Source organism: Fusarium pseudograminearum, chromosome 1 (genome assembly GCF_000303195.2).
Source record: "Fusarium pseudograminearum CS3096 chromosome 1, whole genome shotgun sequence".
In the NCBI taxonomy this organism is placed as follows: domain Eukaryota; kingdom Fungi; phylum Ascomycota; class Sordariomycetes; order Hypocreales; family Nectriaceae; genus Fusarium; species Fusarium pseudograminearum.
Genome location: NC_031951.1, coordinates 6,542,338 through 6,611,210, shown reverse-complemented (window position 1 = coordinate 6,611,210; position 68,873 = coordinate 6,542,338). Strand labels below are relative to the sequence as shown.

At 47.9% G+C, this 68,873-nt stretch overlaps 17 protein-coding genes across 17 annotated transcripts in view, besides 6 other annotated features; 12 read left to right on the top strand and 5 right to left on the bottom strand.

Annotated features, from left to right (window-relative positions):
• FPSE_09794 (uncharacterized protein) overlaps nt 1–1,119 on the top strand; it is a gene marked incomplete at both ends in the record, with an annotated part of 1,257 nt that extends 138 nt beyond the window's left edge. The window contains one exon of the mRNA XM_009262911.1: nt 1–1,119. This exon is cut by the window's left edge and continues 138 nt beyond it. Within this exon, the coding sequence (XP_009261186.1) occupies nt 1–1,119 (1,119 nt within the window).
• Nucleotides 1,120–1,992: 873 nt separating this feature from the next.
• Nucleotides 1,993–2,028: a repeat region.
• Nucleotides 2,029–2,139: 111 nt separating this feature from the next.
• Nucleotides 2,140–2,160: a microsatellite.
• A 660-nt stretch (nt 2,161–2,820) lies between these two features.
• On the bottom strand, nt 2,821–4,676 carry FPSE_09793 (uncharacterized protein; the record flags this gene model as incomplete). Its single annotated transcript, XM_009262910.1, has 2 exons — nt 2,821–4,154; nt 4,277–4,676. 2 exons carry the CDS (start codon nt 4,674–4,676, stop codon nt 2,821–2,823), a joined length of 1,734 nt encoding a protein of 577 aa, XP_009261185.1.
• Nucleotides 4,677–5,526: 850 nt separating this feature from the next.
• Nucleotides 5,527–5,562: a microsatellite.
• Nucleotides 5,563–8,209: 2,647 nt separating this feature from the next.
• Nucleotides 8,210–8,233: a repeat region.
• Nucleotides 8,234–14,696: 6,463 nt separating this feature from the next.
• On the top strand, nt 14,697–16,781 carry FPSE_09792 (uncharacterized protein; the record flags this gene model as incomplete). Its single annotated transcript, XM_009262909.1, has 3 exons — nt 14,697–15,443; nt 15,514–16,141; nt 16,192–16,781. 3 exons carry the CDS (start codon nt 14,697–14,699, stop codon nt 16,779–16,781), a joined length of 1,965 nt encoding a protein of 654 aa, XP_009261184.1.
• A 350-nt stretch (nt 16,782–17,131) lies between these two features.
• FPSE_09791 (uncharacterized protein) lies at nt 17,132–18,061 on the top strand (the record flags this gene model as incomplete). The annotated part of the gene is made up of 1 exon (XM_009262908.1): nt 17,132–18,061. One exon carries the CDS (start codon nt 17,132–17,134, stop codon nt 18,059–18,061), a length of 930 nt encoding a protein of 309 aa, XP_009261183.1.
• A 156-nt stretch (nt 18,062–18,217) lies between these two features.
• On the bottom strand, nt 18,218–18,682 carry FPSE_09790 (uncharacterized protein; the record flags this gene model as incomplete). The annotated part of the gene is made up of 2 exons (XM_009262907.1): nt 18,218–18,354; nt 18,409–18,682. The coding sequence occupies 2 exons, from the start codon at nt 18,680–18,682 to the stop codon at nt 18,218–18,220; spliced, it is 411 nt and encodes a 136-aa protein (XP_009261182.1).
• A 2,240-nt stretch (nt 18,683–20,922) lies between these two features.
• FPSE_09789 (uncharacterized protein) lies at nt 20,923–21,834 on the top strand (the record flags this gene model as incomplete). The annotated part of the gene is made up of 2 exons (XM_009262906.1): nt 20,923–21,010; nt 21,065–21,834. 2 exons carry the CDS (start codon nt 20,923–20,925, stop codon nt 21,832–21,834), a joined length of 858 nt encoding a protein of 285 aa, XP_009261181.1.
• A 766-nt stretch (nt 21,835–22,600) lies between these two features.
• On the top strand, nt 22,601–24,039 carry FPSE_09788 (uncharacterized protein; the record flags this gene model as incomplete). The annotated part of the gene is made up of 4 exons (XM_009262905.1): nt 22,601–22,667; nt 22,716–22,815; nt 22,862–23,025; nt 23,075–24,039. 4 exons carry the CDS (start codon nt 22,601–22,603, stop codon nt 24,037–24,039), a joined length of 1,296 nt encoding a protein of 431 aa, XP_009261180.1.
• Nucleotides 24,040–24,298: 259 nt separating this feature from the next.
• On the bottom strand, nt 24,299–27,223 carry FPSE_09787 (uncharacterized protein; the record flags this gene model as incomplete). The annotated part of the gene is made up of 2 exons (XM_009262904.1): nt 24,299–26,130; nt 26,176–27,223. 2 exons carry the CDS (start codon nt 27,221–27,223, stop codon nt 24,299–24,301), a joined length of 2,880 nt encoding a protein of 959 aa, XP_009261179.1.
• Nucleotides 25,356–25,389: a microsatellite.
• Nucleotides 27,224–29,587: 2,364 nt separating the features above from the next.
• On the top strand, nt 29,588–34,394 carry FPSE_09786 (uncharacterized protein; the record flags this gene model as incomplete). The annotated part of the gene is made up of 4 exons (XM_009262903.1): nt 29,588–29,985; nt 30,304–31,936; nt 32,093–32,263; nt 32,322–34,394. The coding sequence occupies 4 exons, from the start codon at nt 29,588–29,590 to the stop codon at nt 34,392–34,394; spliced, it is 4,275 nt and encodes a 1,424-aa protein (XP_009261178.1).
• Nucleotides 34,395–35,269: 875 nt separating this feature from the next.
• Nucleotides 35,270–36,204, top strand: FPSE_09785 (uncharacterized protein; the record flags this gene model as incomplete). Its single annotated transcript, XM_009262902.1, has 3 exons — nt 35,270–35,342; nt 35,378–35,487; nt 35,611–36,204. 3 exons carry the CDS (start codon nt 35,270–35,272, stop codon nt 36,202–36,204), a joined length of 777 nt encoding a protein of 258 aa, XP_009261177.1.
• Nucleotides 36,205–36,716: 512 nt separating this feature from the next.
• Nucleotides 36,717–37,284, bottom strand: FPSE_09784 (uncharacterized protein; the record flags this gene model as incomplete). The annotated part of the gene is made up of 3 exons (XM_009262901.1): nt 36,717–36,747; nt 36,800–36,846; nt 37,006–37,284. The coding sequence occupies 3 exons, from the start codon at nt 37,282–37,284 to the stop codon at nt 36,717–36,719; spliced, it is 357 nt and encodes a 118-aa protein (XP_009261176.1).
• Nucleotides 37,285–39,180: 1,896 nt separating this feature from the next.
• Nucleotides 39,181–39,432, bottom strand: FPSE_09783 (uncharacterized protein; the record flags this gene model as incomplete). Its single annotated transcript, XM_009262900.1, has 1 exon — nt 39,181–39,432. One exon carries the CDS (start codon nt 39,430–39,432, stop codon nt 39,181–39,183), a length of 252 nt encoding a protein of 83 aa, XP_009261175.1.
• A 1,904-nt stretch (nt 39,433–41,336) lies between these two features.
• FPSE_09782 (uncharacterized protein) lies at nt 41,337–41,572 on the top strand (the record flags this gene model as incomplete). The annotated part of the gene is made up of 2 exons (XM_009262899.1): nt 41,337–41,448; nt 41,526–41,572. 2 exons carry the CDS (start codon nt 41,337–41,339, stop codon nt 41,570–41,572), a joined length of 159 nt encoding a protein of 52 aa, XP_009261174.1.
• Nucleotides 41,573–46,994: 5,422 nt separating this feature from the next.
• Nucleotides 46,995–47,036: a microsatellite.
• A 640-nt stretch (nt 47,037–47,676) lies between these two features.
• Nucleotides 47,677–50,449, top strand: FPSE_09781 (uncharacterized protein; the record flags this gene model as incomplete). The annotated part of the gene is made up of 11 exons (XM_009262898.1): nt 47,677–47,718; nt 47,763–47,845; nt 47,902–48,047; nt 48,128–48,176; nt 48,224–48,437; nt 48,603–48,615; nt 48,671–48,766; nt 48,818–49,153; nt 49,434–49,577; nt 49,666–50,000; nt 50,267–50,449. The coding sequence occupies 11 exons, from the start codon at nt 47,677–47,679 to the stop codon at nt 50,447–50,449; spliced, it is 1,641 nt and encodes a 546-aa protein (XP_009261173.1).
• Nucleotides 50,450–58,429: 7,980 nt separating this feature from the next.
• Nucleotides 58,430–58,786, top strand: FPSE_09780 (uncharacterized protein; the record flags this gene model as incomplete). The annotated part of the gene is made up of 1 exon (XM_009262897.1): nt 58,430–58,786. One exon carries the CDS (start codon nt 58,430–58,432, stop codon nt 58,784–58,786), a length of 357 nt encoding a protein of 118 aa, XP_009261172.1.
• A 3,154-nt stretch (nt 58,787–61,940) lies between these two features.
• On the top strand, nt 61,941–66,361 carry FPSE_09779 (uncharacterized protein; the record flags this gene model as incomplete). The annotated part of the gene is made up of 4 exons (XM_009262896.1): nt 61,941–62,169; nt 62,675–62,967; nt 63,840–64,030; nt 66,067–66,361. 4 exons carry the CDS (start codon nt 61,941–61,943, stop codon nt 66,359–66,361), a joined length of 1,008 nt encoding a protein of 335 aa, XP_009261171.1.
• Nucleotides 66,362–66,441: 80 nt separating this feature from the next.
• On the top strand, nt 66,442–68,807 carry FPSE_09778 (uncharacterized protein; the record flags this gene model as incomplete). Its single annotated transcript, XM_009262895.1, has 6 exons — nt 66,442–66,607; nt 66,848–67,023; nt 67,072–67,233; nt 67,781–67,866; nt 68,253–68,443; nt 68,485–68,807. The coding sequence occupies 6 exons, from the start codon at nt 66,442–66,444 to the stop codon at nt 68,805–68,807; spliced, it is 1,104 nt and encodes a 367-aa protein (XP_009261170.1).
• Between the last annotated feature and the right edge of the window lie 66 nt (nt 68,808–68,873).

The window sequence follows — 68,873 nt, the reverse complement described above, 5'->3', positions numbered from 1 at the left end:
CTGCGACCACGTCTCTACGAAGCTAATGCTTCAACCATGAAGCAGCCCCTCGAACCACTTTTCAAGGCTGCTGGCATCACCTTCCTCCAAGGCAGTGCCGAAACTATCGACACCGACTCGCAGACAGTTCACGTTCAATCTTCTTCAAGCGATAACTCCGATGTTCATTTCGATCGACTTATTCTAGCAGCTGGAAGCGCAGTTGTACGACCCAAGAGCGTCGCTGGTCTTGATCAATACGCATTTGACGTTGACTCTCTCGCCGGTGCTACCAAACTCGAAGCTCATCTCAAGAATCTGGACTCCGTTCCCGCCAGCAAAAGCCGCGACACTGTGGTTGTTTGCGGCGGTGGCTTCACCGGTATCGAAATGGCAGCAGAGCTCCCCAATCTCCTCAAACACATCCCGAACCCCAATGTCATCCTCGTTGAAAGCGCTTCAGATATTGGCCCTGAGCTCGGAGCAGGTCCACGTCCCACCATCATGAAAGCCTTGGGGGCTCTCGGAGTCGAACTCAAGCTTGGGGTTGCAGTTACTGCTGTTGATGCCAATGGAGTACAGCTCAGTTCCGGCGAGCGCATCGATACAAAGACCGTCATCTGGACAGCCGGCATGCGCGCAACACACTTAACCCAACAAATCCCCGGAGCAAAAGACACACTCTCTCGTCTCTACGTAGACCCGGATCTCCGCGTCACAGACTGCAAAAACGTCCTTGCCACAGGCGACGCCGCCCATGCCGCTGCTGATACAAACGGCCACATCGCCCTAATGTCCTGCCAACACGCCACCATCCTCGGCCGTTTCTCCGGCCACAACGCAGCAGCAGATTTACTCGACGAGTCAACCATCCCGTACTCTCAGCCAGGATACACTACATGTCTTGACTTGGGGCCATGGGGCGCACTGCTAGCTCACGGATGGGAGAGAGATGTCAAAATTACAGGAATATTAGCAAAGCAGGCGAAACGGTATATTAACCAGAAATTGATCGTGCTGCCGCTGGATGCTACTGAGGCGATGAGTGCTGCGGATCCAGCTGCGTATAGTATGGAGAGTCTCTACAAGAGTATTTTCAGTGCACTGGGATGGATATGGTGTAATTGGGAGGTGAAGTAGATGTCCTTTACGGTGTATTTCTTTCTTGGCTACTTTCATAGCGTCGCTGTATTAATATTTACTTCATTCTTCTCTAGTGTTGGATCGAAACAAAACACAGTCCAGGATGTCAGATGCAAAGCTGCACTCACAAGGATGTCCATGTCCCACCCCCACACGTCAGTCCTGTACTGTCACGTCAACTTACATACATGTCTCTTTACCACGTACCTGTTACTACATCTTGCCTCTCACTGCATCTCACTAGTACCTCTCACTACCTACCTACCTCTTACCATGCACTACTTCTCTCTCACCACTACATCCACTATCTAAATAAAGCTACTCTCTGTCTCTCTGTTCCCCGATCAATGCATCTACCCGCCCATCTACCACAAAGTAAACGAAACAATCCATCAATCACAACTCTTCATCCCCTCAGAGAGAGAAATAAAACCCTCATTTCAACGGCAGCTTGCATCTTTCGTACAACACCAGATCTGCTGTCAAAACCACGGCTCATCCTTCCCCTCCTCTGAAACGAAACATTACACAAACACAAGACACTCACATACATAGTAGATTAATCATCAATAAGCCATTGCATGAAAAAACGCGTATCTTGTCGTCATCATATGAACCCAATAATAAACCTGTTATCTTCGTGTCCGTCTTCGTGTCGTGCTGCCCAGTTAACAAATACAGATAAAGAGGGGGAGAGAAAAAGTACATCATGGAGGGTCGCGTCGTGCCGCACTCAAAGGTAACACAACATGTATCAAATCAACCCATCCTGTGCCTCGCTTGGATGAACCATCTTTGGGAATACAAGTTCAAGGGGAAAACCCTTTCACAACATCTGTCAGTAACATTCACAAAGTGAGGGGTAAACAGTAAAAGTATTTTAGATTTTTTTTTATTAAATTTTTTGGGTATCTTTCTCTTCTTCGCCTTGACTTGATTGATCGCTGTCCAAGTTCAACTCGACAGGCCATTACTATCGTCCCCTTGATTTCCACCTCCAGCCAAACATGGTTTGTGCACACACACACACACACACACTCATGTTTCCGTTGTGACAGGTTTCCCTTTGCCCCAATGTCCGGGGACTAATAAGTTGTTTGTCTATGCTTGCACAAGCACAAACAAAATGTCGTGCACATATCCATCCAGACCGAAAAAAAACAATGAAACTGTGTAAAACCAAATCAAACTCCAGCGAGTCAAAGAGCTTGTGTCCTTTTGCTCTTTGCGCGCATTGTTTCTCCTGGTTTCCCCCCATCTAAAACTTTTTGCGCTTGTTCGTTATTCCCAGGTTGGTTTGTCCCCTTTCTGTTCAACGCCTGTGTTTTTCGTACTTTGCCCAATTATGTACAAAACTTTCTAAAACAATAAACAATATGTGCAGGTCTCTTCCATGACCAAAGGGGGTATGTTGTTGTGTGTGTGCCGTCGAGGCTATATCGGGTTCCATGACCCAAGAAACAATAAATGAAAAGGAATGACATGAGTCGGGGTATCTCTGCAAAAAATAGCAAGAAAAAAAAACATGAAAAGAAGATAAAACGCCAAGCAACCCCATGAGAGCTGGCTATATCATCCAACGACTTCTAGTTTTTGTCTAGTAGTCATTGCGGTCGTGGGTCATTAAAGTCGATCGTTGAGATCGAGAGGAAGAAGTAACTTTCGCAGGCCATTAAGGTCATTGACATCGAAAGCAAATTACTTTCGCAGGCCAACTTTGCCCGCGAGGTTCTTCCAGAATCGTGCTCCCTTGCGCTCCTCGCTGTGCGTCCGTAGCATCACCTCGTCCCGTTGCATGGGTCCTACAATGTCCTCGTCGCCTCGGGCGGGGAACTTGCCATCCGCGTCCACCAGCCGGGGAATTGCGCTGGGCAGTCCATCCTCGAGGCGCTTCCATTGCATACCAGCAAAAACATCGTCCAGAGGCGGGGGTCGACCGAGGTTGGAACCGCCGCTGTTGGCTCGTGCTCGTCCGCGGCCACGGCTTCGGCTTCGTGAACCGCTTGTTGAACTGGGGGCAGAGCTGGTGGCTTCCACGATCTGGGCCATGAGTCCGTCGTGGGTTGCCCTCCATCGCTTCTCGATTTCGGTCCATTTGGCCTCGGTAAGACCGTAGATCTTGCTCGTCTCGCCGTAGTTCTCTCCCGTGCGCACAAGGTGCTTGGTGTAGTTGCATCGCGCCGTGTCCCAATCCTTGCGCAACTGCTGGAGGGTCTCCATGTTCACAGTCTCGGGTTGATAAGGCTGCGGAGTAATGGTAAAGTTGGCGTGACCAAGACTATCAGACCACTCGTCGTACTCCAGGAGGATCGATGGAAGAGGGGTGGGAAGCTCGGGGCTGTTGGAGCCAAAGCGGAAGGATGATACTGAAGGCCTAGTGCTCAGAGATGGTCGGGGAAATTGTGTTGTAGCAGAGGGGACTGGCGAAGGGACCTCGGTGGTGGTAGAGGGTGGTGCGATGGTTGGTGATTGGAGAGGAGACTCTGGTGGGGGTCCACAGAGAGGGCTGGTCATTAATGGCGGTAATAGAGGTGTTGTGGCCATGCCTCGCTCTCGCTCAAGGTCGGATTGCTCGACAAGAGCTTGCGCCTTTTCAATGTCGATGGGCGCGGGTAGGTTGATACTCTCGGTGCTTCCGTAGTAAGATACTGCAGGAGTAGGGAGTCCAGTGTTTTCCAGCATGCGATCGTGGCCGGGTCGGCTGGGGGCTGACATGGATGACGATCGGCTTGAGGGACCTCCAGACAGGACAACACTCTCGAGGCTAAGTTCGGTGCTGGGCGACATCATGGGGTTGCCTCGGCGGCCGTTTGGTTTCCAGAGCGACATGTTGGGGAAGCGGGCACCAATGCGTGAGGTGAGGCCGGCAAAGGGTGATTCGCTACCTGATCTCTTCTTGCGGGAGCGCTCGTCGATGGGTGTGTCACCATCACTCAGAAAACCCATGTCGTAGTCGATATCGTAGTCGCCAACAATGTTGCCGTCAAACATGACATCCTCGGTACTATTTCGGGGCGCATATGGTTCATCGCCTACACGGGAAGAGGCTGGGTTAGTAACTCGAAACGATTACGAAAGTGGCAGCAAGCCAAACACGATTCCTTGCGAAAAAGATATGACGGCTTGACCAGACGACAAGACAAAAAAGACATACACAAACAGTCGTAGAGACTAAACTGATCTGAAGGTGCAAAACTATGACGGTCGGTGTTGTCCTCGTCGTGCGTGTTGAGGTGTTCAGGTTCTAGAGGCTCTTCTTGGACATCGGGGAGTGATCGCATGGGTGGTTTTATGTGGACGGATTGCGTAGGTGAGATGGGGCTTTCGTTCAATTGCGGTGGCAGATCGAGAGAAGAAGTCGAGCTTGACATGCGAAAGTGGCCCTTTGCAGGGGAGAAAGTCGGAGTAAGTGGTGAAGCAACATCGGATGAGGACGAGTTTGTTGTGTAGTAGACGTAAGAGAGGTCTGTCTCGGGGCTAACTTGTTGTACCTCCCACTTGCGTCGATCCTCCACCATCTGCGGAAGCAGCAAAGGCTTGAGCCTGGGCGACATGCCTACGGTCTCGGCCGTTGGGACGGATTTGAGGAGAAGTCGAAGAAGCGAGCGGGTTCCGACTTTTTGGTATCCTCGTAGTTGTGAATGTGTGATATTTTGGTGTTGAAAGGTTTGTTATGTTGAAAAAACAAGAGAAAGAGGAAAACAAGAAAGTTGGAGGGATGCCTCGGGAGGTAGTGGATGTTGATAGTCTAAGAGGCCCGTAGTGACACCGCAGCGGGCCCCAGGAGGGTTTAGCTCGTTTGCAGGTACTTTGCGCTGTCTGTCGGGCCAGGTGGCGGCGGATCCGGGGACCGGGGGGTAACTGAGAGCAGAGGGACCAGGGTAGAGCAAGCGGGAAAGTTGTGTTGCTGGTAGTGGAGGGTGGGCTAGAAGAGAGGAGAACAGGGGGGGAAGAAGACTAGAGCCAGAGGTCAAAGGTGCGAGCGCGGGGCGGGTCCTTTCCCAAACAAGACTGGGCGCTGGGCTCTGTCCTCTGTCCTCTGCTTGCAACTTGTAACTTTTTTTCAGTCTGAGAGCGAGAGCATAAAAAAAAAGAGGTGGGGTTATTCGGTTGGGCAGGGAGTCAACTAGGAAACGGTTTCGTATAGTGGAGTTTTTGTTATTGTCTCTTTTTCTGACGAGAGCAGAGAGAGAGACAAGAGAGGGCTGTGTTTGGTAGAGTCAAAATAGGCTAGTATATCCGTAGACTGTTGTTGCTGACTCTTGTTTTTTGTTGGAGTGTTGATGAGTCGACTCAAGCAAAACAAGTGTCAATCTCTGGTTGCTTTTTTGACTTTTGTCCGGTGCTGGTTGGTTATGTCCTCGTGAGGCGAGTGTGACTCGTAACAAGCGGCAGAGGGGAATCTAATTAATTGATAGAATAATTAATTGATTGATTGATACGGATAGACGAGAGAAAAAGCGGGATCTACAAGTGCCGGGGCATGACCACTGTAAATATGTAGCATCATCAGGTGGTTGCAGCAATATGGGATGAGTAGACTCTGCATCCGGCGGCTGGGGCAATGACGGCGCGGCAGAACGAGTGAGTACATACAACAGTCATCAAGTTTGTTAACTGGAAAAACAAGAACAAGCGCTCGGCCGTCCACGTGTTATTGAACCGAGGAGGGTTGGGCGCGACTACATGAGACTGCACAGCTGACGTTTGTTGCTACTCTAGAGTTGCTGTATTGAACCGCGGCTACAGGTGTGTTTACCATTGATGGACGGATGTGTCTGGTGATGGGTGGAAGTGGTGGGATGACCGGTGAGGTTGCTTTGGTCAATATGTTTCTATTGTTTCTCTGCTACTACATAATGATATCCCCGTAGACAAGTGATGAATGAACAGATGTTCTGTACCGACGTTGCGTCCTCAACACATGCCATGCCATGCAGTGTCTGTACATACAAAAGAGGGAGTATAGAAAGGTGCGTTATACCTCGTTCGTGGTGGGCAGGGATCAAAAAGGTTGGCTGACGTTCAAGGTTCTGGCCATCAAAGGCGGGGGAGAGATACCTCAGAAACCTCAGTCTGTGCCTCTTGTCGCGGCTGAATGTTAATTTGTCTCTCTGCAACTGCAGGCGTGACGTGGGAATAAGGTGATGAGGAGAAGCAATACACAAAATTCATAGGTTGTCCTGCTGTGACACTGTACCAGCAGCTTACAGTGGACACTTACAGCACGCACAGGATCAGTTTACAGAGCCTTTCTTCAGGGCATCAGGCAAGTGGGGCCGTTGACAGTAAACCAATTGTATTGAGGGTGGTGGAGAGAGGTTGGGCCGAAATGGCCAATAGAAACAAGAAGGCGGGCAGTGAGAGAAGAGGCTGGCTGTTATTGAGGCAGACTCTATGATGTGCGCAAGGGAAAAAACAGCCCGTGCATCTCTTGTTTGTGGCTCAGATTTAGTGCTGGAACTGCCGCGATCGACAAAGACTCAATAGCTAACTTGAAACAATAGCTCACGGGAAGAGACATTCAAACCACCACAACAAAAAGTAAAAGAAAAAAGTCAAAAATCTCAAACAAATGCAACAACAAATGGGCAAGACACAGACGAACGATGACATTTTAATGAGGGAACCACTGCAACAGAACAGCCATCCATAGTCAAGGTGTAACAGGGATCTACCATGAAGCACAAGTAGATGGATTACGAATTATCAAACTTGCTAACCAAAAGTCATCGATGATGATTCCATTCTTTGTCATTGTCTGTGTAACCACGAATGTCGTCTTTTTATGCAATTTCACTAATTTTCATATTATACTTCTGTGGCTCAGACGTTGAGAAAAACCGTTGCTATCCTGTGTAACTAACAACCAAATGGGAAAAGACTCTTCAAGTTGCATTCCAGTACTCTATATCCGCAGCTTACATAGCTTCTTGCCATTGGATGCAAAGATCAGCGCTTCTCCAAGTTTTTTATTTGTTTACTTTCTGCCGTATGGCTAATATTTTTATTTTATTTCCCGGTCCCATCAAATTGACCTCATGACATGTTGCCGATCTTTCTTTTTTTATTCTTCTATTTACTGCCAACAGTTGTGACTCCTCTCGTTCGTAAAAGTCCCTTTTTTTTAATTGTTCCCACTCTCGGTCAGATCAGAAAATGTGACATTGAACAAGGCCCCCAGTTCTAGCCCTGCCCTCGTAGGCGCAGAGAAGCCGGTGACAAGGATAAGAGAGAACAACAGCTTGGGCCTTGGGCTTTCATGTGAGTGAGGAGCCAGAGTCCCCCCAGCCCAGCAGGGGGTACGTAGCCTTGCACATGACTGCTGGGCTGGGCTGGGCACCGTTTGTCTGGGTCGGCCTCGTTTTTGCAAGCCAGTGGGATTGGACACACAATCCTTGCCCCCAGATTTGATTCAAAGGCGGTATCCCTTTTTTTTGGTGGTCTTCTCGCTTCGCCTGTCACCGATGATCAAAAACTCTAGAACATTATTACTATCTCGCCTAAGCAGCTCATGTCTCTCTTCGGAACCGGAAGCTCAGGCCGAACTATTGAGCTCGCAATCCAGACTCCATATCCAGTCATGGATGGTCCTCTACTACGCTACTACCAATAAGATGGTATGTACAACTTGGATTGGGGGACAAAAGCCGCTGACGGATACAACTCTATTCTTTTTCTTGATCTGACTTGGTAAAAAGCAATCTTCAAGTGGCTTGAGAATACCCAAACTTGTTGAGCTTGATGTAATATTACGTCGTTGTTCAGAGTATACCTCTTTACTTGCTGAGGCCAGTAACTCGGGTTAGTTAATTGCTGTCGATCACTTCCTTCGCGAGATGAGAAAACGCACTGGACTTGTTTCCACGAGACAACTCCTCCTCCGCCCCCTTCGTTCCGTTTTCCCCGTCTTTGCGAGGTGAATCCACTTCCTCCAAAGCATCTTGTCCAGCCTCTCATTGTGCATCCACTGACCGTTTTTGTCCACTTTGATGGTAGTTGACCGCTTTCATCAGTCGAAACTTGAAGAGAGCGCGGTCCACTCTGTCAAAGTAAAGTAAGTTTACGACGGGTGCTTCCGCTAAGGTTTATTTTTTTTATTTTATTTTTACTGTTAGAGAGTCAGTTGCAGTTGAAAAATGTCAAAACGTTTATTACTACCCTCCAAAAGAAGGAAAGAAGAAGAAAGACTCCACCAAATGGTTTGACTTGACTCTTGTCTCCAAGACCCTTGAAAAAAATAGGAGTTGACACATCGAGTCATTCCAATCGAGATAATGGTCTCCCACGATTTCCCTCTCCCATGTCCTGTTCTCTGCAGTCTGTCATAAATCCTGTCCTTTGGATCTTGGTCTTGGTGTCTCGTGGCAGGACGGGGCACATTTACCCATCATGGCATAGCGGCCGTCTTAGTCCAAGCTTCCCAGCGGAAGGGAAGCGACCTTTACGCCGGGGGGGAACCATGGAAGAACATGGAAGGCCCGTTAGTTTTTTAGTCTGTGGCTTGCAAAAACTTTGACCAGAAGTTGTTGCTAGGGGTCACCAAAGAAAAAAACTGCGCCGCGTTCCGGGAACAAGGTGATGGGAAAAAGCTTAAAAAAATATTTGAACCGAATGGATACTCTCATTTTAATTATATCCGCCTAGTTTGGCTGCTGGCATCGGGGAAGGATCGTGATCTAAGAACATCAAGTACTCTACTATCTCATGTGTATACTGTGGCATTGTTACTCACATTGTATCCGGATCAAAAGCCGTTTTCACCATCATCCCTTTACCGACTTGCCAAATTGTCGGTGCCAGACCGACGGTTAAGCCTGGCTGCTGCATTAGCTTCCCTCGACCCAAGATGGGCCCGGAAACTGACTTTGGAGGCTGACCGTTGTGCCCGCGGAAGGCTTCCAACCGTTCCGGCCTATTCGCTTGTTGTTCTAGAGAAACATGGGTAAAAGGACATGGGTTTGTTGACACAATAGTACCAGAGTAATATGATTCTGTGTTGACGATTAACGATTCCGTTTCAGACCTGCCGGTTTGGATCACTTGCATTTGACAAGAACACGGTGTATTATCTAAAGGCCGAGTGAAAGCCGTTATAGCTTGAGGCTTTAAAATGCGCAAATTATTATTGCAGTCAAGCCCCAAGTGGCGCTGTGTTGAACTAAGTCGGTTGAATAGTTAGTTACTGCGTTATGCAAGTCTCTGTTTAAGTTTACGCTTTGCAGTTCGTTGAGAGCTGTCAGACACGCGTTGTGGCGCGGAAGAGGAGAAGAGGGTGGTTGAATTGAGCCGAGTTGACAGAGACCTACGTATCCGGTGTCGGCGTTATGCTTTATGACAGTCACTGGTTGTTCACAACTCTGATTAAGTCAATTGACAATAATGATCTACGATACACAAGAGTATTCATCGCATCAACCAATAACAAGCTAAAATCTCAATAAGAAACAACCAAGAAATATCTCTGTCAAAGTACTTACCCCAGATGCCATTCAGAACCCTTGAATGCACTCACTTTACGCCCGCACAAACTCAATTCCAGGTTTCCGACCCTCCACCACAATAGGGTATCTAGTCTGAGGCACAGTCAATTACATTCCATCACAGTCTCTTTCTATCCTTTGTCAACTGGATTCTCTTCATTGGTTCCTTGCAGAGTCTTTACCAACTTGGTAATGTAATTGATGCCTCAATCGCAAGGCATCCATAACGAAATACCTGTGATGATCATTTAACAAACAAGGAAACCAGCTTTGCTTTGAAACTAAAGTAACCCACCAAATGCCGTCATCGACATCATAACCCAACATCATCATCATCGCCAATATCATCGAGATATTACTAAAATTATGAAAAGAGAAAATTTGTACACTTTTTTTTAATGACGGTGGCTTCGGCTGCGGCTTCGGTAGAGACGCTTACAGTGTTGTAATAGTGCATTTGCTAAAACCTGCATGCTCTTTATGAACGCCAACACTCAACATTCCTCTGTAAAAGACACAGTTTTAATTGTAATTGATAACTCAAAAAAAAAACATAGATTTACTTTTATTCAACGTCTCAGATTAACGAGTGAATTGACCTTTTGCATCTCATCTTGCGGCCGTTGTGTATTTTCGTATTGTTAATTGGTTGGCAACAAAGTTCAGCCCATCGATCGCGTGGCTTTTATGCTAGAGTCAACATGAACAGTACCTACCTACACACAGACCATGAATTACCGTTGTGTTTCACGGTAATTACTTCATCAACGGTTGCGGCTTGGGCTTACATTCCTGAGCTTTGGCCTTGTTTACATTCAAGAGTTTACTTTGTTGACATAGGGTATATGATACTCAACATGATCTATAATATAACCAGAAAGAGAAACAACACAACCCGTATTCATGCAGCTCATCATTAATTAACTTTCCCGATCTGATTAACTTTTCATACTTTTGTTCCTGGTGGCAATTGGGGCCTCAATTACTCTGTGTGTGTGGTTACAGGTTACATCGACAAAACTCAACGGCAACCGATGTTACCCATCAAAAATGCACAATTTTTACACAAAAGAGTGAGCCTCATGAATTGTTGACTGTGACATGTGCTAATCCTCATGTACAAACGCCAATCACTTGCTGCATCAGATGCACGTCACATTCCCTTCACGGAATGCCAGGATGTCTGTTCCCCGAGGTACTCTGTTATAAGTTAAGCTTTTGATGCCATGTGCTTGCAGCCGGTCAGATAGGATGCATTCCTACTTTCGGTGGTAATAGATACAGCATCGCATTCAACAAAATGCAATGAGATCAAAATGACAAAATATGACAAACATTCCTCAGGAACGCTGACGACAGCAATGGGAGGAGCGCACAACCTTGGCCCATCCACATGCATCTCCACCGTGGGCTGACCCAAGCAAGCCAAGTTCAAGTCAGAATTTTCAGTTCCTTTTTGCTATTTTTCTTCAAAAAAGAGTCTTACATACAGCTTCCGGCCCCACGTCCTTGTCTTGGGTGCAGCGGCTCCGAGTGTATCCGTAGACGATGATGTGCTGCGATACATCGTGGAGTAAAGAAAGCCCGGAAGATCCCCTTCTCAACTTGTTTGCATTGCACATCAGTTGATATGCAAACAAGCAAGAAGGGATAACCTTGTCTGCCCAGACCCAAAGTGCTCTGATCTTTTCCTCTTGGTGCTACTGCTGGTGGCAATTGCTGCAAGACAGAACTGTGGCTGATCGATAATGTCTCAACATCGCAAACCTTCTTTTTTGTTCTCAACAGTGGCTGCTGTAAAAAGTCCCTTCTCCCTCTTGTGAGCCTATTGACGAGATAATGCCTCTCGAAATTGGCCCTGGCTATACCTAAACAAGAAGACCGCGGTCGGCGGAACACGGGGTCCGGAGGCTTGTTGGCTGTGGTGTGTCGCGTTCCTGACGATCGTGACAAGGGTCTTGAGAATGTGTGTGCGTCCGGCGGCGGCGTGTCTCATCGAGCTTCGGCTTCGGCTTACTCTGTAGGAGCAAGGCTAACACGCGATGTCGGGTCTGTCTAAGCGAAATTCTGCTTGTGGAATTCCCAGAACCGAATCTTTGCATCTCGGGATGCTCGGCAATCAATGTCTCAATGCATGAGGGTTATCCTATATCGGTACTGTTATTACTACTCAACAGAACATATACCGTTTGACCGGATGCAATCGAGTGATTATGCATCTCTTCCTTTCCGAATTGAGATCTTGTTGCAATCCCTCTTGCGCTGTGAGGGTAGTAATTGTACAGCAAGCGCTTGGTCTTCGCGCGCCATGCCGACTGCTACTACTCTGTATACTCGACTACTGTTGTCTGCAGCCTCAATTTCGCCCCTGGCCAAGTGGCTTTTTATCGTCTGAACTCTCACCCAGAGGTAATTTGCATGAAACAGTTCACCTCGGCCAGTGCACGTGGAAGTATTCCGCACCAGCATGGATGGCATGGCCTTGAGATCTGCAAGTCAGATTGCAAGTACAGTACTTGCAGCCGTGGCTGAGATGCTTGAATCTGTCGATACTGTACTTTGTCGACGTGCCGTTGGGCTTTGGCCAGCATGTTGCTTACAAGCGTAATTTGCAACTATACAGAGCACTTCCCCTGCACGTGCATCACACCGCTGCCGCATTCTTGCTTTTGTCTGTTGGTAATCAAATGTAAAAATCTCTTCGCGCCCGACTCTTTCCATGGTATTCGACATTCATTCATGTGAGAGGAAAGGCCCTGGCTTGATTAGTGGCCAGCGCGTTGTGGCGGACGCTTATTCGTCAGGCATAGTCCAAGGCTACCAAAAACCAGACCGATATCCAAGATTTGAGTGCGGGGGAAGCCATCAGTCGCTCTGAGGTGGCCACGATAGTATCATAAATCAGTATTCCTTGGACCAGGCTATCTCTTGGTGCCAAGTTTAATGGTATGTCATGTTCTGTCAGAATTGACAGCCCGGTCAGGCGTTGTCGACTGACCGGTCTCCGGGATATGTCTGTTCCTGCATATTCCGCTGGCCTCGCGCTGACTGTGCAGTTGATTGGTATATGTATCTGCGGAGGAGATATCACACATGGGGGTTAATCCTACGTGTTGTTGCCAGTCGCGGGATGAGGATGAGGCGATTGCGGCATCGAGTTAAGATTACCGCCGTGATAAAAACGAGGCCTTATTGCAACTTGGTCTACCAATCTAATTGAGTTTCTGGATGTGATGGATGGGCGACGTGGTTGTGTTTCTTCCATGTGTTGTGTTCGACCGAGTGCGCCATTGGTAATATGATGGGATGCTGAGGTTGATGATCTGATGTGTAAGTGAGGGGTTGCTTCGCTCAATTAAATGGCTCGCAGCTTGTCGTGGTTAATTATGTTTGATTGGACACAGCAGGTAGAGTCTTTGAGTCCTGTACGTTCAGTTGTAGATGCGCTTCGTACATGGTTGAGGCTTGATCTTGTCGTGCCTAGTATAGGGTAACCACATTCGTATTGACTGTCAACGTCTCGCGACACTGGATGTTTATGGTACTCGAAATGCTGGTTTCTTTTTATTGAAATACAATGAAAGACATGGAAATAAATGAGGTTTGACTTGGTTCATTATGGTGCAACAGTTGGGTGCAGTAAAGGAGGGTCGCTGTTGTTAATGTTATGTTCATGGTTGCTCATCTTGTCCTTGACAACAACGAAATATCGGTGATAGTACTCAATCTGATCACTGCGATGAACAAAACTGTTGAACGGCAGAGATGCATTAAATCACTTGATATAATCATCTTCTTTGAAGATTCGTATTTGAGGCGACCCACGATGGGTTCGTAGCGCACTCGATGTGTATGAACCAGTTTCAACCAGGAGCGATGTGTTGATCAGCAGTGACTCAGAATGCTGCCCTCCAAAGGCGAAAAGAACAACTGCAAGTCTAAAGCAGGGTATTGAGACATTTCGGCGATACGTGGTTGAGGCGCTTCGCTTAGTTGGCCCTCAGATCATGGTGTTTTGACAGACTTCGGCCTGAGGATGGCGAATCTGCCACCAAGCCGACTCGACTGGTCGCAAAGATGCCGAGCGTTCCAGATTTAGATTTCTGTGAAAAGGAATGAATAAATCAGCGCATTGTTCGAGCTGTTCTTCTCATCTTGTCATGTGTCGGAATGCCGGTAGGACCCACAGACACTCGCTTTTCTTTGCAGACCAGAGCGTGGAAAGTATTGAACAACAGGATAACCAAGTAGGCTCACAAGTAAAGTCTCAGGCTCTCGATTTCTGGGAAAGGTGATATGTCCCTCATATAAATGACAATCCCGTTGCCACCCCTTCTGCATCACTCATAAGCTGAGCACCAGTAGATCGCCTCTTCTGGTGATACAAATGCGACGAAAGGGCTTCATCGAGTGCCATCCACTACCAAGCTGAAACTCATCGATCTGTGTAAATGTCGAATCAAGATGATCTGTCTGACACACCCCGGATGACGCGGTCCGGATCGTGATATCGGTAATCGGCCCCACTCCGGAGGTTGCACTCGGGATCGACGTAATCCTTGGTTTGAGAGCCTCATGAACCAGGTTGATTGTGCGCAGAAAGATAGAGACAAAAACAGGGTTGTGAGGACAAATACAGTGAAGGATATTCGTTGTGTGCCAGATCTAGACCATCAGAGACCACCTCAGTGGGTGTCATCTGTCATATGTGACGTGAGGTGACTGCTCTTTTGCAGCTGAATGCCAAGGACTGACATGTGTTTGCGCGTTCTTTTCTTCCCATTTTCGGAAACATCGTATTTCTTTCAGTAGAAAAGTCGTCTTGTCTTGTTTTGTCTCAATGAGTGTGTCTCCTTGTTTGGTTGATGCTTGTGATCGTCTTTGAGCTGAGATTTCATGACGTCACGATTCACGATTAGATGTCATGATACTTCCTTCCCTGTCACATTTGACGTAGGCGGCGGGGTTATTTCCATTCCAACTCCAGGCTGTCAAACAGTAGCGCTGGACAATATGACTAGACAATCCCCATCGTGAGTCCGTTGCTCAATCTTTGACAGATCCAAAGCTTACTCTCACAAGAAAACAATCATGGCTACGGCATCCGACGACCCCAACCGTCGGTTCTCGACAGGTGTACCAAGTGAACCCGAAATCATCGAACAGCACCAAGAAGAAGCTCCCACCGTGAGCCATGCCCTCGCAGAAGAGAGCAAGAACTTTGAAGAGAAAGGCGCAGCGCAGCTCGAACACGGAGACGTCGAGGTCAAGAATCTAGGATGGAACGAGTCGCCTCGCGCCGTACCGCACCTCGTGGGAGGACTAAAGAACGACGATGTGTGGACCTTGATGCGACGATTCGATAAGCAGGTCTTTTACGTCAAGAGCATCCAGGAGCCTCCGCTGGGAATGCTGGATATGAACATTGCAGACGACGAGGAGTTTTCGCCAGAGAAGCTTAGGGCGCAGATTGAGCGGCTTTACGTGTCTGTTCTGGTGCAGCTCTTTGCTTTCTACAAGCAGATTATCCGTCTGAGATCGTGGAAGGAGACCCAGAGAACTTCTGCTTTTCTGGGAGTGTATACCCTGGCGTGGCTGCTTGACATTCTTGGCCCGACTCTTATTCTCTTCCTCATGGTTCTCATCTGGTCCCCTGATGCTCGCAACATTTGCTTCCCCGGCGCACCACCGTCGCTCATTGATCCCAAGACGGGAGGAGTCAAAACACCAGCTGCTGGTGTACTCGCCTCTGATGACTCAGTCACTGGCGCGCCCGAGAAACACAAGGGTGAAGCAGTTGAGCAAGAGGCACATAGCTTTGTGACAAGCCTTTCCACGGTATGTTCCGGTGTATGTCGTTTATTGCCTTGCTATTTTATTCTCATGGAATCAAACTGATGGGCTGTAGATTGTTGTTAGCACTGCTGCTGGAAAGCACCCGCAGACGGATCCCGACGATGATAGCGCTGCTCCAGACCCGACCAAGCTCACTGAGGAAGCCACCGAGGCTCGACAAAAGTCTGTGGGAGAGAATACCCATGCTGAGCATAACAGGGCCAAGAAGCCTGTGTCAAACGCTGTCTGGAACAAGGCTCGTCCGACAATGCATATGATGGCCGACTTTGTCGATACATGGGAGCGATTTGGAAACGCACTTAGTCCTGCTGCACCCTTTCACTGCCATCGACCCAAGCTTATTCTCATTGGCGTTCTTGTGCCAATGCTCCTCGGATCTTATTTCACGTCTCCATATATGGCCATGAAGGGCATGGGTTTTGGCGCTGGCTTTGGATTCTTTGGTGATCCAATTATCACACCTGCTTTGAACTTTATCAACAGAACATATCCTCGTTGGGAAAAGTATGTTGAACTGCGAAACACCATTCTCCGAGGCGTCCCTACCAATGCGCAGCTGGCCATCACTCTTCTTCGTATTGGGGAGAAGAACAAGGCCCCTCTGCCTCCGCCGCCCACATCAGACGTCCCTCCTCCAACTGTACCCCATGAGACAGCCGGAGAGGGTCTTGAGCATTTAGGTGTGTAATGACTAATACAATGTACAAGTGACTCATGCTAACACCACCAGAAGGAGTATCGCAGGCTGAGATTGCCGCAGCTGTTCAGCCGGACCCCAATATACTCAACGAAGACGACGAAAACGACGAAGAAAAGAGCAAGCACAAAAAATCGCATCGCATCATGAACTTTATTCGCACCACTGCCAAGGGCGGCGTCACGACAGCGTTGGCTGCAGACAAGGCCAAGGCCAAAGCAGGCGCCCCTCACGCAAAGAACCGTCTTGGCGTGGTCAAAGGCGAGCAACCCAACCCCATCACAGGACCCATCCGGTTCCCAGCGCGATACAAGGGTAAGAAGGGTCATGCGTATATTACAGCTACAGCTACAACACCGGCTGTTAGCTGGACGATTGAGCTCGAAGATCTAAAGCCCGCATGGACAGTGTCGATTGGGGAGATTGATGAGTTGAAGAAGATGGGTGGTCTTGGATGGAAGAGCAAGATCATTGTTGGATGGGCGATGGGTAGTGAGATTATGGATGGGTTGCTCATCAAGACCAAGGATGGACAGGAGCATCATCTCACGGCTGTTTCTATGAGGGACCAGTTGTTTAACAGGTTGATTTCCATGGGAAGTCAGATGTGGGAGGCGTGGTGATTACGAAATGTGCTATGGGTCATGATGTTTGGGTTAGCATTTAGGTGTTTGGAGTTTTTGTGCATGTAATAGCATAAGTGTCCGATACCGGGAATACGATATACGATTGATGTGGAATCAATTTGAACGAATATGCCACGTTGTGAGTCTGGACCTGAGCAAAAGGACCTGCTTGGTAAGCTGTGAAACTGAGGCTATCGTCAAACGCGGGGGATGACGTCAATGTGGGAGTCTCTTCGAGTAATCAACCCAACGAGAGTATCATCCAGACTCGGTCTATTCAATATAAAAGAAGCAGTTATCCAGACCAATTCATCCACGATCAACTCGCAAGCTAGTCTTCTCTCATCATGACCTTCACCCCAGAGCAATACGAACCCGTCACTGCAGACTCATGGCTCGTCTGCGACACCTGCGGCACTCAATTCCCTACCGCTGATCGCTCCGCCCTCAAAACATGTCACATCTGCGACGATCCTCGCCAATTCGTCCCGCCCTCTGGCCAATCCTTTTCTACCCTGGGCGAATTGAAGAAGCACTTCAAGAACGAATGGGTAGAGTGTCCGTCGGATCCGAACGTCACCTTTATCCACTCCACGCCCAAGCTAGCTATCGGCCAGCGCGCTATTCTTATCAAAACCCCCAAGGGGAATATTCTCTGGGATTGTATTACTTTGCTGGATGAAGAGACTGTGGGGAAGATTAAAGAGAGAGGGGGGTTGAGGGCGATTGTTATAAGTCATCCGCACTTTTATAGTGCGCATGTTCAGTGGGCGAGGGCGTTTGGTTGTCCTGTGTATATCTCATCTGAAGACAAACCCTGGACTACACTCTCGTCTTCTCACCAGGTTCTTCTCACCGAGTCTTCCACGCCAATTCTCGACACCGGCGCAACAGCTATCAAACTAGGCGGACACTTCCCAGGGTCTTTAGTTCTACACTACAACTCACGTCTCTTCATCGCCGACACGCTCATGACAACAGCGTCAGGTGTAGGAAATTGGGACATTGATGCAACAGGAGCAGAGCGTCCGTCTCGACCACCGGGTTTGAACTCGTTTTCGTTCCTCTGGAGTATTCCGAATTTTATTCCGCTTGGTGTTGATGAGATGGCGAGGATGTGGCGGGCGTTGAAGGATGTGGAATTTAATGCTACGTATGGTGGGTTTATGGGGATGGATATTGAACACAAGGATGTGAAGGAGAGGGTTTTGGAGAGTATGAAGATTCAGGCTGGGTTTATTGGGGAGAAGGATTTTGAGAGTAGAATTGGTGAGTGAGTATGGACTTTGAGAATCAGGAAGTAAGTATGTGTGTAATTATGTTTGTTATTTAATAAATCAGTGCCATTCTGATATCGTGGGTATAGATGCTAAATGCCATTTTCCAACCCGCTTTCCCAACGCCTTAAAAGAGATATTGACAAAAGAAATATGTTATTCCTTCTTCCAGAACTTCCACTTCTGCTTATTGTTTGGTGATGAAGGACATAAGTAGCGGTTAAGTAGTTCGCGGCCTTCGTCGGGAAGGTCAATAACAGACTCATTGAGAGTATCGATAATAAAGCGGTTTGCTAGACGCGATATTAATAAATGTCTTTATCAATGTAAGAGGGGAGGGAACGTACGCATCAAGTCAAGACCGTCTTCTCCAGCATCAACAGCCATGTCTATCCTGGTAGAATTATAACATCCGTAGCGAAGCTGTAGTTCGAGCATGCATCTCCACAGCTCTCTTGTTTCGTCGAGCGTCATGCCTTCGCAGCTGCGTTCGGAGCATGTGCTTGCTTGTCGGCTTCGCTGGTTTGTATCCGTGGTAGGAGATTTGTTGGGCATGTCGTTGGTGGGAGGACTCCAGGTTGTGGGTAGGGAGAGAGGACCGGGGTGGTTTTGACGATACATTGTATAAGTGATGAGTTTGAAGTGATGATGAGAATAAAGTTGAGAGAGAAATGAAGAGGTTTATATCAATTCCTCGTCTCCCTATTTTTTGTATTTTCTTTTCTTTTTTCCCAAAGCTCAGCTCAGAGTAATGGGCAGGGCGAGTTGGGTTGATGAGTTGTCTCTTGTTAGTGGGGGCCCAATAAGACAGGCAGAACCCTGCTAATAATAAGTCGATGATGATCAAAGCGTAAGTAAATAATCAGGTACAAAGAAGCAATCAAGAAAGATCCTTGTTTTTTCGGAGGGGGGAGAATGTTTATTATATACTTGTTGCCCAAACGGCGACTACCGATTGATGGGTGGGAGACTAAAGCTAGAGGTGGGAAGAGTCAGCGGAAAGACGCCTCTTTTTTTGTTTCATTCACGATTTGTGCTAGTTGATGTCTTGGAGGGTGGTATTGAACATTGAGTCACATGGGGAATAAACATACAAAGTAGGTGGTAGATCAGGAAAGGGATACGACATCGTCGACGACATCAATGATCGACTCTGCATAAAGCATCATCTCGGCAGTTGAGTACGTACCCCCAATCAGTGTACTCTCCGTAAACAGGGCATTTCATGTATCACCTTTTTTTCTTGGACAAGAGGGCGCGTGTCACTGGGCACTAGCTCATGATCTGCAGCCCAGAACTAGTAGCCCAAGCCCCAAGAAAGAGTGTGTGGGAATCCAGATCAGGCTTGCAAGCCTCAATCCGAAGCCAAGAGAAACAGAGAATTGATGGAGTGTCACAAGGTCATGACAGGGATTGTGATAAGACATGAACTTGATAAGCTCTGGAAGATACCGATGAGTAGATGACCTGATTGCGACAATGAGTGAACAATGACGAGCAATCAGTTAGTCTGTTACTGATAAGAACAGAATATACTTTTATTCGACGCGTGCATATCCGCTATAGCCGGTTGATGAATGATCAGACTCACATCCATTGAGTCACTGTCACAAGCCAAGTTTACAAGGCTGATAGAAACAAAAGAAAGGGAAAAACATGCCGCTCGCCCCGAAAGACCCTGGAGATCCACTAAGCGAAGACTCCCTTTCTAGCAGCATCTCATAACCAACCCAAACGCCATTCTGATAGATGATAGAGGTGAGTAATCAAGCGGTGTGGCTTGCATGCAAGTGAGTGATGTGATGGGAGATGCAAGGGATGGCATGTCATTGAGTTGAGTGACATTCTATGTTGCACCCAAACTAAATCGACCACTATCATGAATAACAACTCCACTTGACAGTATCAATATATCACAGCATGCCTTTCTACAGACTTCAATATACTAAAGAGTAAAGACATACCTATTGATGGCGACCCCGAAACTATAACTATCAATAGCTGTGGCGTCACCTTTTGTGGCTTTGCTCGCTGTGGCGCTGACCAGACCGTCGAGACTGTTTGCTAAAGTTAATTCATTGAAGCTATCTTTGAGCAGTTGACAGCTGGGGGAATGTTCCTGATCCCGGCAAGTTACATCTGTTTTGGTTACATCTGCTATGCGTGACAGGTCAACATCAGGGAACTCGGGTAGTACACATCGAACGATCTGATGGTCAGACATTTAATTTAATTCGTGGTTTAAATAAGCAATCGCGATGGAATGCGGCAGTGTCCGTGGCATCTAGATCTAGATCATGAGATGGTAGAGCTTGGAGATAGCCTGAGAGGTGCTCTTCATGTTGAACTGAGAGGTGCTTGAGTTGAGCTGAGAGGTGCCCCCTGTCAGCGCTAGAACGACCTGGATTGAGAGCTGTAATTAAGCTATATGATTGGTCAGATCGCAGTTTATATGGAGCACCTGTCAGGTCAACTTAGAGGACCTCTCGGGTTGTCTCAAGCACCTCTCAGTTCAACTCATGCTGTCACAAACTCACCTTTTGGATGCAGACACGACTATCACCTTACAATAAAGAAATAATTAACCATAAATACAGATATCGGCCCAAAAGTTTTTAAAGCATATCCGCCCATTTACTTACAGCTCTGCCAATAGTCCCTATCTAGTGTTCAATAGCTGACACTTCAGCCCAGCTTAAACCTCTTCTAGCTCCGAACGACAGTCAATAGTTTGGTCCCCTATTTTGCAGTCAAATAAACAAATAGATGAATACAAATAGCATTCAATTGACCACTTCTTGGACTAAACTCTTTCGTTTGTCTGTTTTGGCAGCTGTCGCTCGTTATTTGTCGTTGCTAACATGCGTTTCGCTCATTTATGTTCGATTGCCCTTGGGGCTAATACTGTTATTGCGAGTGTTTGTAGACCTCGCCAGTCGAGCCATGCCAGTAAGTAATTGACTGCTTTGTTATTGAGTGGTGATCAGTGTTGACTGGATCTAGGTGTTGTATCCGTGGAGGCTACAATCTCGACTGCTTCTGAGTCCAGTTCTCCTACAAGCACGAAGCTTGAGACAACTGGCGATACAACCTCAGCTTCAACCATCGTCACAGTCACCACTACTACCGAGTCTTTCACGAGTGTCGCAACATCAATTCTCGAGACTACGACCGCCACCGATTTAGTTACAACGGGCCTGTCATCCTCTTCTACTGAAACAACAACCCTCCCCGAAACCACCGCAACAGCCACTCCACCCCTCGAAACATTCCAAATCATCGTTCCAGAACACAGCTTCCACGATGAATACCTAATCGGCCGCAAAACCACCTCTAACGTAATGGGCTTCGATCTCGAACCTCAATCCAACATCCCAACCCTGACATTCTCCATCGAAGCAGAGACATCTTTCGTCCGCGAAGTAGACGGGATGTACCTATGTATAGAATACGCCTCGCCCTCTTCACCAGGCCAACTGCAACTCTGCAACAAGGATACTCTGGGTAATGGGCGCTGGAGCTTGCTTACCTGTGAAAAGACGGATGAGCGCGGTCTTGAGTGTTCTGTGCCGGCTGCGACGTGTGGGTTTAATATGAACACGGGACAGGTCGTTTGTAATGACTTGGAGGGTGATTTCACGCAGTTTTACTTGGTGGGGAATGGGAGTCAGAATGGGTTTACTCTTGCTTTGGGATCGAAGGAGCATCCTCCTTCTTCGGACTACTATACCGCGGTTGAGATTGAGGTTACTCCTGTTCGTGATGAGTTATAGTCAGGGTCACTGAGCCAAGTTTGAGGAATAGTGCTGGCGTTCAATTGCGTCCGTTGTACACATATTTAGATCAGTAACGATGCCGTGTGTCGTCATGATGCATGTGAATGGGTTGAACGGCAAAAATAACTAGCAACACGGCGGAATAAATTTCACTTTGATAGGTACATATATGTGCCTAATTGATGCCATTACTGTCCAGTTGGATATATCATGTTGTGATTGTCAGCAAGATGCGATACCTATTTAACACTAGAGCCTGACAAAATACAATATATCTATATCTCCATTTATTTCTACGGCAAATAATACACTCTCTTTGCCGCCAGCAAAAAGATCAGCGACACGCTGCATACAATAAACGCCCAACCCGCATGCATACCAGGTGGATTAAAAGAACAAAACGGGGCCTGGAGGCAGACCTGACGAAATAGCTACGACACTCTTTGCCTTTATACACACCAAGACTGATCTAATGTTTAAATCAGAGTCGGCTTCAATGCAACCCTGCATGGGCGGTAAGCACGGCGCATACAGACAAGACACGCAACCGCCATAAAAACGATTGGCCCAACACCCCCCAGAACGAGGCTCAGCTCTTCTGTTGGTGATGGGAAAATTGTAAATACAACATCATGTTTCGTATTTTCAACACTGCCTCAGCAAAAACATGATCTGATCCTGTTTATGTTGGCGGTTGAAAAAGGCAGCAGCCCGACGCCTAGTTAATTCTTCTTACATTTTATCTGACAAGTTTGTTCACAAAATGCCACAGCCATCAGAAAGACTACACCAAAACTGCAAGAACTTTTGTGTGTTATCATGGGATAAAGGTGTGTTTTTACTCAAATGTTGGTGTGAAGATGGACTAATGGGAATAGGGAAAAAGGAATGGCGTGGGTTGAAACAGATTCGACCTAGCGAGTTTTATAGCCATGGTTTACATCCTTCGTTGACGACTGACTCTCATGTCACGGTTATGTGAGTACTCAAATAATATGAGGTGAATGGCTGCTAATGGACATAGATTCGCAGACGCTGACAAGGTGCGCGAGTGTCCATCTTGTCGAAAATGCTTCACCGATGAGTTTCTCATGCCAGAGTTGTGGTGGTCTGGCTACAGCCGTAGATCAAATGGATACTTTGGCAGCGAGGCATTCCGCGATGATGAAGGAGAACTCTTGGCACTAAGTAAGCAACCATCTACATCTGGAGTCGCCTTACTAACCGTCGATGTTAGATACATGGTCGCGCTTCCTCGTCAAGCAATTAGTAGACCAGAATACTCACGTCTGGCACAAATTCAACATCTTCACCCGCTGGATCGCCTCAACTCAACAAACATACCTCATCGTCTTTGAAGCTCCCAAACAAACCCGTCTCCGAGAACTCTTTCCCAAACCGCTGTTGACCAACTCTCACAACGATGCCCTCAACGACCCCTTCTGGGTATACCCTCGTCTTCTCGAACAACTATCCAATCTGCAGGATAACAGCGTCTGGGCCGTCCGCGATCAGGTAAGAGGCATCGAAAAAGAGGAATGGAGCAAAAGACCAAGTCCAAGGTACAGGCACATGCACGATACAGCACGACACGCAATTCACGTTTCGGAGACGCTTGAAGTTGCGGAAAAGACCGTTGCGTCTATAGTACAGCAGCACAATGTGTTTCGAGATGAAGTCGGATGGGGAGATAGACAAAGGAACGCAGGATTTCGACGCGTTGATGAACGATTGCTGTGGTATGACCACATCCTTCGGAGTCTTCGCCATCGAGCATCTGCAAACAAGGAACGACTCCTAAATGAAGTCCAACTAGCGTTCAACTCGGTCGCACAATACGATTCAAGAGTCGCGGTAAAGATTGGTCGCGCGACGCAATCTGATAGCGCAGCGATGAAGACCATTGCCTTTGTCACGCTGGCGTTTCTACCTGGGACGTTTATCTCTGCGCTGTTCAGCATGTCGTTCTTTAATGTGGATGATGATACGGGACAGTGGACTGTGTCGAAAAAGATATGGATGTACTGGTCGATTGCGATACCGGTGACTTTGATCACGAGTGGATTGTGGTTGTTGTGGCAGAGATGTTTTCCGCCTGCTTGGATTGGCGAGGAGGAAGAGTCTGCGAATGCGCTTAGGGACTTGCGGAGGAAGATTAAACGAGGTGATAGTGCGAGGGTTGACAGTTATCAGATGGCATAAGCGTGAAAGACAAAGGCATAGAGTTGGGTATCGGTTGCTAGGCGCATGGAGTAGATGAAGCATTTCTTGCATTGAACTATAGACTAGGGAAATCATGATCATAAAGCAGAGATATCGTATCCAAATCGTCGATTCATTGTGATAAACAGAGGCGATATTCCCAACACCGAATGGTACACCAAACAAAATAAGAATCGTTCATAAAACATTATGCCTAATAGTTGGTCAATATTGCTACTAGACCGCGACTCGTATCTCATCAAATTAACTGATTGCACCTCTCGGCCGTGTTGAAGTTGTCCACTGGCACAGCATCAACCGACACGACTGTTTCCGTCTTTCCAGCGGTAGGTTGAACCACCGGCGCCGGCGTATAAGTCGTTTCTACTACGGGCGACTGCGACTGCTGCAGAGTAACATTGGCCATGGGGTCTTGCGGTACTTGGGTTGCCAGAATATTTTGTTCTGCGGCCAGACTTGTGCCGGCGAGGATGTCATTGCCGCCGTATCCACTGTTTAGAATGAGAGTTGTGTCATCAGTACCGGGCACTTCAACGAGGTGTGCATCACTGGTGATAATTTCTGGTTGGTTATTCGGGATGTAGATCGGGTAGACTGGTTCCTCTGTTTGAGACTGGAGGATGAAGGGTTGTGCTGGTTCGGTGGCGTAGGTTGGTACTTGATAAGTGACAGTCACCTGCTGTTGGGTCATTTGGGGTGTCTGCGTCGGATCGTAGGCGTATTGCTGATTAGAGTATGTCTGCTGCAGTTCAGGTTGATACATTGGTTGAGGTGTGGGCTGCACATAAGTCTCTTGTGGTATCGTTGGCGGCGGACAGTCGTTCTGCTGTAAAGGTGGAACAGACTCGAATGGTTGAGCCTGCTGGCAGGGATCCATGGCGGTAGGATCTTGGGTTGGCATCGGATCGAACGTGGTTTGTTGCTGAATCTCAAAACTAGCTTGTTGTTCGTAGGTTTGTTGAGCAAATTGATCCTGCTGAGGCTCGAAGCTCTGTTGCTCAAACGTGGGTTGAGGCTCGGCTGTGGTGTAAGAAACCTCTGTCGTGATACTGAATTGCCCAGGCTGCTGTTCGAATGTGGACATATCATACCCTGGCTGATCAGATTGAACGGAATACTCAAAAGTCGTCTGTTGTTCGTACGCTGGCTGTTGGAACATTGCCTGCTGTTGGCTATCACCCAAGTCGAATGACTGCTGCGACTGGTCCAAGAAAGATGAATCGAAGTTCTGCTGGAATTGCCCTTGTTGTTGGTCTTGGAAGCCGCCCGAATCGTCCCCAAACCCGAATCCGCTATTGTCGTTGTCGTTGTTGTCGTTGTAGTCGTTGTATTCGCCATCGCTTCCGGAATTGTCACCCGTCATACCGTTTACTTGGTTGAGTATTCTTCCCAGCTTCCTCCAATTCTTCCTTTTGCCCAGCTTACCGACCTGTCTACTGGCCGACTCGACGCCTTGACCAGTCAGCCTGGCGGCGTTGATCGTAGCGGAAAGGAGGTTGTCTCCAACGTTTTGCGAATTCATTGGCTGACCTGGTCCAGGTCTTCTCCTAATCACGACTTTATTGCCCTGCTTTGGCTGTTGTCCTGGTCGGTCCCAAGTGGACAATCCCAACTGTTCATTGATGTAGAATGGTACCGCATCTGGCGTCCTCAACTCCTTCCAGCCCTCGGGAAGAGAATTAGCTGGCTTAGTCCACGCGCTGGTTCCCATTTTTTTGTTAAAGTAGAATGTTCGTCCATCGGGTGTCCTGCGCTCATCCCAGCCAGGTGGTAAGCCTGAGAATCCGGACAGAGCCGCCGTCGTAGGTTTAAGATGGGTCTTGAGGCCAGTCGTGTTATGCGTGTACCAAAGCCGCCCGGAAACATTCTTTCGGATCGTCCACATGTGAGTTGTTGCATCCTGTACCGACGACTGTACACGGGGATCGGATTCGGTCGCATAGTAAGACTTGTCGTGGCTGTGGGAAGTGTTGACAGCGTTGGAGGTGAAGCACCAAACACAAAAGTTTGTCGCGATGTTGGCGGTGCTACAGATGAGGCAAGTATATACCGATACATTGAGAGGGATCCCTAGAACAGTCAGCGAGGGTGTCTATGGGGTTTCAGTCGGCTTACCTTTGCGACAGTGATTACACAGTTTGGGTTGACCGGTAGAGGTTCGCCTGATCTCTACTGTCGAAGTTTGTTGAATTGGCGGAGGAGAAGCAGGATCCCATGCTGGAGTGCCTATTGGACTTGGTGAAGCGACGCTTGCGATGGTAGTGGCAGGTGTTGCAATGCTGGGGCTGCTACTAATGCTCGCAGGTCTCCCATGATCAGCGACAAATGAGCCGATGTTGGCATGACTGGGGTCGTTAAGATGCACTTGAGGACTTGGGCTCGCCGATGTTGTCTGGGGCTGTGGTTGAGGTTGAGGTTGAGGCTGTGGCGTTTGAGGAGCGTTTGCCAGTGGTGACGGGACTGTCTGATTAGCGATGTTGGGGGTTGACGCTATCGGACTAAATGGCTGTTGCTGAGGATATTGACTGGGGGTTTGTTGTTGAGGTGGCGATTGATGGGTATGCTGCTGTAGTATCGGCGATTGTTGATGTAGTTGTTGCTGTGAAAGCTGCGCCTGGACTTGGTTTTGCGGCAGTGCATGCTGTTGCGGGGGTTGCTGAGGTTGCGCCTGGACTTGTTGCAGTGCTGGAGACTGCTGCTGAATTTGTGACTGTTGCGACGATTGATGTGGTTGTTGATGTTGAAGCGGTTGAGGGTGAGGTTGGTGAGAGTATTGGCCTTGGCCTTGGTGTTGTTGCTGTTGCTGTTGCGGAAGGTACTGAGCAGGCTGCACTTGCTGTTGCGGGAAGGACTGCACGGGCTGAATGACTGGCTGGACATTGTGTATCTGGTGTGGACTTTGTTGAGGGTATCCAGGATAAGTCTGTCCAGGATGATAAGATTGAGGACGTTGTTTCTGGATCTGCGGCTGGATCTGTTGTTGCTGATTGTGAGGAGGAAAGCCACCCGATGGATGCTGAGGGGCAGGCCTATATGCAAGTGAGAAAGCCTGCGGTGAAGACAATGGCGCTACAGACGGCTTTCCCACTGGCTTTCTAGCAACTGATCTCTGATGAGTCAAACCTTGAGTCGGCATAGTATTCGCATGTCGTAGAGGCTCCATCGTGACTTTACTTGACTTCACTTACACGAAAAAGCAGAGCGGGGGAAACCAAGAAAACGACAAGACGGGAGAGGGACAAGTTCCCCTCTTGGCACTTTATCTACACATTAATTCCCCTGTCAATCAACGTGATCCCGAGACTTAATTAGTGAAATATTAAATAACGATATATTGATGCTGTGTCTTTTCTTTCCACCCCTCAACGGGTATGCACCAGGGTCCTTGTTGTAACCTCAGCCGCAAATATATAACCACTTACAACCCTGCATCATCAACTTCGTGGCGCGCTACTGGTGGTTCGAGATGCAGCATGCTCCTTTGGGGAAAGGTTCGAGGCAGATTCGGGCAAGGCGTTTTAGATGCCGTACTGCACCTACTCAAGCTTGTTCATCTTGCCATTTGTAAACTCGCATCCTGTTGTGCATGATTCCGGAGGACAATAGCCATGGGCGCAAGCAAACGCGCACAACTCGTCATTTGCTTTCTCCGTACCCTGAATACGACAAGCCTGGACGCCTGTCTCGGGAGGGAGGGGAGATTCCTCACCGTAGCCTGTGCATATGCATGGCTGAGGACAGTATCCGTGAGCACAACAGAAGCTGCAGAGGGGGAGGAACTTTTGTGTTTCGCCGGCCGCTACGGTTCCTTGATCGCATGAAGTCGTATTCGTGAATGTCAATATGGTAGGAACAGACTCTTGTGTCGTGTCGGGCCTTTGCGCATGTCAGCGGATGTGTCGCTTCAGGGCTGCGACAAGACTTACATGTTGCGTCGATTCATAGATGGGATGTTGCTGTTGGCATTGGACTTACCAAGCCCAGCCTTGCTTCGCAAATGATACGTAAACCAGAAGACCAGCCCACCAGCGCATAAGGAAGCTATACAGAGAATGCACAATAAACAACGAGCTAGTGTGTTCCCTCGTCGTTCTGAGGCCGCAGCCATGAGCAGATGTCGATATTCCATTGTTGATAAGTGTGTGTTGATGATTGTGTCTTGGGGGTCGATGTAGAATTCTACTGGGGGAAAAGTTTTTAATCATCACTTGCTCTTCTTTAAATACGTTTACAAGGTTGGCAAACTTTATTAAGTTTATAGAGTGTTGTTTAGAATTTATGCGGAAAAGATATTCTATCGTGGGTTGGCACAACATCAAGTCTCTTTATCTATCGTTCCTCAGGTGACTCACTCTGTAAACCTTTATTGTGGGATAGGGCATTATTAACCTTTTAAGTACTATTACAGAAACCTAGCCATGGTTAGAACTTCAAATCTTGCATCGGACGATTAACACTTAGCAAGCCTAGTCAAGAAAGATACAACCATCCGATCAGATGTTCAAGATTCGCAGACAGGATAGAGGAGGATAGTGTCCAAGGACATCTACATATGATAAAGCGCCTGGCTAACAATCCGCAAAACAAAGATTCCAGATTGAAAGTAGAATAGCCAAATTATACAGATGATACAAAATTGCTCCCACGGTATGCGCCATGTCGGTCACGACACTTCGGTTGTAACTACAGCCTACCGAACAGATTTGTTCCACGTTCGATCTATGCTTCAAGAGTATCCAAGTACCATATTCAAGCTGCCTGATCTATGCAGGGCAGACAATGTAGAGACAAGGCTGGCGGTTAATGTGCTTACGTCTCTGTGGAACTTGCATGGACGGGATCGCCTACAGAAGGGAACAAAACAAACATCGCATCGCATCTTCGATTGGATCAATGCAACCTTGCATTAATTCCATGCTCGATAGCCTTCGAGGTTCAGCGTTGGTTGTTTACGTTCGTCCAGTTCATTCACCTTGCAGATTGCTTTGTGACGTTTCTAAGGGAATCATTCAAGGAATGGTCACTCCGCAGTTGACCTCGAACTTCCTGCTGCAGTAGGATGGAGTCATGGTCAATAGTGAAAGAGATATCGCAAGAAATGCATGCAGCAATCATCATTTTCTTCTCAATTCTGCCTTGCTGCGCTGACTGACTGAACCGTCCAGGCGGGTTACTAAAAAACAGGGACTTACAGCAGTCCAGACGAAATTATTAGTCCACTCTTACTTGATACATACACTAAGAGTGGTCTAATATTTATATCAATCACTAAATCAGTACCGGTCTTTATGCAGCCCACCTGCCGTCTCCTCATGCAGCCGAGCCTGAAATATCCTCTCCCCCTCCTCTTTCCTCTTCCTTCATCGCTCACACCCTCACGCTGTAGTGCGTCCTTGAACAGTCTGGTCGAAAAATAGCGACTCAAAGCAGACCAGGCGAATGTTTACGCCTCTTTGGGGTAGGTATTTATTAGGGTCCATTTTCTTCCACGCCCTCCCAAGCTGATACAAGCAGTACCAATTTTGCAATGTCCGGGCTCGAAGGTCTTGGCATTGCGGCCAGCGTTATCGCAGTGGTTGACATCTCCCTCAAGGTCATTTCATCGTGTTCCAAATACGCCCAAGAAGTCAAAAGCTCGAAAGATGGCCGCGCCCGGCTCCTACAGGCTGTCACGGCGCTATATCTAGAGTCCGACAAGGTCCGCGATCTTCTGCTTTCCACAAAAGGGTCCAAGCTGCGGGCTTCTCGACAACTTTACAGTGAGATAGGAAGCAGCGAGATCCAACTATGCGAACTAGAAAAACAGCTTTCACAAAGCCGTTCAAGCCTTAAATGGCCTCTACGAAAAGAAAAGCTCGAGAGCGCCATCTATTGCATTGAGAAGTCCACCAAGACTATGGTAGACATGCTTCAGATCGATATGGCGTAAGTTACGCTCTTTTATAAAGTTAGATCACACTTAGTGTTTATATAGCCTAAGAGTGGTCTAATTGTTTCGTCGCGACTTCTTCAAGTCCCTATTTTTTGCTACTCACCTAGCCTCCAAGCTTGAGAGCACAAGAGTATATAACATAAGACATCTAGTCTAAACACCACAACATGACCTACTAGGTTCGACTCTTGTGCTTCCAGCGGCCCATCTTTCTGGTCTTCCGACGTCCACAACGGATCGTACAACAAGACAACTCGACTCATACGAGGCAGCACCTAATATAGAGAACTTACTGACGTTGTACATTAAAGTGATCTTCTCGTCACCATAGACGATAGAGCTGAGGCTGAAGAGCAAAGAGCGACCATTGATCAGCTGCCATATGTCGGTGATGCAGTCTGGGACTCGCACGCCGAAGAAAGCAACGCCACATGTCTACCAAATACTCGAGAAACTCTCCTTAAAGAGCTCAAAGACTGGATCAAGGACACGACTCAACAATCCAAAACAGTGTTCTGGCTGAACGGCATGGCGGGTACTGGCAAATCCACTATCTCACGCACACTTTCTCAGCATCTATCTCAAGATGGACAACTAGGGGCAACCTTCTTCTTCAAACGTGGAGAAGCTGATCGAGGCGGAATCTCGAAAATGGTGTCTACAATTGCACGTCAACTTGCAATGAACCAACCCGAGTTAAGGCCTAATATCCAAGCGGCCATCCAGGGTGACCCTACTGTTACCAGCAAATCGGTGGCGAAGCAATTTAATACGCTCATTTTGGACCCTTTAAGGAAGAGCTCAAGCAGGTTTTCAAGCGAAAGGTTCATCACAATCGTGATCGATGCATTGGACGAATGCGAATCAGAGACAGACATTAGGCTCATCGTAAGTATGTTCTCTACTACCAAGACGATACAATGCCCCCGACTCAGAGTCTTTATCACGAGCCGTCCAGACCTCCCCGTTCGACTTGGGTTTCAAGACGTCAAAGGGTCTTATCAGGACTTGATTCTTCATGATGTATCTGCCTCAGTCATCAAGCAGGATATACTTACTTTTTTTCATCACAAAATGAAACTGATCCGGGACGATTGGAATGCTTCCGTTGGAGAGAAGCGGAAGTTGCCACAAGACTGGCCTGGAAGCGAGTGTATCCGGTCACTCACGGACAAGGCGGTCCCTCTTTTCATCTTTGCTGCAACTGCATGTCGTTTTATCAGCGAGCGCCAACTGGGCAGCCCTGAGAAACAATTACACAGATTTCTTGAATATCAGACAGATGGCACTGCAGCACACCTGGACTTTACCTACAGGCCAGTCTTGGCGCAATTATTTAGCTCCAACTCCTCGGAAACCATCAAGCACCAAGTCATTCACGAGTTCCAACGCGTTGTCGGTACTATTGTCAACCTTTTTGATCCTTTATCGGCTTCATCACTGTCACGTCTCTTGGATGTCGACCAAGATATCGTCGACAGCAAGCTAGATCTACTTCACTCCGTCCTCGATGTTCGTTCCTCTCCAGACTTGCCTATCCGAATGCTTCACTTATCCTTTCGAGACTATCTCACGAGTCCCGAAACAAGAAAACACCAGTTCTGGATAGATGAGAAGAAGTCGGCAAGTAATTTAGCCAAAGACTGTCTCCGCGTCATGCAAACTCTGCAACCCGATATTTGTCGTTTGAAGAATCCTGGAACACACCGTTCGACATTGAAACACGAGTTCATAAACGCGTGCATGCCCCCCGAGGTCCAGTATGCGTGCTTGTATTGGGTAAACCACCAAGTAGTAGCGGGACTCGGACCTGGGGATGCTGCAAGAATCTTCGAGTTTCTGAAACAGCATCTGCTTCATTGGTTCGAAGCTATGAGCTTGCTAGGTAGAGCTTTTCAGATTTCTAGACTGATGAGAGAATTGCATTCTGTAATACCCATCGAGGTGAGAGATCCACCTGTATAATGACTGGGCCGTGGATAAACAGCTTACTTCTGGTTACAGCACACGGACGACATATCAGAGCTGATTGACTTTATTAATGACGCGATTAGATTTGTTGATATCGACATTCAGATTCTTAACTTGGCACCGTTACAGATTTATTGCTCCTTCCTGGTTCTGGCGCCAAACAACAGCATTGTCAAACAAACATTTGCAGCCAATATTCCACCTTGGTTGAGTTTACTGAGTGGACAAGAAGCCAATTGGGACTCGTGTCGACGTCTGTTAGGGAATATACATGATCCAGTAACAAATGACAACTCCATGGTATATTCACCAGACTCTAAATTATTGTGTTTCATTTCTATGAAACACCATTTGCAAGTCTGGAGCTGTGATACTGGAGAATGCATTCATGATATCGAGTCCGAAGCAGAGAACTATCGCTTCACGTATAGGCAAGCACAAATCTCGAAAGGTTCTCCAGCATCTGTTGACATTTTTAAGCCCGACAATCTCTCCCAATGGCAAATTAGTGGCCGTCGAACTTGAAGAGTTGCTGGACAACCATGTACAAAGAATATTGATATTTGACTTGATAACAGGTCAAGTCCTTTTCAAAATTCCTGATCTTAGGTCTCTCCGTGCTCTTGCCTTTTCTCAAGACTCTAAATTTATTTGGACGTGCACAGGGGATGGGAAAGTCTTTGTCTGGGATTTCTCTGCAGGAACTTGTGTTGAGGAGCTTGATTGTCCACTTAACACGACACATGACACAATATCATTCTCGTTAGATGACCCCAAGACTGTCATCATGCAGAGCTACAATAGCGCATATGTTTGTTATCTCGATAACAACAAAGTCAGTGAGGACCTCAATTTACAATGGACCACTGAAGTGCGCGTTAAAGGCCAAAACATTTCACCTGACGGAAGGCTTTTAGTCACCCCTTCATCGGATACCTCATCTTTCGACATATGGGATATTTCGAGACGCAAATTGCTATGTCAACTATCGATAGAGCAAGACAGCCTAGAGTTCATGGAATTTTCACCAGAATCAACTTTTCTGGCGACGGGTGTCGCAGATGGGCGAATTCAACTCTGGGATATGAGGGATGGTAAATGCTTTAAGACCCTGACATTGGCCGGCAATTCCTTCTTGGGGTCAATCACATTCCCCCCCGACACAAGATATCTCATCTCTACCCATGATGCCGATGATCAGATTGAAGTTTGGCTATGGGAGATCAACACGGGTACCTGTGCTATGATGAACATTGAAATCTCAGACTCATTTGGCCATTTTTTAGTTTCCCCAGACTGTAAAACGATAGCCTCGACAACATCCAATGGCAGAGTACAACTATGGGACTGGCAGAGACTCCTTGGAATACCCCGGACGACTACCTCGAAGTTAGTATCCGTTTTTGTCTCGCCTGATTTGTCTATGATAGCGTCACATTTTTGCAATGGCGAAGTTGTGGTTTGGGATACAACCACTGGAGCTACGTTGCATCATTTTTCTTGCCCTCTCGCAAATGCGGTGGGGTTCTCCCCTGGTTCGTGGCTCTTTGCGACCACGAAGACTAGAGAAACTCTCAAAGTTTGGAGCCTACATGAGCCAAATGTTGAATGGCAATTTGATCAAAAACTACAAGTCGTCCGTTTCATGTTCTCCCCAGACTCCCGAGTTATAGCCACCTTGGGGACCGAAATCAGAATATGGGTGCGAGAAAGTCGTACGTTCAGATTCAAAACTCTTTCATCGTCCCAAGACAAAGAAAGGCTTATTTGTTTCTCGCGGGACTCAAAGTTGATATCTGGATCAAGTTCTGGCAAGGTCAAGATATGGAATTGTGACACAGGTCAGCTTGTTCAAAGTCTGCCATTTACAGGTTGTTTCCCAGTCCTGTCAATACATCTACGGCCTTTGACGGTCTCGTCGTACTCGATATTTGTTGCCGTTGCTCGTGGCTTTGAAGTCTGGGATTTAGAGACGTGTTCCTGTATCTTGAAACGCCACTCAGCTGCTCCTTGCTCAGTCGTTTCATCTAGCGGCACGTTCATACTTTCACCATCAGGACAACAGCTCGAAATCTGGGACTGGTCAACTGGGGAAACGCTTGCAATGTGTCCTTTGTCACTTGAACGTGGTGAAATACTCGACTTTGTCCCAGCAAGTTCAATTGTGCGCACTACGTACGGAGATTGGGCCCTGTCATCGGAGCAATTAACGCAGATATTTGGGGTTGAACCGAAAGGTGAATGGGTTCAGTGGAAGGGTCACAACCTATTCAAGTTGCCTCCGGATCTTCAAAGTTGCAATCCTAAAGTAGCAGCTATACCAGGAGAGTCGTTAGGGTTTACTTTTGCTGTTAAATCCAGAGAGCAAGGGTTGGTCGTGTTGAGATTCTCGAACGAAGGGGGCATGTTGGATGATCTCATTTCTAGGTAACAGCAAAAAGCTTGAGGTACAAGCTTACTATACAGACAATAAAGAGCCTAAGAATAGGTTTAAGGTGGTATAAATTGACTACGGTATTTCGTCCCTTATGCATTTAGCAAGGGTTCTGCGACCGTAAGTGAGGCAGCAGCATCACTACCTCCTCGGCGTTAAGGGGCTGACTGCATAAAAGCTGACCAACAACCCGGGTCATTCCAGTCCAACTTGAGTCACCCCGAAAGTTTATACTGACGTTGGTAGGGCTGAGGTAGTATTCTTGTCTCTACGGTCTAGGCCGATGGCTCTCAGGCGGTTGTGGGACCGTTCAACCCATTCGCGCCGTTAAATCCATTCGCTCTCCAAGGTAGCGAAAAAATTGTCGATCTAGGTGATGGTAGTGAAGGTGTATCAAGCCTCGTCTGATCTTGACGATTAACCACGAGTTCGCTACTAACTTCCGACGCAAATCTGTGGGAAGGTCTCTCCAGCCAAACGTAAGGAAAGAGACGAGGAAGGCATGTAAATAACCCACGAGGAGGCAAGTCGTACCCGCCCTCCTAAGTCTTAGGGTATAAAAATAAATGGCCTAAAGGCTATGATTTTAGTAGCATAAGATGACCTACTAATTTTGTCTCTTATGTTCTCAGTGGCCAATTTTTCTGATACCCTGAGGCTTGTCTCCTTCCTTACGTTAAGCACCTAATTCCTTAGGTAGTATAAAGAACCCGTTTCTCTACCTAGGATGATCTTGGAAGATACACATCACCCTTCATTGCTATCTCGATATCAGCAAAATCATATCGTCATGGATACCTTCGGCATCTTCCACCGCAACGGCTAGAAACTCCGGTCGGACGTAGAGGACGCATTCATTTTATTGCTCAGACATGAAAAAAGGATACAAAGCCAACGCGGCTTTGCACTACATTATTTACCCCTTACCCTTGCCGACACCACGCGGTATGAAATGGAAAGATTGTACGCGACCATACTAGAAGAGGAATTGGAGAACACGATATTCGCAAACTCGCCGCCTCTGCGTTACGAAGAATGCGAGAGACCAACACGCTGGCTGATGGCAAGTACCTCTTTTGAAGGCTACCTAGTGAAAATGAGTCACTAACACGAGTAGATGCTTTGGGGCCACCAATTGCCCATCATCACAAGAGAAGGAGAGGAGGACATCCAGTCAATACTCCATGGTCTCCAGTACTGTCTCCGCACATAGGCGTTGCGAGCGTTGCAAGAGACACAGATCGGCAAGCGCTTCGTGACAACTACGTGGCCAGACGATGTCGAAATACTCTTTGACGATGATTACATTCCACCCCAATGCTACTTCCCGTTCTTGGAGAATCTGTTTTGTGCTATCAATGTATCTGGCTGGAGAGACCGCCCATTAGAGATTCGTCGGATGATAATATCGGAGGTGTGGTTGGGGGTCAAGGTCGAGCAAGGCTGGATGCACCTCGACTTGCGACGCACACCTGGACCGTTATTTCGCTATCCTAGAGCACAGAACGGCACGAATGATATGGACGGCACGAATGATACGAACGGCACGAACGATATGAACGGCACGAACGACATGAACGGCACCACGAACGCCACGAACGCCACGAATGGCATGAACGGTATGAATGGCATGAACGGTATGAACGGTATGAACGGTTCGAACGGCTCGAACAGTTCGAACAGCGTGAACGGCTCGAACAGTTCAAATAGCGTGAATGGCTCGAGCAGTTCGAATAGCGTGAATGGCTCGAACAGTCCGAATAGCGTGAATGGCTCGAACAGCCCGAATGGTTTAAACGGGACATGATGCGAGTCTTGGAGCTGGGGCATGCGGTGAAGCTGGAGAAACACCCGCCCGGAGTTCAATACTGACAGGATTCCTATCCATACAGACCATCCATACAGACCAGCAAGAGAACGGCTTGAAGGGGACATTCTTAGAGATGAGCGAGTAGAATAGAAAGGGATAGAAGAACTAGCTATACAGCGGGATAAATTTCACCTTAAAAAAAAAGTAGTCTAAGAACCCTCGTCTAAGAACCCTAGCCTAAGCGGCATAAGCTGGCCTAATAATTTCATCTCTTATGCTCCCAGCGTTCAATCTTTCTGATACCCCGAGGACTGTCCAGTTGGGTATATCATGTTGTTGTTATCGTGATACTTGATGCCGGTGACATCGTAAGAAGGATGAAAAGTGACTGGGTGACTGATTGTTGACTCAAAATCATTATTTATTCGCCATCGCTAGAACTATCTCCTACACATGCACTGTATTCATGATTCCAACTCAGAAGAGAACATCGCCTGATAGAAAACGCTTTAGAAAAAGTTGTACTCGACTTCGTAGTCCCTGCAGGAATAGTCATCAGTAGCTGGTGTACACAGATGATGTAAAGACATACCACACGATCCCAATATCTCCTTTCTTCTCCGTCACAGCCCTCACGTTCTCAACAATGTTTATTCTGCTTTCATCCCCTTGAGGCATCTAGTCCTCTCCATGGGACCGCGCCAGGTCTTTCAATCTGGGAATATCGCCCTCTATGTCTGTGGGTGACGGCTGACCATATCAGCACTTTGTTTCTGTTGCACAAAGGCTGGTACTCACTGGTCGCGAGGTTTCTGAACCCTCATCATCGGCATCGTATAATGTGGCCTGCCATGCAGTCATGTTCGGCTCAAAATGATCGTTCCATGCACCCCAGTCTATGTTAATCCCTTCAAAGGTCTGTACCTGTGGTATTGCGCCCATTTCGGCATCTTCCATAATAACCTCGGCGTTTGGGTCGACATAGTTGAGTAGTTCAATGGTATGATCAGAGTCCACTATGGGGCTTTCGTTGTCGCTATCGAGCATGTCGTGATCTTGCGGTTCGTTGTTGAACATGTTGGGAAGCGAGTGTGGGTAACTGTATTAACGTGCGGTATAGCTGTTGTGAATTGTAGCATGATGAAAGAGAAGAAATGGATGCAGTCGTTGGAAAGCTCAGCATTATCATCTAGCAAAGACATGATGTAAAGGAAGGAGCGACATCCCAAGCGAAAACATGCTATGGGCGGAACTCGTCCATTGAACCTTTGTTTCAGCTGCTGTTCGAGACCCGTCGTCTCACCATTTGATCAGCGCTGCTACCCGTGGATAGCAGATTCTAGACTTGGCTAGTAGGTATGGGAGACCCGAGCAGTCGGTAGACAGGCTGTCAAGTGGAACGGGACGTCGATCACTAGCTGTCTTTCCATCAACACCAAGAATGCGACAGACTCGGTATTTGGTCGGGCATGAATAACCTCATCTAGTATCAGTGAATCAAGTGTATTCACTCCATACACGCGGAATATTAATTCAGTGCAGAGTGCAGTCTGCAGCCATCACGGCGCTTATCTACAATTCACTCCAAGCTGATCTTCACATGCCCAGCGTTAATCGCGGAAGCGCACAACATATTGCAACGCACTTCAATAAATGCAACATCCTAGATCGCCATAAATATCTTCACCGAGAAAATAAAAAACGCATTATACCAGAACAAGCTTTTATTAACATAAACGTGCCAACGCAAAAACACAAGCGATCTTCAAACCGACCCCGCACACAGCCACGGGCGACTCAGAGCATACGGAGGCAGTCCGTCAAACAAAAGAGCGACATCACGTTATACGAACCTATCAAATGAACAGACATGTATTCCGGAATCGTTCTCTTGCAGCTACGTTTTACTTTGGATCGACCATCATGAGGCTTTTGTTCTGGTGGTGACATTCGACGACGTCATAACCTGCATGGGATTGTTCAAAACCTGACTCGGATTCTGATCGAGATGAAACGTCGAATTCTTGTAATTATGCACTTGTTGCACGTGGCTTTTCGGCAGAGTTGCGTGACCTCATGGTGTGTGGATCATATGCCAGAGAGGGCATGATGCGAACTGTCAAGTACTGCAACGTTAGATGTATGACACTTTGGAGCATGTACCGACAACCACTGCTAACTGCAGACATTCACATTACCATTCATTCACATGGGGAAAACAAATTGTAGTGTTAAACTTATGGTATTTCTGCCATTCAGTGTGGGTGCTATGCTACCTCTAGGCGGTCCTTCATCACCGCCATCCCAATCATTACCCTCCGATATCTTCCAGAGAAGAAACAAGAAGAGTAGCCACTTAAGATAATTCCCGTTATCCATTTCCATTTCCCTTGTTTTTTTCGAGTGCAAAGCTGGCCTCTGGCCTAAGCACCGAAAAAGTAACCGATCCAACATGGGGTATCCCGAATGCATGCGCAGAGTTATAAGACAAAAACAAGTACAAGAATAATGATAAAATACAACGCCGATTGGGCAAGCAAGGTGTTCTCGTTTCCTTGATGCGCCAGTGTGAAAGGAGGTCTAAAATGCAAAATTTCCCACTTCTCTGTTGAGGGGAAAGGCCCTGAAATGCTAGTGTGCTGAATGCTGGAGGTTTGGTCGTGAAAGCATGCCGGGGAGGTGAGAAGAGCGAAAGAGGTTGTACAGGTCGTTGGCAGAGCGAGAGGTGTTTGTGGCAATGCGTGGCGTGGGAAAAAGTAGTGGGAAGAAATCTGGAGTGTTCTATAGTCGTTTCGTGTGTGGACGTGTCGAGAGTTTGATGGTGATGGCAAGAGTCAAAAGGTAGTAGTAGGTAATAGGCGAGAGTCAAGATGTTTGCGGCGGTGAGGTTGTTTGTGGGGTTTGTTCTAAGGGGGTATCATGGTTTGTGTGTGTCGATGACCGCTTTCTTGATCTCTGCTTGTTGCAGCGCATTTACTTCTTGTGCGACTTGCTAGAGCGAGAGTAGTTTCTTCGCACGCGCTCTCGACCGCGGCGCTCTTCCTCGTCGCTGCTGTTGCTGCCGCTGCTGTGACGGCGACGATCCTCCTCGTACCAAGCGCTCAGCGACTTTCCGCCAAAGGTGAGATCCTCATCCTCGATGATGGTGGGCTGGACCCAGGCGTAAGCTGAAGGGTCGACTTCGCGGGGGACGTAGTAGTAGTAAGTTTCGGTTGTGTGAGACATGATGACTTTTGTTTGTGTTGAAGAAAGAAAAGAAGAGGTTCGTTTTTTCTTGTTTGCACGGAAAAGTCGGGATATTTATTTGTTGTTGTGGAAGAAACTTTGTTGTTATTTTTTGCTGGGGAGGAATGGACACGCCCCAGTAAACAAAGAAGGTGGCACTTCTACACAAAGGGATAGACGGTGTGAGTGTGTGTTATTTGTTGTTACTGCGTCAAGCAATAATAAAAGAGGTCCTGCTCAAAAAGATGTATTGGAAAAACGCTGTGACGGGTTATCTCGAGAATGGTTGTATTGTATTGAGTATATAAAATGATTCAAGAAGGAAGAAGAGAGAGAAGCTCCAGGAAGGTGATTTCGGGGGGGAAGGCTGATGGATATAGACACTGGCAGAGGCTGTGGGGGGAGTGTAATTAACTGGAGCCTCAGGTGAATCAAGGTGGAGGTGTGGCGGGTCTCGGCTGGAGGGGGCGTGGCAAGAAGGACGACGCTGGTCGTTACAGAGCTGAGAGCTTGAGCCGCACTGTGGTCGTCACTGAAGAAGTTGATTTCTTCAGAAGGTGTCTAAGGGTCATTCAATCCCCTATCCACAGTGGCAATTCACCTCCAAAGACCAAACAAGGCATCCCGACTCGGCCGCACGGTGGAAGAGAAGACACAGCGACGGACAGCTTTGGGGGTGGGTTTAGCCAAGAAACCGGAATCTCGAACGAGACTCCTTTTTTTTTTAAATTTTGAGGCCTGGACCTCCGAACTGACATGACAGGGTATCCATTCATTCCTACAGCGTATTTTGCGGGGATGAGCGAGGGCCTGGGATAACGAATGCCCTAGAACCATAACCAGCATTCCACTGTATAAATGATAAAAAGACACAGAAAGAGAAAAAAAAGGAAGCTATTCGGGGGTGCCGAACGTCGGCCAATCTGTTGTTGAATCGTGAGGGAATTGTTGCTGTTCATTTGTTGACTCATTCTTTTTTGTCGCTCACACCATACAACACACACACACTCCCATGTGGTTAAAACTTTGACGGAGGAACATTTCGGGTTGTCGTTTTTTGTGTTGGGGGGTTGAATCCGACGTGTTGGAGTCAAGATGGATGGACGGTCTTGATCATGACTGGAGGAACTGAATGCATCTGTAGACTAATTTGAGCCCTTTTTTTTGTTTCTGTTTCTTCTTTTCTTCCTTTTCAGAGTCAAGGGCGACGATCAAAAGGGATGAGCCATAATTAAATTTTTATCGGGTGAATTATTTCGTGTCATGCCCGTAATCGTAAATCATGTCTTATTTTTTGTTTCGTGGCGGAGAATAATACGGGTTGTCTTTTGTTAGATACGAGTTGATTAATTCAAAAGAGGTAAGACAAAGACAAACAGACAAACACACATCATTAAAAGCGCATTGTTGGGGGGCATCAAAAAACCTTGGCTGTGTTTATTAAGTGGAATAATAATAAAACATGTCTTGATGGGTTGGCATGTCACGTAAGTGCTGTTAGACATTTGTGACGATCATGTCATGGAAGAACAAACAGACACACAGTAGGTGACAAGCATGCAGTGGGCCACGGATCCGCCTCGGTCAAGTAAAAAAGGTGAACTGATCGATTCATCGTCAATTACACGATGCTAGGGAACTCGCCGAAAAGATGCTAATAATAACGAAGATAACGAAAAAAGTGAGGCTGGATCTCTCTTTTCCCCCTTATCTAAAGCTCGGGCCCTTCCATGAGCCATGAGTCGATGGTACGATTACCTCGTGGGATTGTTCTGGGCTTATATATCTTTCCCCGTTTGTGTCGCATTTTGACATAAAGATGGGTGAGATGGGTGAGATGGGACACACTAAACACTGTGCATGCAAAAAAGAGGCATTTGCGATATTCCATTTTGTGGTTCAAAATGGATGGGATGTTGCCTAGCAGGGCAGACTCAGCCCAGCCCAGCCCAAGCCATCCCGGCGGTACTATTACCGCCTTGCGTGAGACTATTGAACAAATGAGCATCCGAATACGTAGGTAGGCAGCAGGCCTCAGTCTCTCTTTTTGTCTCTCTTGGCGGTATATGTCTTCTGGTATCTTTGTTTTGCAGAGAACAAAACCGCCACGCTGGCCAAGCCAGACTTCACCACGTATTAGACGCATTGGTGATGCAGATGGGGCCTGATTGCGGGGAAGCAGGCATTCACAGACGCAAGGCAAGGCAGTGGAGGAGGCTCCGCGGGTCCTGGGGCCTGGGAGCCTGGCCTTGTTGAGTGTGAGAAAATGGATATCTGACAGGGGGAGAGAGGGGGGGGGAGTGTGGAGTGTGGATAAGTTGTGGGATGTACAGTGCAGCTTGGTCTGTCAAGAGCTTGCTTGCATTGACAAGTTCCCAATCGAGTTACCTGTTCGAGCCGAAGCTATCTACACATGCGAACCATTTCCCCGCACAGAGTAATGATAAGATACGATGGGGATGCTGACACTCCAAAGATACCCGATGGACGCGTAAAAAAGACCACATGGCGAAAAGGACAAAGGGGCGGTACAGGTTGAGAGAACAGGTTTGTGTCCATCTGCTGACTGCACCGCTGACGATGACTACCTCCAACGGGAACGGCAACGACGGACGGTGCGGTACGAGCATATTGCCGCAATTGTCAATTATTGTATTATGCGCAGCTGACGGCAGCAGGCGGGCTGAGTATCATTGTATTGCGTTGTGATTGTTTCTCAGATAGGAACTATTTGCGCCGCCGCAAGCGCTCTGGACCCTGATCTTCGCCGAACAGGATGGATGCACATCTTTTCGTGCAAACAGTACGAGATAACAGCAACTCACATCATCGTGGGGGAAAACTGTGAGGCTCGAAGATCATATCACCTGCATTTCGTTCTTGACACACACAAGATGGATATCTGAGACAGGTGGGCTAGGTTAGTCGTTGATCTAAACCCCATGATTTGACAAGCGCGCATGTGCCTCGATTTTGATGCCTGGGAAGGCAGCCAAGCAAGTAACTCCAGTATCAGGATGGGAAAAGGCGGGGGAGAAAACACAAAAAGTAAGCTGCGGGTGGTTGGGGTTGGGGTTACTTTGCGATGAAGATGGGTTCGTCACATGCTGAAACCCGCCAGTCACGATAAGTGTTTATTTCAGCCTGGAGAGATGGTTTACTAGAGCTTCACGCCACACGGAGCATTGTAGTGAAACGGTGAAAGAAGCGGTGATGCATTAAACAATAGAATTGTCGGAGATATTAAAGAAACAGAGTTTGGCATGATTCAATGGTGATTGTTTAGATCCAAAAGATTACAGTAGATAAAGCCGAGGCTTTAAACTGTGCGGCTGTAAGGCCTTCTGTAAAGGGGAATCTGGGGTCAGGTCAGCTTACAGGGGTTCCCAATCAGCCTTTCCGCGGGAACCTCTCCTCTAGCCTGTGTCAACCCTGGAAATGGAAATGGACCATTCATGGGGGGAGCGTACCGAAAATCCCGGAGCCGCTCCTTAAACGTAAGCTTTAGGAACTCTTTCCGGGGTGCTGGACCTAGAGAGTCCTATTCCTGGTGTGCAATGCCTACCTAGGTATGGAGTAAAAGACCTAGAGTCAGCTCGTAAAGAAAGAGCCTCGACTGTAACGGCTGAAGGATTATTGAAAAGTTTATTCCAAGACATACCAAGACTATCGATATGATCTGACAAGGGCTGAAACTAGCACCATGGGAGTTACCGAGAGAAAACAAACTTGTCAAACTTTTTCCCTCTTGTCTTTTAGCTTGACTCGTTCTGTAAAAAAGGGGACGATTATCAGAATTTTCATTAAAACAATTGGAGTTTGTCCGCCACCAAGTTGAGTCAGTCTGTACAGTACAGTGTGCGATTACCCCGTACTTTTGTCTGAATGAATCGCTTTTTTCGTTCGTTACACCCCCTTTTTCTTGGCATACAGTAGTAGCCTTGTGTGTGCTCTCTCTCGCGTCAGCCACGAGGCATGTCAAGAGATTGACCATGTCGCGACACCGCCATGATGTGCTGTCTGTTGTTATACTGTTTGCTCACCGACTCTGACTCTGCCAGCAACCCTCTTGTTTTTATTGTAACTTAATCTGATTCATTTATAGGACTAATGACTCTCTTTGTTATCATCGGCAATTGAAACGACGCCCCCCGCGAAAAAAAGAATGCCAAGCGCCGAAACGACAATCCTTTGTTCCTCTTCCCCCGCTCCGGCTTCGGCCCGGCTTTTGTTTTGTGTGGGTTGGTTCTCTGCCTCCCGTTATCCGGCCGGTTTGTGTAAAGGAAAAATCTTTCTTTGAACTACCAACTCGGACCGGGACTGAACTCCTCAGTTAATCGCACAGTGATGGAATAGAATTCTGGGGAAAAAGTAGGCGAGAAACGGGGCTAGCTGCAGAGCCGTTTTGACTGTTTGAACGGAATGTTCCTGTGCCTGTCTGTCTGTCTACTACCCACAAAATTTGACAACGGGCAGTCTTGTCTGTGGGTTGCAAGGCTAAGAAACAAAGCGCTGCAAGGCGTCAAGTCTTGTCATTTATTTTTCATTGGTTCTGTAGAGTTGATTGGTTCTGGGGGGCATGCATGTCAGGGCAAAAAGGTTTCGCCTCTTTGACGACGTCACAAAGGCATCAACGGTTTATATTTTTACGTCTAAAGATCCACTATTTTGTGTTTCTGTTATCGATCGATCACCGTCATCAAAGAGAGACAAAAGAGCAGAACAAAAAAGAAAGAATCGGTAAAACAATAACCGGTTTTGACTGGGCGCGGCGGGATACTCCCGTTCCGGGATTAACGGTTCGACTGTCAAAAAAACCTGCCCCTCCATTATGATGTCATGTTGCCCTGGATCAATCTCGCAATCGGTTCCGAGATCTTGGATTCTTTAGAAGAGATGGGGGGTGTGCACATGTCTGAATGGTTCTAGACTTGCTTGCTCTGCATCGATTTCTCTTTAATGATGCTGCAGTATCGATTGAGACCAACATTGTATCTTGAGGGCTTGGCGGGCTTACACAACGACGTAATTGTGTTGTAGACGAGTTGTATCATGCAGGCATTGGAAACCATTGCAAGAGTTTTTGCTTGCTTACATTGCCACGAAGGATGTTTCGGTCCGGGGCTCAGAGATTTCTCCTCAACTTTTTGAGATGTTGATCGGCGTGGGTTGAGCCCTGTAGATAAAGATGATCGACGGTGAGCGTTGCTGAGCTGAGCTGAGAGTAGGTGATCTACAGGTATAAGCCTACTAAGGAGAAGGAATTGACAATCGGGGGTTCAATTGACGTGGTGCATGTATGTCAGGACAAGGGACGTTCGGATAAGTGTGTCATGTCGCTGATCCGCTATGGGGCAGTGATGATGCGATGTCTAGACGATGGAGTAGTCAATCTCATTTCTACAGCGCACTACTCTGTAGTCAAATTATAGACCATTAATCTACTCCCGTTCCAATTCAGGTACTGACTGCATTATCGTCACTCCAGACCTGGAGGTTTCGGGAAATTACCAACGCGAAGTCAGGTGACGCGAATCCCCCACCACGTAATTGATTCACTGTAGAGTACTACGGACCGACCAAAGAATTAAACTTGAAGCGATGTGACATGATGCTCTACCTCGCCTCATCTCAGCCTCACCGCAGAGAGGTACGCGACATTGACAAACGACGTCATAATTACCGATCATTTTGAGATGCTGAACGGCACTCGCTTCCCCAGTCAAGCTGATGCACCCCTGTAACCACACTAACAACTGCCTTTCAATGTCTACCCTGGACAACCTCGCATCGGCAAGACCTCGACCGACTACGCCCGCATGGCCACGGACAAGGCGCGATAGCAAAAAATCCTGCGTGGGTGTCAGGTAGTAGCGAATGTCGGCGACTACGATACCGGGAAAGACAGAGCCGCTGACCCGTGCCTTCAATGAGCTGAGCAGAGAGAGAAGAGAGACCGGCCCAACTTGAGACGACCCTTGCCTTGCAGCCATGCGCGACGGCACCGACGTGGAGGCTCTGAGATGGTGTCCTGTGTCAGGATTGGGGAGTTGGACAAGGTTATCGTCTCCTCCATAGAGCCCAAGTCCAATACTATCGTTGGATGTCGGAGTTATGTCAATGCCTACATGGCCGTTACGAATACAATCACGAACTTATCAGAAACATCTTGTGAATTTTATCACGGCGCAACACCAGGCCCAAAGACTCCAGTACAAATCACCAGTCCCAGAGTAACCTCATCGAAGGATCATTCCACAGATCAAATAGCTCGACACCAGGACTATTCATTGACGTTGCGAATTATCTGGGTCGTCTTGAGGTGGTAGGTCAACTTGACTCCCCGAACGTATACCGTGAGGCTCTGCTGTGAAGTTTCAGAACATCGAACTGATCATTCCATACAGTATGCCCCATTGGACATGTCCTTCGAAAGTACAATTCTCTATCCCTCACGTCAACACCCTGGACTGTATATCGTGTCCTTGCGTTCGAGATTATGCTGTGCAGCACTCCGAGATGAACCATGGTGAATTGCAATAGTCTTGCCTCAGGGTATCCGAAAAATCGACCGCTATGAGCATAAGAGACAAAATTATTAAGGCAGCTTATGCCTTTTAGACTATTCTTCTTAGTCTACTTATTTCTACACCCTGCTTAGGGGGCCAACTCTTCTGCTACCCACCAGCCTTTCTATGCGTGGAAGTTTATTGGCACGGAATTTGAGGAAGCGATCCGTGTCGATGAAGCAACAAAAGGGAAACGGTTTGCAACAGAGGCTAGGGTGAGTACATCCGTGACATGGTAGTGAAGCAGCAACTAATAGGTCACAGACCGCGGTTAGATACTCATGGAATCGGTCACTTGCAGCCCCGTGCCGTATGCGATACCCAGAGAAGACGGAAACATCAACAGAACAACTGGTGATGCTAGCAAGACTTTCCAGATTGTGGTGTTGTCGTTATGCACTTCGTCAACATCCCAAGAACTCAGCCATGGTCAACAAATGCCATTGTCATCACTCTCCCCGGCTGGCAGAGCCGCCGTGCTTGCAGAGTTACCAAACGACTACTCATCCAAACAAGAAACACCACGGCAGCCTTCCAATTCGTTGGCAGTGGTGTGGTTGAATACCTGATCTCTCTTTGCGACGGAAGCTTGCTTCATGACGGAAGCCCAAGTGTTAGGCAGAAGGAAGCACTGTCAAGATTTCACCAAATCGATACTGATGCTTCAATCGGTGCGACCACGACTGTGTTGCTCTAAAGTCTGGTTTCTACCATGGCCTATCGGATCAGCCGATTTATCGCATACTTGCGATGGCTGTGCGTGCTTGTCGCGCAACTGCGGGAGAAATCTACCTTGCGTGCTTCGCCAAACACACGCACAACCACCATCAATCGCGATTCCTGCCACAGATGCCTCATCAATCCATGACAGACAACTACCAATCCAGGAGAATAGGACAAATCGTCCTCAAGATGACGCATAGGATACTGTCTTTCTCGGAGGGAAAGAAGGCCCGGTTTAGGTACAAATACCCCCTTGTCCCCCCGAGAGCTTCTCAACTTCTCTCATCTCATCTCATCACATCGCATCACATCCTTTGCAGTATATATTACTAGAATACCTTGATACTATCTTTACTTCCCGACATTCCACTCCCAGATCTACACCTCTGGTATCACATGACATCGCACCTCATCTGAAGCTCACTCTCGGGTGATGGGAGATTGATCTGTTATAACACACCATCAATGCGCCCTCATTCTACTATACAGGCTGATCTTGACACTCGGAGATCAGCCAGCAGTCTATGTTAAGTCCTGTCATCAAATCCTCTATTTCTTTCATTCGCTAATAGGACTAAATAGTATTCCCCTGTCACCTGCCCTTTCACCTCCCCTTCCACCTGGAACAACCTCTTCCATCATTCATTCATCTCATCCGACGATGAGCATACCCAAGCTGACTTTCGGGCCTGGGCTTCGGTGCAACATCGACATAACTTGGTGTGGTACGTTGATGAAACTGAGAAGCATGTTATTCACAGGGGCTAATGCAAATAATAGCACAGGATGCATGCCTTCTGTCCTCCGGCCTCCCTTACGCCACCGAGATCACACATGTTCAGCGCTTGAACGCTGGGTGGAGGGCAACCTCAATCATCGAACTATATATCTGGCTTAGTGTTGACCCTGGCTCTTTATCATCGATATTACGATACTCTTCGTTGCGGAGTACATGGCTGTGGCAGAGGGCGGATGGTGGGCTCTGGTTACTGGGGTAAGTGACTTTGAATCGTCTGCAACAACACCAATTTTACACAGAGGCTGATATATCCCAAGTGCTACTGCTCGACCTTCAACAACGTACCGCTGCAACATCTTCGATATGACAACCTACCCTTGGGGTCAATTCCTCTTTTGCGCCTCACATCCAAGTACTCCACAACCTATCTATACTCAGACTATATCTGCGCCATCTCGAAGCAAGACCCAGACATGATGGGAAGCTATTTGGCATCCCAGCTGCCCTGAGCAGAGGCTGGGTGACATCGAACTACCAAGACTTCAACGACCTGGTAGCCTACATCAGCGATGGTCAAAATATGGGTAAGTAATGATCCATCTAAAATACCAATGGATGGAATGGGATTTATATGTTTTATAAATCTGGCTGCATTTGTGTGTAGTTACTCAATTGCTAACTGTCTACAGCAATCGAGGCATTTGGCGCCTTATGTAAGTCTACTTCATGAACGATTGTACTCTATCTCTGACCATGACAGTAACATGGAACGGTATCTCTCGAGTTTACCACTGTTTTACATCAGTCAGTGCTACGCATTACTCGCCCCAGAGCGCACGTCTGTTATGCGCAAGGTGCACGCTCTTGAGAGACAGGATCTCATCGAAGAGATACGCATTGCTTGCACGGCAAGCGACATGCTTTTTTTTTCAACATTGCAAGCCGCCCAGCGCTTCTACAGCTCATGGGACCACGTTAGTTATGGGAAAGGAAGATGATGATGTCGACCCTTCACAACATGGCAGCGACTGCCTAGTACACCGCCAAGTACACATGATTGTACGGTCGCCTATATCGAGCTTGGATCAGCGCCTCTATGCGTTCCTCTTGGAGTCTCAACTGAACGGAACGATCGCTAGCTACTTCAAACCGGTATGAGTCGTGTTAAGTGTGGAAGAATGTTCATTTGCTTACTTGCATCTATTAGAAACATCAGGCCAACATGCCTGTATTCATCCGGGAGCGCTCAACACCGTTGGCAAGTTTGATGTTGGGACCGAGATCAAGAAAGTTATTTGTACAAGTAAGTCAGGACATGTGGTAAATGTCTCCTCATCACTAACCATGTTTACAGATAGCTTGGGATCTCACAATGCTCTCAAAGCCATCGTATCCCAATGGCCCATGTTCACTCAACAGGACAACAAGACATGGCACTGCTTATCTCCCTTGTTGATTTCAAGATTTACAGACAAACATCTCTCTGTCAAACCTTTGCTTGTGTCAATCGACTCTGTTCGTGGGCGTCCCCGCAACAAGACACGATTTCCAACGCCAATCAAAGCGGCGCACCTCTGGGTGCCCATGTTGGTATCCTGTCTTGGATTACCGATCTTTCGGACTATCCAGAGGCTGAACGAAGGATGGAAAACAAGCCGCCAATTGCTCGATCAAAACACTGGGATCATCGGTAAAGCACAGAAGAACAGTGAATCACGACTACATGGTCCTGGTGCAAGAACGCCACTAAACCACTATTTACCAAGAGGCAAGACATGGTTCCCCGGTGGACCTTTCACAATCTCTTCCACACCCCAGGCAAGATATTCTCCCCATGGCAAACCTGTCGTGAAATGTTGGGAACACGACGCCTCGGAATCTTCAGGGGAGGCGGACCTAGGCTGAAATGATGGCCCGCCTGGCGCTCCTGTGGACTGTTACATCCCATTGCTGAAACGCCAACATCGAAGCCAATCTTGAACGACGCATGAAGTTGAGGACGATCCTACCTTGGAACATGTTGAACACGAATTTCACGTCGACGATTCCCTTCTCTACAGCGGACAATGCCGCACTCACCTCCGAGGAATATCACTACCTGCAGGGCTGGATCAGTACGTTGGGTGGGAAATTCGGTCCGGAGAACATGCCCTTGTTAACCTTGGCGCATGTCAATGGTACCTGCCACTGTCACATAGGCAGGCACGGACAGCGCCCTGTCTAATCTGGAGGAGGCGAGTAGGCTTACGCACGTGTGCTGCGGTCGGGAAGACGTTGTTGAGACCATCATGGGCGTATGGCATTGCGTCGATAGAGCACTTGACCACGACGGGTCAGTCGTCGGGATAATTGGTTCGGCTTCCGACTTTGCTAAAGTACTGGGTTTCTTGGCTTCACACCTCTTCACGGCAAGATGTCATCGACAGGTTCGACACAGCAACTTGGCATGTCGCCGCGGTCTCCGAAGCACCAAGGCCAAACTCGCGATGGCGACTGGTGACCTTCGACACTGCAAGATCATCAAACCCCTCGCAATCGTAAGACTCATCAAAATACCTGTGACTACGCGGCTGTGGGTATGGAGCCAGACTCCCACCTAATTCACAAGTGGATATGCCGATTTATGGCTACTTCTCCATCGATTCAACTTGGACTGTCTGGACAAACACAGCTGAGACTTTACACCTATCAAAATGGGTATCAATAATCTTGCCTTCCAATTTGTGGTTTGTGACGAGGACCAAGTCGCGAAGAAAGCTGACGGCTCGTACAAAAGAAACGGGAAACGCTGTTCACCTTTAAGCTTGATAAAGGTCCACCCTCGATGCAGAAGAAGGAAGCCCGAGCTAAAGAGAAGAAGAAGGTGTATCAGTCTGACGGCGAAGAATCAGATGACATTGATGAGTCGAATGACGACAATGAGATGGCCACTTCACCCAAAGGCCCAGGCATACTACCGCCACCAGGTGAAGCAGGCTTTCCGTGAGCTAGTCAAGTATATGACGAGCCTGGAGTGTACATACGTTGCACTATGGAAACCACGGTACAAAGCACATTGCTCGAACCTAGTGTCACATAAATGTGACAAATCGGTCTAAGGTCGCCGAGTACAGACCTAAGAAAGATTGCGAGTTTTGTGGTGCAACACAAATTGAGCCCAGAAAGTACAGGTGTGTTGGCCGGTGCAAGCCTTGTCGCGAGGCCAATAATCGAATTTGACTCCGCCTGAAGGGTTGGAACAAAACCTGCGAACATTGCCCCAGCGACGATGTATCTGTTACTCCAGGCCAGCCTCGTGCCCCACGTGGAATTGACGATATATGTTCAGAGGGTCATTGACAAATAGAGTGTCGCATCGGATCCAAGAGACAATAAAAATGCAGACGCCTTGCTCACCGCTGTGCGAAAGGCATGCTGCCAGAAGACAGAGCCTGCTGCGCTTGGCAGCATAACTCACACAGGACAGTCTACTGCGTTCAGCACCTTGTCTCTTCTGGCACAACCTGCCCCGTTTGCAGATACTGTTCAACAGACACTTCCAAACAACTAAAGTTCAGGCTTAACTCCTAGCATGAACAACCTGACATATTTAAATCCATTTGCCGCTGCATTTATGTTACCGACTCGTAACAGCCACTATTGCGACTCGTACAGCTACTGCCGCGCCTCCTGCTACTGTCACGCCTCGTACAGCTACTGCACGAAACCCACCGTCCAATGCGGGTTTTTCGGTGCAGATGAGACTACATGAACATCATTACGGCGACTTTCGATGGCATGACAAAGAGACCAAAAAAATTGAGACAAGATGTTGAGCACGAGGGCCTTGGTTTATGGCGACTTCAGCGTGGATCGTCTTAGAACATTGGACACTGGTTATGTATCGTCTCTCATCGATGTAAACGAAATTATCCTCCCGGTTTCTGCATCAAACTGTACCGTCACATAATCCAGATCAACAGCTCTCTCAAGATTATATACGACGATCCTCCCAATACCGGCGGTGGTCTGGAGCAAAGATATCAGATTCCGCCCACAGTTGTCGCCTTCTTGAATCGAGATAAAATCGATATCCTTCTCCCACGACAAGTCCAACGCAACTGGCTCAATTGCAGGCGACTTTGATACTATAGTCAGACATTACATTCGACTGAGAAGACACTTCGAAGAGACCAAGGAATTGGCGGTGTTTCGCCCCTCAAATACCCAACCCCTATGCCCGTCTTCCTCTCAGTCACTTGGACCTTGGCAGGCACCAACGATACCTGCGAATCGAATCACTTACCGAAGAGGAAACTGCTGAGAACACGACATAGCTCACAATCACTGGAGCCCCCAACATTCGAGGAGGGAACCCACCTGGGAGAATGTTTCCCTCTCCTTGAATTGAGTGAAGTGTGCACAATATCGGAACAACATTGGACAACGTCACGCTACTCAGGCAAAACATCCCAGGCGACTGACGAAGAGGTTTCTACCGGGATCCCCATTTCCGAGCTGTTCAACATCACTGAGGCAACACGGTTCAGACCAGCCATTCATACGCATCGAACCTGAACAACATGTGTTTGGACGAACTTATGCCTATTGGTCAAAAGTGTTGACATGGAGATCTTTAACGAACATGTGGTCAAACTTGTCTATGTACCCTCGTTCGCAAAGGGATCCGGTAACCTGAATCTCACTCGTGTGTCATTTACTGGACACAGAGTGGATAAAATTCGAAGCAATTGGCAACCTCAAGTTGATAGCCCGGGAGTTCAACAGTTCTCAACCTGGCACTCATAGGTAAATTCCCCTCGCAGTTCAACTTTCTGCTAGTTGGAAACTCTCATGCCGTCGGTGAGGGAAACTCGAAGATACCAATCACTGCCCTTATCACAAATGTGGCCTTCCAATATCACCAATGCATTCACTAGTCTTGAACGGCGTCCATTGTACCAAGACAGAACTCAGCCGACCACAAATTGGATTTCACTGGTTCGTTGGTTGTTGGAGAGGTCAAGCGCGAACGAACCCTCTCATGAACACATGGGCTGTTCTCTCAGCCACCAGCGTCTCCGCCGCCCAAAGCGAGATACAACGGCAGTACTAAAGACCAGGCTCTCAACTGAGTCATTGTGCCGTGGAGGCAATAACGACCTGCGCATAATCGAAAGTCTTCCAACATTGGAAAACGACAAAAGTTCGTCGACATCCAACGTCGAGAGCGACAGTTCCAACATGTTGAACTGCCCCAGGACAGTATGGCGGCTTGTCCTACTGAACCTGATGATATGGACGACGTCGAAACCCAATGAGATGTTGATATGCACCCGACACTGCTATCAGGCTATTCCAACGTTGGAGACACCGCCAAGGCGTACAAGGAATGGAAACTCGAATCCCGTGCCGCTTCAGTCTTGTCTTGGTATTACCCTGACTCCGGCCCTTATACTACGAAAGCGAAAGATTCCGGGTCAAGATAAGTGTCTCATACTCACCAGAGATGTATCCGGAGCCAAGGCCCGAATGAACGTTGCGATCACGAGGCCGTTACCTTGTTTCACACCAAACACATCAACACTCGGAGTTTGGATGCACCATGATGTCCAGTTGCAGGGTACCCGACAGCTCAAGTCATGGTTTTGAGCGAAGTTGGAACTGCAAGATCGGCTGCGAAACAGCCTCAGGGTACCAGAATTATTGGCCACTTAAAGCATAAGAGACAAAATCATTAGGTCATTTTATGCTGTTGAGACCATGTTTCTTAGGTTACTTATTTCTTTATCCTAAGGGTTAGGAGTTCAATATTTTTGCCACCCACCACAACGGTCAAGCAAATATTGGATCTGGCGACGAAGGTGTGTAGTGGCAAGCTGAGTAGCCTACAAAGCAATGGGTCGCGTGGTACCCTTGGGACGGCTTCCACCCGCAGACCTCGTGGCCATAGCATGGATCGGCGTGCAGAAGCCTCGCCATGTTACAGCTTGGCATTTTGAGCAGTGCCTTGAGCCTTTCATCTTTACCTTTCGAATAAGCCCTGCTCACGATTCAAGTACATCATTCTGGTTTTTGATGTTCTCACCAAACTAGCAACTGCTGTCGTCAACAGCGACCTAAACTGGACATCCCCCGTGGCGTTCAGCGATGAGGACATGTCTAGCACCCTGTCTGTCTCAACGAATGTTCTCTGGTCAGCGTTAAGATCCTGTGCGAATGGGACTATCATCAATGCAGCCATCGAACCCAATGCTATTGCTGTTCGTCATTGCCCTCACAGGCTTGTATACGATGAATCGGGATAGTACCATCTGTCCAGGTCCTCTGAGAACAGGCGTGATCCAAACACACCAATACTTCCAACCTTACACACAACCCGGATGATCGCGTATCCTTTTTTGTCGCAAAGCCTTCGTTGTGTTCGATATTCGCAAGACGCTATAACAGTGTCCCTTTGCAGGGCTCTGGTGGGCATACAACCACGACATTATACAAGTGCTGCTCGAAAACCTAGTTGACGAAGACAAAGCTTCAGTCACGACTCTGTGTGTTCCAGAGAGCTACAGAATTAAACGGCCAGTTAGCCCCCTACCCACTGGTACAACTCCTCCTTCAAGGACCACATGGACGAGAATTTCGAACACGTCACACTTGCTGGAAAGACTGGAGTACCTAGGAACACCACCAGACTGGGGACTGTGCACCTGCACGGCGATACGAGAGAGTTCTGGGGCACAAATCCGCCTTTCTTATTGAAACCGCCCCCCTCTCTGTACCCGCGGCCCGCATGACGTCCTCTCAAATCATGAACTTTCGCTCTCTCATTCGACCACTATGACATGAGAACCCTGCAACCGACCGTACTCTATCTGCGAACGAGACAGAAAGTGACGTCTGTCCATGGAGATGAGAGAATTGGCCTCATCTCAGGCATATTGGCGAACCAAAGCATGGAGATCGAGGATCTGTATACTCACCACTCTCAAACTCTGTGACATTTGAGTTGAATTGAATCTGGAACTGGTACTTACAATATCGCACCGCTCTGCATATGGTACGATATCGGCACTACAGCCATCAAGAAAACTATTGAGCTTCCAGATTCGATGAACCAGATGGTCTGAGGTTAAGTTGACCGCGTGGGAATGGTACGACCAATCCTGCGATCAATCCCAAACCCGTCAATATCATTACCAAGAGCTTTACATCCAAGACGATCCTGTCCCATATACCGCATTCCACGCATGTGTTCTGGTCTCTCACCATTCTTGGTTTAGACATCAAGTGGCTTTGGTCTCGATATTGAAACAGAAACACATCAACACATCGAATCTCGAAAGGGATGCTGGATTCAAAGTTACTCAATGACACCAGAGGAGCACAAGATCCTTCCGAGGAATACAAGACTATCACAGCCCTGGACATTTATCTCATAAATGAGATCATCCAGACTCAAGAAGACCTTGTGGTGGCTCTCATCATAGTGGCAATTGAGGGTTATGAACTTGGAGCAATTGCGACATTAATGAAGAAGCCATGTGTCGCCATTACCAGCAAGCCAAAACCCAGTACAAGCATACTGATCCGAGGATAACTCCCCGTCCGCTACGACATCATCGGCATTGAAACAACAAGGCTACATCAACACCCAAACAAACGTTCCCGCAGTCTTATCTCTTCCTCGCCTCGCCGTCGATAGTACAAAGGAAGAATCGGCCGAAAGGGTTGCCGCAAGAGAAAAGAAGACTACATATATACACTCAGCGCAGCGCCGCGAACCAAACTGAACCAAAACAACTACATCCATCTACCAACTAACGTAAGTCACCCTTGGGAACTATTACACCCTCATGCTCCTCGCCGTCACCCTTATGAACTATTACTTCCTCTCGCTCCTCACTTTCTCCCCTGAATGGCGATGCATCGTTTACTGATATAGTAGCTTCAGAATCATGGACCACTACATTGGTCCCTGACGGTATCCACCTGACATCGCATTGCGGCTACTTTCAGTGTTCTAAACGAAGGCCGCCAAAGTGGAAACCGGCACCTGCTCAAACATGGAAATGAAACCAAACGATACACCTTCTGGCTTGAAGATCCAACGCTTCCTCTTCATGAATTGAACCAGCAACAGAGACTGTGTTGAGCTCACGGTGTCGTTCGCCGACACAACAGCCCGGTGATTGACACAATGAACACACAATCGGAAGGGGTGTGCTGTGCATTCACTTGCGATCGGTGCATATCTCAAAAGGCTCTCGCCCCCGTTTGAGTTTGTCTGTACGATCGCTATACACTGGGATGAACTTGTGCCGCCAGTCGCAGTACAATTGTGTCTGAGTATTCATCTCAAGGCAATTCCAATATGCCGTCTCCAAATGGGTGTCCAAAGATTCGCACAACAACCTTCTCCTTGAAGCACCTTTCCAAGACACCCATTCCTACATCCATAAAAAATCATCATTCGATCAAAATGTTGTCCTCTCACATCACCTCGACCCTCACCCTTGAAGAACTCCCGAAGGGCTCCCTGCCGAGCTGCTTGAGTTAAGAAGTTCGTCAGTCCACCTTGCCAGAAATGGCTGCTTGTCTACTCGTCTGCCCGCCACGCGTAACAAAAATGCAAACAACAGAAGGTGAGTGACAAGATACGCCCTGATCCCGAAGCCCTCAATCACTCGGGTCTGGCTGCTTCGCGATCTCCAATGAAGTATTCAGGAACAAAGCCTTCACTTGTTCTCGACACATGGAGCAATGCACACACAAAACTGAGTCAGTGGTGCGACATTGCATCCAGATTCAAAAGCAGAGTGCGGTGTATGAGGCCTATCTACTCAACAGCCCATCACCGTTAGACTAAATTGGGCGTGATTCTACCCACATTGATAAGCTTCTGATCACATGTCGCTCATGCAGGTACAGGGTCGCATTGGGTGAGCATGGCACGAGGCTGGCAATTGGTATCCTTGACTCTGACCCGTTGACGAAATGCGGACATGATGTCCCAAACGTGATTGGAACGTATCTGCTCAATCCAGTCGCTAATAATATGATGAAAGACGGGATTCTAAGCAGTCTAATTGACTTCGGTGCGCCTGTTTCACTACAGCACATGGAGGTCGATGGAGTCGAATCCCAACACCACCTATGCTACATTCAACTACAGCTCAGCCTGGACAGGTTGGCCTCGAGTTATTACCTACCAAGTCTAGCACAGCGGATACTGCGGACAGGCGATGTCAATTATATGGCAATCCTGGCCATGCTATGTCGATTGCTTGCGCTGGATCATAAGCTCACAACCCAATCCCACCGTCACGCCCAAACTCGGTCCGGTCTCAACCCTCTTTAATTTGAGCGACTGTCCCAGTTAGGCCAGAAACATGTTGCCAGGAATGCAGAAGGGGACAAGATCTGTGGTTGATTCAATCCTACTTTTCGAAGCATTCAATCCATGTCAAAGGGTACCAATCCACACAGGCGACGATATATGGACACAAACCGAATACAACGGCATTCCTTATATTAGGTCGGGGTTTACCGAGTCTAGTCTGCCATGTCCTACCAAGATAATTGCAACCAATGTTCTACTTATTCCACAGTGGAGCATCGACAGCTATCGTCGTCAACCTGAGAAATAAGACATTGTCAACACTGGGAAAAATTACGGCAGTCATTCGTACAGACACTGCGAAGAAGCGAAGACTGTCGGCGGGGTACTGCCGACATGCCATACACGCAAAGGTCTTACAGGTTCACTGCTAGAGTTTGCGTGGTTCTCCAAACTCGCCTAGCAACATACCCATGTGCTTGGGGTTTTCATAGTAGCAGCATTCAATCGCGAGCACTCGTCATATGGGAGGCTGTTGCAAAGACAAATGACGAATCCGTCCATGTTTTGCGGTAGATGACGTGAGAAGCTCAAGCCAGAGCAGTCGAGACCAGGTGACGACGAGCATCAAGAGACTCTGCCCGCCCAAGTTCACCAATATCGGACGACAAAGTAAACAACCATCTCTCAGCTTTCACCCCAAGACGGTAATTCCTATCACACACGAACACAGCTGTGGCTTCCGAGTACAAGCGCAGTTCCGAGTGACTGACTTGCCTTTGAGCGACTGATTCAATTATTGCGCCAATTCGCTATCTTACGATGATGATCTAGTTTCCCTGAGGGTACTTCCTTTCATCTGAAGGCAAACTTCTTCGCCACATGTGAAGCATCGCCACGCCAATTCTGTGTCAAAAATATACCAATTCCGAAAGACCTAGTGCTGTCTTGAACCTCAAGGCAACGCAATCTATCTCCTCCGGGTATACAACTTGCTGCTGGCAGACAACGTCTATGCATGTACCAACACGACTTAGGAGAAATCTGTAAGAGATGGTCTAAAATGATCATGCTTGCCTAAAATTTCTCGGTGCGTACTGCGGGGGCCTGACGCAGGAGATCAGCACCGATAGCTTATTCCGCCTCTTTCGCCCCGCTGGCTCAGCTTCCCCTGAACCACATGCCATCTGGCGACAGGACCGCGACAAAAAGTACGTTGCGCTTTGTTTGGGTTGAATATGCGAGGGGAAACGATGCGAGAAGTGCAGTCTTCTACAGCCTCTATCTCTACTCCCTGAGCCAACCGCGCTAAGTCGAGCTACATCTACTCAGATGAATGACTCCTACTAGTAATGAGTGCCGAGACTTCTATGCAGTCGATGGCCAAAGAGCAGATTGCTTATGAGAATGACAAGTACCCAGCCTCAACACATCGACATGGTGGTACTATTGAGAGGAGGACAGTGGACACTACCTAGAAGGTCCCTGGGATGACAACGCCAGCCATCATAGCGCAGTGTGCTTTTGTGTACGACCTCGGTCGCCGGGTAAATGACACCAGCATGCAAGGGATATATAACGCAGACGTTGTAGATCTGACAAGGGCCCATTTCGAACAGAACACCACTGCCGCGTTTTTTTGTCTTTCCGATGCCAGGAATCAATCCAGGCGCGTGGCGGCCGTCCATCGCCTACGCCCCGGTGCTCAAATCTGACCATACACCAGACTGCGGCAAGATCTTCCTTGTCCTCACTATACGGGTCTGTGACGGGAGCAGCTATCGAGCTACTATACCTTCATTCACGCATAACCGATCCTCGGTGTCGCGAGACGTTTTGGTGCTGCTGGGCACTGAGGGAATCAAGGGGCTCCAACTATGGATCAAGGCGCTGATCTGTTTACCTCGAACAGCCAAATCTCCCCAGACAGCAGTCCGAGATCCATTCACTCTGACTACAGTCAGCAACATGTTAACCCGCGACGAGAGGATTCAACAGTACAACTGATCTCGACTGCAATTCGGCATGTCCTGAATTACTCCCAGAGTAAAAACTTCAAGAAGGTGGTGAAGATTTGGCTAAGTGAATACCTGAAACTGGGCCTTCACGGTGGACGAAGCATCAAGTCTACCGACGACGGAGGACTTCGATTACAACTGCCTAGTCTAAAGGATGAGCTACGACTTTATGTTTGACGCTCAGAGGTCTTGTTTCGATTGGCCTGAGCCGAGCTGATAGGTAGAGCATCCCGACTGCAGCACTCGTCAACATTGGCTTCATTCCGGCTGGCGCCCACAACGTACGGTACAGTCGAATGCCTGCACACCAACCGTGTTGCAGTTCCGCCTCTTGATGGCCAAGCGACAGAGATACCTTCGGTGACTTCGTTTGACGTTCCAACTTGCTGCAAGTTAGTGCCAGGGCAAAGGTCTGCCCTGACATGATGTAGCTAAAATGGAATCCTTCGGCCGCTGATCCGGGAACCTCTTGGTCTCGATGCTCGCCATTTTCGACTACGCTGTGGTCAACATTTCCAAAATCCCTCGAAGGTATCCCTGTCGAACTGCTCCTGAAGATCTTCCGTATGATGCCCTTCCAAAGCGCGGCCCGGCTGGCACGTAATCGGCTTTCACATATTACCTATGCGACGTCGTCAACTTGACCAGCACGGGGAAGGGTGATACTGTCACAGCTTATCTCACTGGTGTTGGCTTCAAAATCAGGCGATAGTATCACACGAAGCCACAATGTTGATCGCATGGATGTCCACAAAGTATCTAATATATTCAAGAATCACCCATTGTTTTGCTAGGTCTTGAGACGCTTTCCTGTTCCATCTATGCCAGGTCCCTGGAGTCGCATTACATGGCGGGAGCAACATATGACTACGACCCAGTCAAAGTCAGTTTCTCCGAGACTATTGCAGCAACCTCAAGACTTTGGAGTTTTACGTACACAATAGCAATGCCTTTAGTCTTATGGGGAAAGCTCCCGGCAATAGCAATTTACAGTCCCTCCATGAGGCTTTGTCGCAGGTCGATGCGCAGCTGAAGGCCTTGTCCTCTTTGGAAACAATTGTCATTCGGTATTATCATGACAGACCGACTACCGGGGCAGTGGAGTTGATGGACAATTTTTGACATGATCTTTGGCACTTGGACGTACACCAAGGGCCTGGGATAGATCAACTTCCATTACAACGGCATAATGTCAACACATGACTTGTTGTCATCAATGAAGGACTGGCATAACATTTACTTCACCTTGTTGATGGCCTCGCCAGAATGAAGCTTAGGCTTCAAACCGGGTATCGAAACTACAGCTATCGTAGCTTTCTCAGCGACCTTAGTGCTTTACAACGCGCCGCATATCACTCCCCGTGCTAGTTGCAACGACAACCTGATCTCTCCGAGATAACCCTAGAGAACGGAATACCTACCATCATCGACGATAACTTGAAGATCTGTAATCGAACTCTATCACACAAGTTCGGCATAGCCCTCCGAGTCTACATCTCTGGGGTCTCTACCGATAAAAGGCCAACTGTTATCCTCTATTCGTCCATATGCGGTACTATTGTACTCTCTCTCTCTTCGACAGAGCCGAGATGACTGCTATGAGAGAACTCTCATTGCTTAACACCAACGTTCGCACTGAGTCACTGTCTGGACCTCCAAGAATATACGCAAACTTACGTATGAAGGCCGGATTCCGATACCTCATTTTCGTCACTGGCGTCGTACTACGGCGCTATGAATCAATTTCCCTGATTATCTCAAAAGCAATGTCGAGTACTTAAGCGTGTGGCCACATAAAATTCACCGTCGTGTATTTGACCGCGACCTTAGTCGCTTGAAGACGCTGTATGTGTTGGCTCCCGGATGGGAGAACTTCTGGGACGAGTTGGCAAAGGCACAAGGTATCAACATCAGAGGACTCTATGCCCACGCTCGAGCTGCTGCGGAATGATGACAGCTTCGACTATGCTTCTTAGACTACTTGTTTCTATACTCAGAGACTTCAGAGGCCATCACAACTGGCACTCGGAAGGCATACGCCAGCACGCAGACAAACCAGTATTCATTCTATCATAAGCTCATCTTAACGCGGCCCACGAATTCATCAGTGTCGCCTACTGAGACAAGGGCTGCGCCTCTCATACTTGCTGTCGATCCGTGGTTTTATTACTCGGAAAATAGATGTAACGTAACCAAAAGCCCATTACTACTTCTGAGTAACCTGCTGACAATCGTCATATAGACCACGTCTTCAATCTGTTGTTCATTTTCGACCTTACACAAAACGAAGTCAGCTCTAGCTCTGGCGCTGCAGGTTCAAAGCTTCCCGACCGAGATAATAGACTTGGCTGCCCAATGTTTTCCCGCAACCCTCTCCTGTCCCTCCGGAAGCACACGTCCTCCGGGATACGTTTCTACCGTTAGCGTGTGAACTCGACATAAACGATTTCCTTGAAATCCAGCAGGGCCTACATAACACGCAGCGACAACATGGTTCGAAAATACCAGTGGAAGTCAACTAGAACGAAGAGATTATTGAGGAACAAAATTCCATTACACACATAAAGTAAGCTACTTCTGACGTGGCCCTATCTCCAACAGTGCGGTACTCAGTTTGCGAAGGCAATGAGACCATTCTTCTTGCGCAGGACAGCACGATATCTCGTCTCTGACCAGGGCACACGCGAGTTTGATCTGGAAGAAGGTTTCCCAACCCCATCATCAATCAGCCAACCCGACGAATCAACCATACCGCACACATTCGTCGAACCCAACGAAAATATGGTTCTTGTTGAGCACCCTGGGTATAATATTTGCGATCTAAACACAACACTGGCCATTTCTCGTGCCTTCAACGAGTCTTGGTACTCTCATGAGACGTCATCCTAGGGGAATAGGGCATCTGTTGGCGCATCAAATGAAATTTCGTCCCTGCCCTGGGCGACCTGAACGAATTCTAGATGCTGGCTATATTCGACCACGACGCGAAAGCCCCTAACCATCTGAACCAGAGCAGCTATTGATACATCGCCCTATACAGGTAAGTCTTGAATTTTATCTTCATTAAGAACGATAGCTAATGCGGTACATAGTTGCGGCTTTAATTCAAGAACTTTACACAGACAACGCCACGATTCAATTCAATGGAGTTCTGTATCATTACACCTATCAAACCTCGATCTATCAAGATTGAGTCATGTCTTCCTCCATCTATCACGCCATCGCACGGCCGACTTCCATTATCCTACCTACCACGGGAGTCAAAACTACTACGAATACTCGCCGTGGACAAGGACACGTCTTACAGCAGTGTTCCGAAAGGTGGTCAGTATGAGGACTTCTCTTGCATCACAAACACTATCAACACAAATGGTATATAACCTGGTATCTAGCAAGCCATGTACGATGTGCTGAACCTTGGATGGCCAGTGTCCTCGATCCCCAGAAGCAATTGTATCCCATCAAGAAGGCGACCTATTTACAAAGGATACGGTCTTAGCCTTCAACGTCGATTTCTATCTGCTCATTTTCACTTCGATCCTGATTGCAATAGTGAAGACATCTTCATTTGCCAGTGGCAGGGCACTTTGCCCATTTATAAGAGCCCCCACCATTCTCCCCTTGAATGGATCTTCCGTCCTCAGTCGTCTTTGGTGATCTCTATCACCAACCGATCCCCATAATTCAACAAGTATATCACTGCTGGATCTACAACTAACAGGCCATATCTAAGGTCATCACGGAGAGCACAAATGAACGAGACAGAATTGAGAAGACACGGCAAGGGACTTTCGAAAACTTCCATTGTGAACCATTCTTGCCTGAACCAACTTCATCGATCAGCAAAGCATCCCGCAATGCTGCTACTCTGGATAAGCATGCGAAGTCACAGCCCTATGGAAGGCTGTTGTCGAATATTACCGACCCGGTGGCAATATTCCCGACGAGTCTCCCGACGATGCTAAGAAGACCACGAACTTCCCCAATCCAGTCAATATTCTGAAATTGCATTCCAACCTATCAACGAAGGAATGGGCACTCAACATCGCCAGCAACCTCAATCGACCGATGCTTATCCCAGTCACCTATAGAGACAACCCTTCGATGACCAACTCAGCAAAGACCTCTTGCATCGACCCTATCCGATTCATGCTTCTCCACGGCCTAGATGTACAATAAGAACTCGAAGGCGGAAATAATGATCATGTTGTTCTTGGAAAGTACTCAATGGAAGATTTGAACCGCGCAATTATAAGTTGCTACCAGTTTCTTACCCGTCGAGACGGAAATAGCGACACTCATCCGTGCAACTGTTCACACTCTTATGTGGTCTGTACTGGATGTACCTCCGTCATGGCAACAAGGCTTATGAATACGAAGCTGGGCTTTCCGACTTTGTTTCTAACATCCTCAATGCTCACATTGCGGATATCGACAGTAAAGATGAACCATCTTTACTGCCCATAGTGGCGCATAAGGAGATAAGCATGGAAGATCTTTCGGGATCGACCATAATGCTAGACCCTTTCCCCTTGATGATTGTGTCGGACAATTACCCTACTTTCGATATTAAGTAGGCAGCCGATACTATTCGTATAGTCCGCATCGATATTGCTGCTGAAGACCTTATTCTCACAAAGATGTTATTATTCCAACGATAACGAAAGTCTTACCTAAAGGCTATGTGCGATATTGCAGATGCCGTTTTGAAACGCCTTAAGTTCCAGCAGAGTTCCGCAAGAACCAACAACCAACATGTTTGGTTCATCACCAAGAGGCGTTGGTTGGCGGCCATCATCAGTTGACACAACTTCAAGACACAGGACACAGTTCAGGGGTCTAGCAAACTAGGCTAAAGACTTTCGTGTGTTTGTCGACCATATCCAAAGTCTACGGCGAGCCAAGAAGAGGCAGCAGTAAGCCTGCCTTTAATGACCAGTTTAAGAGGAGTACTGATCTCGATGAATATTGCTCATTGGAGACGATCACATGAGCAAGACGCATGGCTGAGGGTCAATTCGAGATCACTTATATATCAACAGGCTTCACCACAGGATTCAAGCATGTGCCTTCTGCGACACGAAGAAGGAATAATGGTTCTGGTCATCTCCGACGTTTCAACCCTCATGCGCTGGAAACTATCACCGGCTCATGTGAGAAGATTAAGGGGACCATTGATCCCGGGGACACTTGACGACATCCACGGTCTCGTTGTCGCTTATCTCAGCCAGTTGTACGTTTATATAAGCAACATAATTCCCGAGCTTATCAAGAATGACGCAAAGCTCAGGTGGAAAGCAGGAGAAACTCGACTGACGCAAACGCGGCAATTCCCTCCTTTCCCCAAGTCACCAAATCACAGAATACTTGGCCTCCTAAGTTTTAGGCTACAACGATAAGTAGTCTAAAACGCCTAGTCTAAGTATATTATACCTTTGAGACTGATCTAGCCTAACGTCTTGCGGCACATTTCACCGGAGTACGAAGATCCCATGAAGTCAAGTGTGGCCAACTTGGTCACTTGGATTCAGTGGGGGTGCCCAGAGCAGAAGGTTATACCCTCACTTGCGGACCTTCCATGGCTGTGGAGTTTCCTGCTATTATTTTCATGATATATCTCAAGAGCCTATCCGGGATAATCAGCACTTATCGTGGGCATACGATCTTGCCATCAGCATGAATCAGACTTTTGACGAACCCACTATCTCGAATACTAAAGCCGACAAGTGTTCTCAATACTCTTTTGACTCTTCAATCACCAATTATTGAAGGATGATGAAATATCACTCCAGAAACACGCTGGTCGACAAGAACTTGGAGGTCATGGATGAGTTCCGATACAGTGGTACAGCCGATCACTATTCCCCAAGGCGAAGTGTTCTACCGTTGTGCCTCAGTGGCTAATGGTGATGACCTGTGTACCAAGAACAGTAGTGCTTTGCCCAAAGTTCAACAGACCTACTACCTGATCGAATGTGTCATGGAATTGACCCCATATGCATCATTTCGATCGTCTCAGCAACCGAATCGAGTGTATTGCTCGTCCTTCTAAGTGATACACTTTCTCCTGACGGCTTCAAGTCGAAGGCAAACGCAGCTGTTACAAACAATGAGGGTATTGACGAATTGATCGACGATGCTATCAACGAAGTCAACAATAACGACTAATGCTTCGGCTACCCTGACCTGCCAATGATCTGGGTTCCGGCTTTGGGACCAACACCTATCGGAACGTTCCGCGCCACGGTTCCTGTCATCAAGAACGCTATGTTCACCGACCAGACGCGCCTGAGTCTATGGCAGCGGACCCTGGGCCGTTCCGAGAGGAGCGCCCTTGGTTAATAGACCTAGCTCCGAACTGTTGGGTGAGAAGTCCATGAGGGTGTGTGATCGAGCTGTCTATCATACACATGTACGGCCGCCTGGAAACTCGTTGGAGAACATACAAGATGAGAACGATGTTCTGCTCTCAATTTACCTGGACTTCAAAATGCCTCTTTTCTTTCTAGGCACTTGATATATTGTGGGCAGCGAGATTGCAAATAAAGGAAATCGCACTACGACGGGGTTCTCCTGATTGAGTTGCCAAACATCTTCGACAACACGCCTATATAACCAACAACGTTGTTCGTGGCTACTTTCACCCTCGCCGACCGTTTCCTCAAATGATCACGCTTGCGTGGTACCGATGTGGCAGGGACCGAAGAAATCGGCACTGACGACGATGGGATTATTTCTCATTTTGAAGCTAATGTCGCCAAAACAAAATGGAACCGGCGACCCTACGCATCAACTATTATTGATCTGGAATACTGCCGCCGTCAGGGCCACTGCTCTCTATGCACCCTTTCGTTCAAAACACTCGAGAAGCTGTAATCGACTTATATTACGACTTGAAGGGGTCGACAAAGCCCTCTGCATGGCTTGAGAAGCGAAGTCTTACACATGCCAGAAGAACGAGATCGGCAACCTTTGTTCCGACGATCTGTTCGACACTCTACCAACTTGCTCCGGGACCAAGCCTAACCACTGGTTAGCAAAGTTGCAGTCGGCAACCTGTTACAAGTCCAAGCTATCGTAAGAAGCAGCGGGAGGATGTGGCCGGGCTTCTGTGTCGCTTTATTGGAGACGCAACAAACAAACAACAGAACAGGAAATGCTCATGTTTTGCCTTTCCAAGCTCAGAGTCATTGCCAACTATTCAACAAAGGTTCCTCATATGCAGACCAACGCCAATGCTTCCGATGATTGACATAAGATAAATTTCAGGATCTACGCTACCATCTGTTGGCAGAGTTGGAGGAGGAATCCAGGCCAGATGGTCTTTATGTATGTTGTCGACAGCCTAGCCGGGATGGCCAGGTTCATGGAGGAGTACGAGGAAAGCCATGGACAATCTGGATACCATGCGTGCATTGGGCATGTTGGCGATGACCAGTCCTGGGATGCAGTCGCCGATGTTCAGAACCAAGGGGATGATGTTATAGAGCTAAACGTGGCAAAGGCCATGCGCCGGGTATTCCACCTGGCCATCATTGCTATATGGTATCTCGACGCGGCCTAGAAAGTCCTCTTTGTCTACATGTATTATGACTACCCTCGGGCAGTATTCAAGATGGCAAGCAATTCTAGGGGTGTTTCATCATGGATGCTGACTGGTGGCCGCAAACCTACTTCGCTTTGAAATGGAAGTCTACCGAACTGGTCTCAAATCTCGAAGATCCCAAGATCCCGGAATTTAACGTTTCCATTCAATTCATTTTCCTGAACCGCAATTTTGAGAAGCGCCTCGAAAGAATGCAGGCTATGGGTAATGACAAGTCTATGGATGTGATAGCTTGCATGCATCATTTCCGCGACTCCTCCGGATTAACAAGGATCAAAAGACAATGACAACATAGCTAGCCAGGGGGAACAAGCTTGCGCATTATCAGGGCACTGAGATTCCCTGATGGGATGTTGTCGATCGGAATCTACAGCAAATGCAGACCAATTGGTACAAATGCAATGAGAAAGGAAGATGCTATACACTTACCCATGTCCTCATAAGGAAAGGGAGGTCTTCCTATCCAAGGCAAGGAGTATGCAGAAACGGAGCTGATCCTAGTGCCATTTCCGATACCTCCCACACGACATGGAACATTGGTGACTTGGAGGTGGATGCGTAGCAAGCCCATCTATTGGATCTTCCCAAGATGGTACACGATTGCAGGCTTCAAGACTCTTGTGGGTGTGCGGCTTTGTGATCATCAGAGCACTACTGGGCTATCTTAGTCATTCGGGAAGAGGTGTCTCTGGATGCTTCAGGCCTCTAAGCGACAACACAAAGAGATTCTCTTGGGCGACTCCGTCTTGAACGACAAAAGAGAGTGGACACTCTTCGGCATGGCTTACATTCGGAAGAGAACTCAGCTGCCCAGGCCACAGAGACACGAGGTCTGTGGAAATGACAGGGAGTTGCGAAGTGTACTCTCGCTCTCACATTTGGAGCGATCTTTATGTCAGCTGCATTTGACGCCTTAGTGTGTGATATCGACGACACGTTTGCGTATCAATCTCAAGGAACGTTATGAGATATCGTCGAAGAACCAAAACGCCCTGAATGCCGGGTTACGCCAATTTCGAGATCAAATGGGAGAATGTCAACAGACACTCTTGACCACATCTTGGTGCCACATTACCCATTGAGGCCAAGGGATGAAAGACTTTACCACCGACGATGGAGGTCTATGTCAGAACACCATGCAGCCATTTGACGACGTGTGTCATTGTGAGATGCCCACATCACACGCAGCTTGGATACTTTTGGCGGGTCCATTCCGCATTGAACAAAAAATTGACAGATTCTCTGAGCTCTAACATAGGAGTCGCGGTCCGGCATATGTCTTTGCCCGTCACCTGTCTGATCTTGCGCCGAGGATTAAGTCACATCTGCCATTGGGTGAAAGTTGAACACTTTTTACAACCTATATACCCTTCGCAGATCCCAGAAATGGCCCGCGGGCCAGCACCAGCTGGTCCAGAAGACCCGGGTCTTCCGCTGGATAGTCCGCCATCTGACGATGGAAGGTCTGTCAGGGACTTGCAACCTGCTCATCGACAAAGACACAAACAACGCTGCAACAGTCTCTACCAGCAAGACAGTGGCCTCATGAGAGATATTCAGACTCTAGAGAAGCACCGACGCATGATCAAATAAGGGATCAGATTCTACAAACTGATAAATGAACATGGGACCCAACCAGTTCTCGGGGAATTTCGACCATCCTGAGTTGCAAACACAAGACCGATTTCGGGGTGTTGAACAAACTCTCGCACGGAGACCTAATCTCAAAGCTTTACGCAAGTGACCTTGATACAGCACGTCTGAAGCAATCCTCACTTCCTACAGCCTGACTGGATCGCACAATAGAACCAGAACGGGCAAAGGGGGGTTGCGGAACACGGACGAATAGACCTAGCAATTTGCGCCTCCAAGAGGCCCGCCGACCTAATGCATTCGTCTCCTACGACATAAGACTTGAACACGATGCTCTCGAAGCTCTGGAAACTCTCGATGCGAAGTTCTACAGCCATTGCCATTCGCGGACCCTGTCAACCATCACCGTCGAGTGGTCCCCTCGTCATTACGGCCGGCGAAGGGCTCGTAAGCGGGAGCAGTTTCGCGTTACTCATATCAACGAAAAGACGATATCTCCCAAGAAGTCATGTTGGACTACAATGTGCGGCCCCCCGCATACAACTACATCAGGTCCAACCCCGATCACGATTGCGAGTGGGCACATTTCACCCAGGCGAAGAAGAGCCATAAGCGAGAGAGGCCAGACAGCATGTGCTTTGCCGGGAAGAACTGGTCAGCTGGGAACGAGAACGCCCAGTTTTTCACAATGGGAAGGTTGAACGACATTGACTGCACTGCCGTATGTCGAGTCGCAATGGGACCTATCGTATATGGCGTCGATGGTCAGGCTATGTACATCGCCCCGGTTGAGGGGACTGAAGTCTTATAGCTATCTTCGGGCTAGGGCAAATTATGCGCGCGGGGGCAGAGCCGCTTCGCACCGTCATGCTCGCAA